This window comes from Scylla paramamosain, chromosome 12, assembly GCF_035594125.1.
Source record: "Scylla paramamosain isolate STU-SP2022 chromosome 12, ASM3559412v1, whole genome shotgun sequence".
Lineage (NCBI taxonomy): Eukaryota > Metazoa > Arthropoda > Malacostraca > Decapoda > Portunidae > Scylla > Scylla paramamosain.
Window position 1 is genome coordinate 11,465,730 of NC_087162.1, and position 72,089 is coordinate 11,537,818.

The 72,089-nt window shown below is 33.3% G+C and overlaps 1 protein-coding gene and 1 long non-coding RNA gene across 2 annotated transcripts; one reads left to right on the forward strand and one right to left on the reverse strand.

Annotated features, from left to right (window-relative positions):
* The first annotated feature begins 21,650 nt into the window (after window positions 1-21,650).
* LOC135105678 (uncharacterized) lies at window positions 21,651-24,720 on the forward strand. Its single transcript, XM_064014064.1, has 2 exons — window positions 21,651-22,727; window positions 24,425-24,720. Exons 1-2 carry the CDS (start codon window positions 22,677-22,679, stop codon window positions 24,701-24,703), a joined length of 330 nt encoding a protein of 109 aa, XP_063870134.1. The 5' UTR covers window positions 21,651-22,676; the 3' UTR covers window positions 24,704-24,720.
* Window positions 24,721-24,733: 13 nt separating this feature from the next.
* LOC135105679 (uncharacterized) lies at window positions 24,734-46,836 on the reverse strand. Its single transcript, XR_010270960.1, has 3 exons — window positions 46,681-46,836; window positions 44,630-44,736; window positions 24,734-25,332 (listed from the first exon to the last, which is right to left on the reverse strand). It is a non-coding gene; the product is annotated as an uncharacterized LOC135105679 (long non-coding RNA).
* Window positions 46,837-72,089: the final 25,253 nt, after the last annotated feature.

Consider the following 72,089-nt stretch of genomic DNA (forward strand, 5'->3'; position numbering starts at 1 on the left):
ATAGAGTGACTTCCATTTTATTTATAGTTTTGGTTCCTAACAAACTTAAAGACACTCAAAAGACAGGTTTCTTGTAAAGTCGTTTAATTTCCTCATATAAGTGGCTTTTGCATGCACTTAGGATTTGGTACATAACAGTCCGAAAAAAAGATAAAATTAACTTTTTTGATAATGGTCTTTTATCACATAATTACCCTGAATTTTGCTAGAATTTTGGCATCTCGATACCTATGAAGATGAATAAAAAAAAAATCCTATTTTTCTATTTATTTTATATTATTTTTTTTCTAAATAAAGAGTGTTATTTGTTTATTTTAGCTTTTTTGGTTCTTAAGGAACGTAATAACACTCATAATACACGTTTCTCGTAATGCCCTTTCCTTTTCTAAACATAAGGTTATTTGCATGTATTTAAGCGTTTTTATAGATAACATGATTAAAAAACACTCAAAATACCTGTTTTTGGTAATGTTATTTTGTTTTTATATAAAGTGTGTTTTGCATGCGTTTTAGCGTATATAAGGAGCTGAAAACACTTAAAGGCAAGTTCTTGGTAAATGTTGGTTTTATTCCCATGTAATGTGATTGCCCTGCTTTTTAGTGCTTTATTACCTAACACTCTCAAAAAAACTCAAAAGACACCTTTCTGGTTATGTCATTTTTTTTTCCCACATAAAGCTATATTCGCATGGAATTTGGGGTTTTGTTAACTAAGAATGTGAAAAAACACTCAAAATACACGCATTTAGTAAGGTTGTTCTGTTTTTCAATTAAGAGTGTTATGAGTTTCAGCATTTTGATATTTAAGAAACTTCTACATATACACGAGTTTTTGTGTTTTTTGCCTTGTGGATCTTGTGAAACTATGAAACACTCATTATACACGTTGCTCGTAATGTGCTTTTGTTTCCCAATGTAGAGTGTTTTGCATGCATTTTCACGTTTTTTGTAGGTAACAAGTTCAAAAACACTCAAAATATACCTTTTTGGTAATGTTTTTGTATTTCTTCGTATTGGTTGGTTTGCATCCGTTTTAGCGTTTTTCTACGTAAAACACTGAAAAGACATGTTTTCAGTAATTTTGTTTTGGATTCCCATATTGAGTGACTTCAATGTCATTTATTGGTTTGGTGCCTAACATGCTAAAAAAAACACTCAAAAGACAGGTTTTTGTAAATTCGTTTAATTTCCATATATAGGTGGCTTTGCATGCACTTTGGGGTTAGGTACATAACAGTCCGAAAAAAAAAGCTAAAATTAACTTTTTTGATAATGTTCTTTTTTCCACATAATTTCCCTTAATTTTTGCCAGAATTTTGGCATCTCGGTACCTATGAAGATGAATAACAAAAAAAAAAAAAAATAGCATTTTTTTTATTTATTTATTTATTTTTTCTCTATAAACAGTGTTATTTGTGGGTTTTAGCTTTTTGGTACTTAAAGAACTTAAAAACACTCGTAATACACGTTTCTCATAATGTCTTTTCGTTTCCCAAATATAGGGTTCTTTGCATGTATTTAAGCGTTTTTATAGGTAACATGATCAAAAATACTCAAAATACATGTTTTTGGTAATGTTATTCAGTTTCTCCATAAAGGGTATTTTGCATGCGTTTTAGCGTTTCAGTATGTAAGGAGCTCAAAAACACTTAAAGGCAAGTTCTTGGTAAAAGTTGGTTTTATTCCCATGTAATGTGATTGCCCTGCTTTTTAGTGGTTTATTGCCTAACACGCTCAAAAACACTTAAAAGACACTTTTCTGCTAATGTCTTTTTTTTTTTTTTTGTTTTCCACATAAAGCTAGTTTCGCATGCAATTTGGGGTTTTGGTAATTAAGAATGTGAAAAACACTCAAAATACACGTATATAGGTTACAACCTATAGGTTGTTCTGTATATCAATTAAGAGTGTTATTCATGAGTTTTAGCGTTTTGGTACCTAAGAATCTCAAAAACACTCATAATGCACGTTTCTCGTTATGTCGCTCTTTTTCCTCTTATAGGGTGGTTTTGCATGCATTTTGGCATTTTTTTTCACGTAATAGCTGAAAAACACTGAAAATACACGCTTTTGGTAATAAGAACATAAGAACATAAGAAATAAGTAAATATGCAAGAAGGCATCAGGCCTACACGTGGCAGTACTTGTATGAAATAAGCCTACCTATTTCCACCTATCATCCCCATCCATAAATGTGTAATTTTCTTTTACTGTTCCCAAATGCCTCAGCACTAACAGCTTGATTACTACGTCCGTTCCAATCATCTACTACTCTATTTGAGAACCAATTCCTTCCTGTCTCCTTTTTCAACATCAAGTTTTCAGGCTTGAACCAGTTTTACTTGTTCTATCATGGTTACAGGTTCTAAGAATTTTCCTTATGTTCCTTTTATTATAACCCATATACTACTAAAAGACTTCTATTAGGTCCACTCTTAACCTACGTCTCTTTAAAGAATGTAAATTTAACAGCTTGAATATCGCTTCGTAAGGAATGCTCCTCATCCCCTGTATCCTTTTAGTCATTCTCCTTTGTACTGATTCTAATAGACCTTTATCCTTCCTGTGATGTGGTGACCAGAATTGGACAGCGTAGTCTAGATGAAGTCTGACCAGCGCCAAATGTAACTTTAATATTACTTCAGGAGTTCTACTTTTAGCACTCCTGAAAATTAATCATAATACACTATTTGCTTTGTTTCTGGTCTCTTTGCATTGCTTTCTTAGACGGAATTCAGATATAACCTTAAATCTCAAATCTTTTACTTACCCTGAACCTACCAGAACTTGGTTGTTCATTGTGTAACTACTGTATGGGTTTCTTCTACTTACGCTAAAAGCTTTGCATTTGTTGATATTAAACTGTATTTCCCATCTGTCTGTCCATTCGTTCATCCTATTCAAATCTACCTGCAAGGCGATGGTATGCGATTCTGACCTAATTAATCTACATATTCTCGTGTCATCCGCAAATTTACTAACAACACTACTAATTCCACTATCCAAGCCATTGACATATATTACAAACAACATCGGCCTTAATACTAATAATCCCTTTGTCATCTCACTAATTACTTGACCCCTCTCGGATTTAGAGCCGTTTATTACAACACTCTGTCGCCTGCCGCTTAGCTATGACCTTATCTAATCTAAACACCTCATCTCTCTCGTGCGCCCTAACATTTCTCAGTAGCCTCTGATGGGGTACCTTGTCAAACGTTTTACTAAAGTCCTGATATAGGATGCCATAACTATCACCATTATCTGCCGCCTTGTAAACCTTACTGTATAAACTTGACCAAGTTTCTCAGGTAAGACTCAGCATTCCAGAAGCCATGCTGTAACTGATTTATCAAGTTATGTTTGTCTAAATGCTCTTAAATGTTCTTCGCTATTATTGACTCCATTATTTTACATTCAACAGAAGTTAAGCTGACAGGTCTATAATTAGACGTTAAAGTTTTATCTCCTTTCTTAGAGGTAGGTACTATATTCGCCTGCCTCCAAATTACCGATACCTTACATGACTAAAGTGATTTCCTAAGGACAGAAACTAATAGATTACTTATAACCTTTTTCCATTCCTTAAATACTCTGGAATATATTTCATCTGGTCCTGGTGACTTGAACTTTTCAACTGATCTATCTCCTGTTCCACTATCTCTGTAGTTATGGTAATATCTGTCAGCTTCTCATCCTCTTCTACTCTAAATATCTTCTCACTATTCAGCAAATCCTGCATGTTTTCCTGGGCAAAGACAATAAAAAAAATACTCGCTCACAATTTTACTAATCTCCTCTCAACAACTAAGCAGGTAACATTCTGCTGTCTTTAACGAACTATTGTTTCTCTATTCTTCGTCTTATATGTCTGATAAAATCCCTTGAGGTCCATCTTCGCTTGGCTGGCTACCTTTAATTCATAACTATTTTTAGCTTTCCTTGTTAAACTTCTGATTTTTCTAATTCATTATATTATGGCCTTAAAACCACTTCCCCTGTCTTTAATCTCATATATACTTCTCTTTCGCCCTATGTAGTGTTTTAACCTCAGTCATCCATTTAGGATCATTCTTCTGCGATCTTTTTCTTCTGTAAGGGATGTTTCCTAACTGTCCTGAATGTAATTTTTTCAACGAAATATTTATTTCGCTTCTCCATAAAGGATGTTTTGTATGGGATTTAGCGTTTCTATACATAAGAACCTATAAAACACGTTTTTAGTAATGTTGTTTTGTATTCCTTTATAGAGCGCTTTCCAAGCTTTTTAGCGCTTTGGTGTCTAACACGTTGAAAAACACTCAAAAGACACGTTGATGATAATGTCGTTTCGTTTCCCGATAAAGGGGGCTTCCAATGCATTTTGTCTTTTGGTACTTAACAATATGAAAAAGAGTTTAAGTAAAAGTTTTCGGTAGAGTTGTTTTTCCATTTAAAAGTGCTAATCATGTGTTTTTGAGTCTTGGTACCTAAAAAGCTCAAAATCTCTCATAATACACTTTTCTCGTAATGTCCTTTGTTTTCTCCATGTAGGATGCTTTGCGTGTAATTTGGCACTTTTATACTTAACAAGCACAAAAACAATCAAAATACAAGTTTTTGGTAATGTTATTCTGTTTCTCCGTAAAGGTTGTTTTGCATGCTTTTCAGCGATTTTGGACGTAAGAAGGTCAAAAACACTCTAAAGATACTTTCTTGGTAATGTTATTTTATATTGCCAAATAGGGTGCTTCCGATGCTTTTTAGCATTTTGATTCCAAACACTCAAATAAACACTCAAAAGACACGTTTCCTGTAATATCGTATTGCTTCTTCATATAGGGATCTCCATGCATTATGATGTTTTGCTACATAATGTGAAAAACGCTCAAAATAAAGGTTTTAACTAATTATGTTCCTTATCTCTATATAGGGTGCTATTCATGCTTTTTAGCGTTTTGGTATTTAGGAAGCTCAAAAACACTAACAAAACTTGTTTCTCCCCATGTCTTTCCATTTCCCCATATACGATGCTTCGTATGTTTTTTTATATTTTGGTACATAACAAGGTAAAAAAAAAAAAAAAAACACTCAAAAACACATTTTTGGTGATGTTCTGTTTCTCCTTTAAGATATATAGGATATATTCAATTTTCATTCAGGCGGTTTATTGTTTGGTACCTAAGAGACTCAAAACACTGATAATACACGTTTCTCGTAATGTCCTATCGTTTCCCCATACAAGGTGCTTTACATGCACTTTTAAGTTGATGTAGGTAACAGACTCAAAAAGACTCAAAATACACGTTTTTGGTAAGGTTTTTCTATTTGGTAAGGTTATTCGTGTTTGTTGCACGTGTTTTAGCGTTTTGGAACGTAAAAAGTTTAAAACACTTAAAAGACATGCTTTTACTAATGTTATTTTGCATTTCTATATAAGGTGCTTTCCATGCAATTTAGCGTTTTCGTGCCTAACACGCTGAAAAACACATAAAAACACATTTCTTACATTGTTCTTTAATTTTCTCGTATAGCGAGCAAGCATTATGTTGTTTTGCTACCTTACAATGTGAAAAATAAACATTCAAATTACACGATTTTGGTAATGTTTTTCTCTTTCTGCATACAGTGTGTTTCTCATTTATTTTAGCGTTTTGGTACCTAAGAAGCTCAAAAAAAAAAAAAACTAATAATACACGTTTTTTTGTCATGTCCTTTCATTTCCTTATATAGGCTCTTTTTGGTGCTTTGGTACCTAACAGGGTGTTCGCATGTATTTTGACATTTTAGTTCGTAAGAACCTAAAAAACACTCTAAACACACGTTTTAGTAGTTTTGTATTCCCCTATAGGGTGATTTCATTGCTTTTTACTGATTTGGTGCCTAACACGCTCAAAAAATAACAAAAGACAAGTTTCTAGTCATTCCGTTCCATTCCTTCATATAGGTTGCTTTACATGCATGTTGGCATTTTGGTAATCAGTGTAAAAAAAAATACACGTTTTTGGTAAGGTTGTTCTTTTTCTTCAGAGCACTATTGAAGCTTTTTACTGATTTGGTACTTAAGAGAGTAATAAAAAAAAAATAAATAAAAAAAAGTATCTCGTAATATCCTTTCATTTCCATATGCAGGCTGTTTTGTTTGATGATAGGCGATTTTGTACATAATAAGCTCAAAGACACTCAAAATACACGTTTTTGGTAAATGTATTCTGTTTCTCTATATAGGGTATTTTCATGCGTTTTTAATGTCATTTCATATATTTATATATGGGTCATTGCATGCATTTTGGCTTTTTGGTAACTAACAATGTCATAACACTCAAAATGCACCTTTTTTTTTGGCAATATTGTTCTGTTTCTCCATATAGAGTGTTATTCATGCGTTTTACCCTTTTGATAATAAGGTCAAAAACACTTATAATACACGTTTCTCGTAATGTCTTTTGATTTTTCCCATATAGGGTATTTTCGATTCATTTAGGCGTTTTTTACGTAACAATCTTATAAAACATTAAAAATACTTGTTTTTGGTAATGTTATTCTGTTTCTCCATAAAGGATGTTTTCTATGTTTTTTTTTTTTTTTTATCGTTTTGGTACGTAGGACACTCAAAAGAAACGTTTTCTTAATGTTGTTTTGTATTCCCATATCAGGTGATTTGTATGCTTTTTAGCATTTTTGTGCCTAACACGCTGAAGAACACATTTTACACATGTTTCTGAAATCTCGTTTCCTTTCCCTAAATAGGGGGCTTTACATGCATTATGGCGTTTTCATTCATAACAAAGTGAAATCACTGAAAATATACGTTTTTGGTAATGATATTTCATATAGAGTGTTATTCATGCATTTTAGCGACTCTGTAACTAATAAGTAACAAAGAAAAACACCAATAGTACACATTTTAATAACGTCTTTTCATTTTGCCATTTAAGATACTATAGATGCATTTTGGCGTTTTTCTACTTAACTAACTCAGAAACACTCGAAATATTTGTTTTTGATATTATTTCTCCATGTTTTTTTTTTTTTTCATGCGATTTAGCGTTTCGGTAGGTAAGAAACTCAAAAACACTGAAAACAGACGTTTTTGGTTAAGTTGTTTTGTTTTCCTTTATAGGGTGCTTTCCATGCTTTTTAGCGTTTTGGTGCCTAGCACGCCAATAAACATTCAAAAGGCACTTTTCTGGGAATCGCGTTTCCTTTCATCATATAGGGTACAAAAACATGTATTAATAGTGTTTTCGAAAACGCCAAAGTGCATGCAAAGTAAGCTATACTGGAGAAACAAACAAAAACGTGTCTTTTGAGTGTTTTCAGCTTTTTACGTACCAAAACACTAAAATGCATAGAAAAGAAACATCATGGAGAAACAGAATAATATTGCCAAAAACGTGTATTTTGAATGTTTTTTTCAGCTTATTACGTACCAATACGCAAAAATTCATCCATTTCACCCTCTATAGGGTAAAGAAACGACATTCCCGGAAAAAAAATGTTATTTTGGTGCTTTTCAGCGTTAGGTACCAAAACTCTAAAGAGCATGGAAGACACTCTATATAGAAATCAAAACAACATTATCAAAATGGTGTCTTTTGAGTGTTTTTGAGCTTCTTACGTTACAAAATGCTAAAACGCGTGCACAATAGCCTTTATCGGGAGATATTACCAAAAACGTATAATTTAAGCGTTTTCCAGCTTTTTAGAAACCAAAACGCCTAAATGGATGTGCTAATCACGTGTTTCAGTATTTTATTACCTAAGAAGCTCAAAAACACTTATAATATACGTTTTTGGTAATGTTGTTCTGTTTTTCATATATGGTATTCTGTATAGATTGTCGTACCTAACATGAGGAAAAAACCCATTTGTTTGGTTAATGCTTTTTTTTCTCCATATAGAGTGATATTCACGTGTTTTAGTGTTTTCGTATATAAGATGTTGAAAAACACTCATAATAATATTTTTTCTTAATAACTTTTCGTTTCTCAAAGGCCGTTAATTTGTGTGCATTATGGCGTTTTCGTACCCAACAAGCTCAAAAACAGTCAAAACACACATTTTTGGTAATGTTATATTTCACCATAAAGGATGTTTTGCACGCTTTTTAGAAATTTGGTACGTAAGAAGCTCAAAAACATTCAAAAGACACGTTTTCGATGTTATATTTTTTGTTTCCTATATAAAGTGTTTTCCATGTTTTCTTTTTTTTTTTTTCTTTTGTGGGACTGGTTTCTAATATGCTCAAAACACTCAAATGACACGTTTCCGGTAATATAATTTCTTTACATCAAATAGTGTGCTGTCTGCATTTTGGCGTTTTGGTAGCTAATGATCAGGAAAACTCTCAAAACACGCGTTAATTGTAATGTCCTCTTTCACCATAAAGGATGTTTTTCATGCGTTTTAGTACGTAAGAAACTGAAAAACACTCAAAAGACAAGTTTTTGATAATATTGATTGCTTTTCCTATACAGGTTGTCTTGCATGCACTTTGGTGTTTTTGTATCTAACAAGCTCAAAAACACTCACCATACAAGTTTTTTCGTAATGTTGGTCTGTTTTTTTTTTTTTTTTATGTATGGTGTTCACTATGCTTTTAGGCGTTTTGGTACCTATCATGGGGAAAAAAAATCATAAAGTACGCTTTTGGTAATGTTGTTTTGTTTCTGCAAATATAGTATTATTCACGTGTTTTAGACTTTTGGTATCTATGAAGCTGAAAAAGACATAATACACCTTTATATTAATATCGTTTCTTTTACCTATATAGGGTAATTTGCATACATTTTGGATTTTGTTACCTAACAAGCTAAAAAAAAACTCAGAACATACGTTTTTGCTAAAATTGTTTTGGACGCCTTTTATCGTTTTGGTACGTAAGAAGCTCAAAAACACTCGATTTTGTTAATGTTATCTTGTTTTCCCATATAGGGTGTTTTCCTTGCTTTTTTAGCGTTTTGCTGCCTAATACGCTCAAAACAATTAAATGACAAGTTTCTGGTGGTTTTGCTACTGGTTTTGTTAATGTTTTTTTTTTTCTCTCTCTCATATAGAGTAATATTCACGTGTTTTAGCGTTTTGGAACATAAAAAAAAAAATAAAAACACTCATAATACGCGTTTCTGTTAATATCGTTTCGTTTCCTTAAATAGGGTTTTTTGCATGCAATATGGGGTCTAGTACCTAACAAGTTAAAAGACACTGAAATAATAATTTTTTGCTAAAGTTTCCCATAAATGTTTCTTTGCTCACATTTTAGCGTTTTGTACGCTCAAAAACACTAAAAAGAAACGTTTTTGACAATGTTGTTTTCTTTTCTTATATAGAGCTATTTCCATGTTTTTTTTAGCTTTTTGTTACCTAATTTGCTCGAAAATTCCCAAATGGCACGTTGCAGGTACTATCTTTTAGTTACTCCAGACAAGGTATTCTACATGCATTCTGTCGTTTTGGTACCTAACTAACCTAAAACACTTAAAACACACGTTTTTGTTAATGTTCTATTTCTCAGTAAAGTGCGTTTTGCATCACTTTTAGAGTTTCGTTGCGTACGAAGCTGAAAAACACTCAAAAGATATGTTTTTGGTAATGTTTTTTTTCTTCTTCTTCTCTTCTTCTATAGGATGCTTTGCATGTACTTTGGCGTTTTGATAACTAACAAATTCAAAAATATTCATAATACATGTTTGTGATCATGTTCTGTTTCTTCACATAAGGTGCTTTATATGTATTTTGGCGTTTTGGTCCCTAACATGGGGAAAAGCACCCATAATACACGTTTTTCGTAATGATGTTCTGTTTCTTCATATAGAATGCTATTTACGTGTTTTAGCGTTTCGTTACATAAGAGACTGAAAAACAGCGTTAATATCTTTTCTTTTCCCCATATCTGAAACTTTGCATGCATTTTGGCGATTAGTTATCTAACAAGCTCAAAAACACTCAAACACACGTTTTTTCCTAATATTGTTGTTGTTTTTTTCGTAAATTGTTATCGTTTTGGTACGTAAGAGGCTCAAGAGCACACAAAGGACACGTTTTTGTTGAAGTTGTTTCGTTTTCCCATATAGGGTATTTTCCATGTTTTTTTTTTTCTAGCGTTTTGGTGCCTAATACCCTAAAAAAAAACACCTAAATGACACGTTTTTGGAAATGTCGTTTCGTTACTTCATATAGGGCGCTCTGCATGCATTTTGGCGTTTTACTAATTACGCTGATAATACACATTGCTGGTATCTTTTTTTCTCCACAGTGTTTTCAATGTGTTTTACCGTTTTAGTACGTAAGCTGGAAAAAAAAAAAAAAAAAAAAAAAAAATATATATATATATATATATATATATATATATATATATATATATATATATATATATATATATATATATATATATATATATATATATATATATATATATATATATATATATATATATATATATATATATATATATATATATATATATATATATATATATATATATATATATATTTCCATACATGGTGCTTTGCATGCACTTTGGTGATTTAGCACCTAAGAAGCTCAAAAACATATAAAACACGTTTTTAGTAATGACGTTCTGTTTCTAGATATAGTGTGCTATTGATGTTTTTTAGCGTTTTTTTTCTAACCTAAGAAGCTGAAAATACTCATAATACTCATTCATTATCCTTTTTTTTTTTATCCAATATCGTGATATTTTCATTGAATTTCTCGTTTTGGTTCCTAACAAGCTGGAAAACGCTCAAATCACACTTTTTTTTTGTAATGTAATGGTAATGGTAATGGTAGATAAGAAGCTCAAAACACTCAATAAACACGTTTTATGCAATGTTTTTTTCTGTTTCTCTATAAAGGGTACGTAAGAAGCTCAAAAACACTAAAAATACATGTTTTTGGTTATGTTATTTCCTTTTCCAATATAGAGCTTTCTGGTACATAAGATTTTCAAAAACACTCAAAAAGAGCTGTTTTTCGTAATCTCTTTCGGCTACTAAAATGGTGAATTCATTCATTTTGCAGTTTCGATAGCTAAGAAGCTCAAGAAGACTCAATATGGTCTTTTTTTGCAATTTTTTTCTTTCTCCATGAAGGATTATTTGTATGCACTTTTATCGTTTTGGTAAATAACAAGCTCAAAACACTCATAATACACGTTTTAGATAATGTTCTGATTTCTTTATGTAGGGTGTTTAGTATGCATTTTGGCGTTTTAGCACTTAACATAGAGAAAATCACTCATAATAAATGTTGTTGTTTTTTTTTTTTATATAATGTTGTTCTGTTTCTCCTTACAGATTCCTATTCATGTGTTTTAGCGTTTTGGTACATCAGAAGCTAAAAAAAAAAAAAAACGCTCATAATACACGTTTCTGTTAATATCGTTTCCTTTAGACATATCAAATCATTCATTTTGGCATTTTAATACCTAAACCTAACAATCTGGAAAACACACAAATCATACGTTTTTGGTAATGTTGTTCAGTTTCTCTGTAAAAGGGTATTTAACACGTGTTTTAGCGTTTTGGTACGTAAGAAGCTTAAAGAAAAAAAAAACACAAAATACACAGTTTTGATATTTTATAATGAATGTGTTTCTTCCTTTTTACCGTTTGGTGCCTAATATCCTCAAAAAAACACCCTTTTGACACGTTTCTGGGAATGTTGTGTTCTAACCCCGGATAAGATGATTTGTATATATTTTGGAGGGTTGGTATCTAATAAGCTGGAACTACTGAAAAGATGTTTTTGGTATTATTGTTTGCTCTTCACATATAGGGTAATTTGCGTGCATTTTGGCGTTTTGGTACCTAACAATCTTAATAACACTCATAATACACCAATTTAATAATCTTTTTTTTTTTTTTGTCATATAGGGTGCTTGTGTACATTTGACGTTTTAGTACATAACATGGCGAAAACACTTATAATACACGTTTTTGGTAATGTTGTTCTATTTTTCCATATAGAGAGCGATTCACGTAATTTAGTGTTTTGGTATCAATAATGTTGAAAAACACTTATAACACACGTTTCTGTTAATATCGTTTTGTTTCCCAGTAACGGATACTTTGGATGCATTTTGGCGTTTGTTACCTAAATAGCTCAAAAACACTCAAAACACACGTTTTTCTTAATATAGTTTTGTTTCACCTTAAAGGGTGTTTTACATGTTTTAGCATTTTGGTACGTAAGAAGCTTAAGATTTCTTAAAAGACACGTTGTTGATAATGTTGCTTTGATTCCCTCTGCTTTCTAGCGTTTTCGTGCCTAATATGCTCAAATCACACAAATTACACGTTTCTGGTGATGTCGATTCGCTACCCAAATAGGGTGCTTTGCATGCATTTTCACGTTTCGGTACCCAACAACTTGGAAAACAATGAAAAGACAAATCCTCGGTTATGTACTTCTGTTTCTCCATAAACAACGTTTTGTATGCGTTTTCGCGTTTTGGTACTAAGAAGCTGAAAAACGTTGAAACGACACGTTTTTGTTATTGTTATTTGTTTTTGCCTTATTGGGAGTTTGCATGCACTTTAGCGTTTTGGTAAAAACACTCATAATACACATTTTTTGTAATATTATTATGTTTCTTCTTATAGGGTGTTTTCTTCATATTGGTTGGTTTGCATCCGTTTTAATGTTTTTCTAAGTAAAACACTAAAAAAACACGTTTTCAGTAATTTTGTTTTGGATTCCCATAAAGAGTGACTTCCATATTATTTATCGTTTTGGTGCCTAACTTGCTGAAAAACACTCAAAACACATGTATCTGGTAAAGTCGTTTAATTTCCTCATGTAGGTGGCTTTGCATACACTTTAGGGTTTGGTACATAACAGTCCGAAAAAAAAAAATCTAAAATTAACTTTTTTCATAATATTATTTTTTCACATAATTTCCCTGAAATTTGCCAGAATTTTGGCATCTCGGTACCTATGAAGATAAATAACAAAAAAAAAAATTAATTTTAATTTATTTATTTATTTTCTCTATAAAGAGTGTTATTTGTGGGTTTTAACTCTTTTCGTACTCATGGAACTTAAAAACACTCATAATACACGTTTCTCGTAATGTCCTTTCGTTTCCCAAACATAGGATTCTTTGCATGTATTTAAGCGTTTTTATACGTAAGAGATCAAAAACACTGAAAATTTTTCGTAATGTTATTTTATTTATCAATAAAGGGTATTTTCCATGCATTTTAGCGTTTTAGTATGTAAGGAGCTGAAAGACACTTAAAGACAAGTTCTTGGTAAATGTTGGTTTTATTCCCCTTCATTGCCCTGCTTTTTTGTGCTTTATTGCCTAACACGCTCAAAAACACTCAAAAGACACTTTTTTTTTCTGGTAATGTCATTTATTTCCAACATAAAGCTGGTTTCGCATGTAATTTCGGGTTTTGGTAACTAAGAATGTGAAAAACACTCAAAATACACGCATTTGGTAAGGTTGTTCTGTTTCTCAATTAAGAGCGTTATTCATGAATTTCAGCATTCTGGTATCTAAGAAAAATCTCCACATACACGAGTTTTTGCGTTTTTTGCCTTATGGATCTTGAAAACTATTAAAACATTCATTATACAGTTTTTTTGTAATATCCTTTTGTTTCCCAATATAGACTGCTTTGCATTCATTTTTGCGTTTTTTGTAGTTAACAAGCTCAAAAACACAACTTTTTTGTAATGTTATTCTATTTCTTCATATTGGTTGGTTTGCATCCGTTTTAGCGTTCTACGCTAAAACTGAAAAGACACGTTTTCAGTAATATTGTTGAAATTGCTGAAAACACCCAAAGACACGTTTCTTGTAAAGTCGTGTAATTTCCCCATATAGGTGGCTTTGCATGCACTTCCGGATTTCGTACATAACTCCGAAAAAAGCTAAAAAAAAATTTTAATGTTTTTTTCACATAATTTCCCTGAATTTCTTCAGAATTTTGACAACTCGGTACCTATGAAGATGATTAACAAAAAAAAATCTATTTTTTTTATTATTTTTTTCTCTATAAAGAGTGTTATTTGTGGGTTTTAGATTTTTGATACTTAAGGAACTTAAAAATACTCATAATACACGATTTTCGTAATGTCCTTTCGTTTCACAAACATAGGGTTCTTTGCATGTATTTAAGCAATTTTATAGGTAACATGATCAAAAACACTCAAAATACATGTTTTTGGTAATGTTATTCTGTTTCTCCATAAAAGGTTGTTTTGCATGCGTTTAGCGTTTTGGTATGTAAGGAGTTAAAAAACACTTAAAGGCAAGTTCTTCCTAAAATTTGCTTTTATTCCAGTGTAATGTGATTTTTCTGCTTTTTAGTGTTTTGTTGCATATAACGCTCAAAAACACTCAAAAGACACTTTTCTGGTAATTTTTTTCCCACATAAAGCTAGTTTCGCATGTAATTTGGGATTTTCGTAACTAACAATGTGAAAAACACTCAAAATACACACATTTGGTAAGGTAGTTCTGTTTTTCAATTAAAAGTGTTATTCATGAGTTTTAGCGTTTTGGTAAGAAACTTCTCTATATACACGAGTTTTTGCGTTTTTTGCCTTGTGGTTCTTGTGAAACTATAAAACACTCATTATACACGTTTCTCGTAATGTCCTTTTGCTTCCCAATATAGAGTGCTTTCCATCCATTTGCGCGTTTTTTGTAGGTAAAAAGCTCAAAAACACTTTTTGGTAATGTTATTCTATTTCTTCATATTTGTTGGTTTGCATCCGTTTTAGCGTTTTTCTACGTAAAACACTGAAAAGACACGTTTTCAGTAATTTTCTTTTGGATTCACATATTGACTGACTTCCACATTATTTATCGTTTTGGTGCCTAACATGCTGAAAAACACTGAAAAGACAGGTTTCTGGTAAAGTCGTTTAACTTCCTTATATAACTGGCATGCACTTTAGAGTTTGGTACATAAAAATCCGAAAAAAGAGCTATAATTAACTTTTTTGATAATGTTATTTTTTCCACATAAATTCCCTGAATTTTGGCAGAATTTTGGCATCTTGGTATCTATGAAAATCATTATAAAAAAAAAGCTTTTTTTTTTTTTCTCTCTATAAAGAGTGTTATTTTGGGGTTTTAACGTTTTGGTACTTAAGGAACACTTAAAAACACTTAAAAACACTTAAAAAACATGTTTTTAGTAATGTTATTCTGCTTCTCCATAAAGGAGTTTTTTTGCATGCGTTTTAGCGTTTTGGTTTGTAAGGAGGTCAAAAACACTTCAAGGCAAGTTCCTGGTAAAAGTTGATTTTATTCCCATGTAATGTGATTGCCCTGTTTTTTTTTCTGATTTATTGCCTAACACGCTCAAAAACACTCAAAAGACACTTCTAGTAATGTCATTTTTTTTCCAACATAGTTTCGCGTGCTATTTGGGGTTTTGCTAAGAATGTGAAAAACACTCAAAATATACGCATTTGGTAAGGTTGTTCTGTTTCTCAATTAATATTGTTATTCATGAGTTTCATCATTTTGGTATCTAAGAAATATCTTTATATACACGAGTTTTTGCGTTTTTTGCCTTGTGCCTAATAAGACACTCATTATACACGTTTCTCGTAATGTTTTTTGTTTCCCAATAGGGAGTGCTTTGCATCCATTTTCGCGTTTTTTATAGGTAACAAGCTCAAAAACACTCAAAATGTACCTTTTTGGTAATGTTATTTTATTTCTTCTTATTGGTTGGTTTGCATCCGTTTTAGCGTTTTTCTACGTAAAACACCGAAAAGACACTTTTTCAGTAATTTTGTTTTAGATTCCCATATAGACTGACTTGCATGTTATTTACCGTTAGGGTGCCTAACAAGCTGAAAAACACTCATAAGACAGTTTTCTGGCAAAGACGTTTAATTTCCCCATTTTTCTACTTCTTGATATTGGTTGGTTTTCATCCGTTTTACCGTTTTTTCTACGTAAAACACTGAGAAGACACGTTTTCAGTAATTTTGTTTTGGTTTGCCATATAGAGTGAGTTCTTCATTATTTATCGTTTTGGTGCCTAACATGCTGAAAAACACTCAAAAGACAGATTTCTTTTAAGGTCGTTTAATTTCCTCAAAAGGCTTTGCATGCACTTTAGTGTTTGGTACACGAAAAAAAGCTAATATCAACTTTTTGATATAAATTTCTTATCATATAATTGCCCTAATTTTTCCCAGAATTTTGGCATCTCGGTACCTATGAAGGTGAATAACAACAAAGAAAAAGAAAATCCTTTTATTTATTTTTTTTTTCTAAATAACGAGTGTTATTTGTGGGTTTTAGCTTTTTGGTAGTTAAGGAACTTAAAAACACTCATAATACACGTTTCTCGTAATGTCTTTACGTTTCACAAACATAAGGTTCTTTGCATGTATTTAAGCGTTTTTATAGATAACATTATCAAAAACACTCAAAATACATGTTTTTGGTAATGTTATTCTGTTACTCCATAAAGCTTTTTTTTCCATACGTTTTAGCGGTTTGGTATGTATGGAGCTCAAAAACACATATTGGCAAGTTCTTGGTAAAAGTTGGTTTTATTCCCATGTAATATGATTGCCCTGCTTTTTAGTACTTAATTGCCTAACACGCTCAAAAACAATTAAAATACACTTCTGATGATGTCATTTTTTTCCCTCATAAAGGTAGTTTCTTATGCTATTTTGGGTATTGCTAACTAGGAATATGAAAAACACTCAAAATACAGGTATTTGCTAAGGTTGTTCTGTTTCTCAATTAAGATTGTTATTCATGAGTTTCAGCGTTTTGGTATCTAAGAAACTTCTTTATATACACGAGTTTTTGCGATTTTCTACGTAAAACACTGAGAAGATACATTTTCAGTAATTTTGTTTTGGATTCCCATATAGAGTGAGTTCCTTATTATTTATCGTTTTGGTGCCTAACATGCTGAAAAACACTCAAAAGACAGATTTCTGGTAAGCTCGTTTAATTTCCTCATATAGGAGGCTTTGCATGCACTTTAGGGTTTGGTACATAACAGTCCGAAAGAAAAGCTAAAATTAACTTTTTTGATAATATTCTTTTGTTCATATAATTTTCCTGAATTTTGCCAGAATTTTGGCATCTCGGTACCTATGAAGATGAAAAAAAAATTCCTATTTTTTGTTTTTATTTTCTAAATAGTGTTATTTGTGGGTTTTAGTTTTTTGGTACTTAAGGAACTTAAAAAAACACTCATAATACACGTTTCTCGTAATGTCCTTTTGTTTCCCAAACATAGTATTCTTTGCATGTATTTAAGCGTTTTTATAGATAACATGATAAAAATCACCCAAATTACATGTTTTTGGTAATGTTATTCTGTTTCTCCATAAATTTCTTTTGCATGAGTTTTAGCGGTTTGGTATATAAGGAGCTCAAAAACATTTAAAGGCAAGTTCTTAGTAAAAATTGGTTTTATTCCAATGAAAAGTGATTGCCCTGCTTTTTAGTGCTTTATTGCCTATCACGCTCAAAAACACTCAAAAGACATTTTTCTGGAAATGTCATGTTTTCCCACATAAATCTGGTTTCGCATGAAATTTGGGTTTTTGGTAACTAAGAATATGAAAAACACTCAAACTACACGAATTTGGTAAGGTTGTTCTGCTTCTCAATTAAGAGTGTTATTCATGAGTTTCAGCATTTTGGTATCTATGAAACTCCTCCATATACACGAGTTTTTGCGTTTTTTGCCTTGCTGTTCTTTTGAACTATAATACACTCATTATACACTTTTCTAGCAATGTCCCTTTGTTTCCCAATATAGAGTGCTTTGTATCAATTTTAGCGTTTTTTTGTAGGTAACAAGCTCAAAAACACTCAAAATATACCTTTTTGGTAATGTTTTTTTTTCTATTTCTTGATATTGGTTGGTTTGCATCCATTTTAGCGTTTTTCTACGTAAAACACTGGGAACACACGTTTTCAGTAATTTTGTTTTGGATTCCCATATAAAGTGAGTTCCTTATTATTTATCATTTCGGTGCTTAACATGCTGAAAAACACTCAAAAGACAGATTTCTGTTAAGGTAGTTTAATTTCCTTATATAGGAGGCTTTGCATGCAGTTTAGGGTTTGGTACATAACAGTCCGAAAAAAACAGCTAAAATCAACTTTTTTGATAATATTCTCTTATCATATAATTGCCTTGAATTTTCCCAGAATTTTGGCATTTCGTACCTATGAAGATGAATAACAAAAAAAAATCCTATTTTTTATTTTTTTTTATTTATTTATTTTTTCTAAATAAAGAGTGGGTTTTAGGTTTTTGGTACTTAAACTTAAAAACACTCATAATATACGCTTCTCGTAATGTCCTTTTGTTTCCCAAACATAAGGTTCTTTGCATGTATTTAAGCGTTTTTATAGGTAACATGATCAAAAATACTCAAAATACATGTTTTTGGTAGTTTTATTCTGTTTCACCATAAAGTGTAATTTGCATGCGTTTTAGTGTTTTGGTATATAAGGAGCTCAAAAAGACTTAAAGGCAAGTTCTTATTAAAAATTGGTTTTATTCAAATGTAATGCGATTGCCCTGCTTTTTAGTGCTTTATTGCCTATCAGGCTCAAAAACACTCAAAAGACTTTTTTCTGGTAATGTCATTTTTTTCTCACATAAAGCTGGTTTCGCTTGCAATTTGAGGTTTTGGTAACTAAGTATGTGAAAAGCTCTCAAAATACACGCATTTAGTAAGGTTGTTCTGTTTCTCAATTAGGAATGTTATTCATGAGTTTCAGCATTTTGGTATCTAGGAAACTTCTCCATATCCTCAAGTTTTTGCGTTTTTTGCCTTTTGGTTCTTTTGAACTATAAAACACTCATTATACACTTTTCTTGCAATGTCCTTTTATTTCCTAATATAGAGTGCTTTGCATCAATTTTCGCGTTTTTTGTAGGTAACAAGCTTAAAAACACTCAAAATATACCTTTTTGGTAATGTTTTTCTATTTTTTTTTTTTTTAATTGGTTGGTTTGCATCCGTTTATCGTTTTTTCTACGTAAAACACTGAGAAGACACGTTTTCAGTAGTTTTGTTTGGATTCCCATATAGAGTGAGTTCCTTATTTATTTATCGTTTTGGTGCCTAACATTCTGAAAAACACTGAAAAGACAGATTTCTTTTAAGGTCGTTTAATTTCCTCATATAGGAGGCTTTCCATGCACTTTAGGGTTTGGTATATAACAGTCCGAAAAAAAAGCTAAAATTAACTTTTTTGATAATTTTCTTTTATCATATAATAGCCCGGAATTTTCCCAGAATTTTGGCATCTCGGTACCTATGAAGATGAATAACAAAAAAAGAAATCCTATTTTTTTATTTTTATTTATTTATTTTTCTAAATAATGAGTGTTATTTGTGGGTTTTAGCTTTTTGGTACTTAAGGAACTAAAAAAACACTCATAACACATATTTCTCGTAATGTCCTTTCGTTTCCCAAACATAAGGTTCTTTGCATGTATTTAAGCGTTTTTATAGATAAGATGATCAAAAACACTCAAAATACATATTTTTGGTAATGTTATTCTGTTTCTCCATAAAAGGTGTTTTGCATGCGTTTTAGCGTTTTGGTATGTAATGAGCTCAAAAACACCTAAAGGCAAGTTCTTGGTAAAAGTTGGTTTTATTCCCATGTAATGTGATTGCCCTGCTTTTTAGTGGTTTATTGCCTAACACGCTCAAAAACACTCGAAAGACATTTTCTGGTAATATTTTTTTCCCACATAAAGCTAGTTTCGCATGAAATTTGGGGTTTTGGTAACTAAGAATGTGAAAAACACTCAAAATACAGGCATTTAGTAAGGTTGTTCTGTTTCTTAATTAAAAGGGTTATTCATGAGATTCAGCATTTTGGTATGTAAGAAACTTCTTTATGTACACGAGTTTTTGAGTTTTTTGCCTTGTGGTTCTTGTGAAACTATAAAACACTCATTATACACGTTTCTCGTAATGTCCTTTTCTTTCCTAATATAGAGTGCGTTTCATCCATTTTCGCATTTTTTTGTAGGTGACAAGCTCAAAAACACATCAAAATATATCTTTTTGGTAATGTTATTCTATTTCTTCATATTGGTTGGTTTGCATCCGTTTTAGCGTTTTTCTACGTAAATCACTGAAAAAACACGTTTTCAATAATATTGTTGAAATTGCTGAAAAAAACAAACACTCAAAAGACAGGTTTCTGGTAAAGTCGAGTAATTTCTCCATATAGGTGGCTTTGCATGCAGTTCAGGGTTTGGTACATAACTCCGGAAGAAAGCTAAAATTATTTTTTTATAATGAATTTCTTTTACAAAATTTCCCTGAATTTTTCCAGAATTTTGGTACCTATGAAGATGAATAACAATTTTTTTTTTTTCTCTATAAAGTGTTATTTGTGTGTTTTAGCTTTTTAGTACTTAAGGAACTTAAAAACACTCATAATACACGATTTTCTTAATGTCCTTTTCTTATAGGAACATAGGGTTCTTTACATGTATTTAAGCGTTTTTATAAGTAACATGATCAAAAACACTCAAAATACATATTTTTGGTAGTTATTCTGTTTCTCCATAAAGGGTGTTTTACATGCGTTTTAGCGTTTTGGTATGTAAGGAGTTAAAAAAAAACACTTAAAGGCAAGTTCTTCGTAAAAGTTGGTTTTATTCCCAAGTTATATGATTTTTCTGGTTTTTAGTGCTTTGTTGCATATCACGCTCAAAAACACTTAAAAGACGTTTTTCTGATAATGTCATTTAAGCGTTTTTATTGGTAACATGATCAAAAACACTAAAAACACATGTCATTGGTAATGTTATTCTGTTTCACCATAAAGTGTATTTTGCATGCGTTTTAGTGTTTTGGTATATAAGGAGCTCAAAAAGACTTAAAGGCAAGTTCTTATTAAAAATTGGTTTTATTCCAATGTAATGTGATTGCCCCCCTTTTTAGTGCTTTATTGCCTAACACGCTCAAAAACACTCAAAAGACATTTTTTTTCTGGTAATGTCATTTTTTTCCCACATTAAGCTGGTTTCGCATGCAATTTGGGGTTTTGGTAACTAAGAATGTGAAAAGCACTCAAAATCCACACATTTAGTAAGATTGTTCTGTTTCTCAATTAAGAGTGTTGTTCATGAGTTTCAGCATTTTGGTATCTACGAAACTTCTTCATATACACTAGTTTTTGCATTTTTTGCCTTGTGGTTCTTTTGAACTATAAAACACTCATTATACACTTTTCTTGCAATGTCCTTTTCTTTCCCATTATAGAGTGCTTTGCATCAATTTTCGTGTTTTTTATAGGTAACAAGCTCAAAAACACTCATTGTTATCGGTGGTATAGGAATTTTAGATTTATAAATTTATCAGTTATTGGTTATTGGGCAATAAATTTATTGCCAATTATCAGTCATCACTGATAAGGTTATTGTTACCGATTTATCAGTTATCATGATCAATTTTTTTCGTCATCACAACCAGCTATATATATATATATATATATATATATATATATATATATATATATATATATATATATATATATATATATATATATATATATATATATATATATATATATATATATATATATATATATATATATATATATATATATATATATATATATATATATATATATATATATATATATATATATATATATATATATATATATATATACACCACTTTCAAATTTATCAACATTTATTTAGTTCTTGAAGTAATCATATTCATTTCTCTAGTGCTACTTCCAAGTTTCTCTCACTCTATCACTTTATTCTACGACCACCCATCTTTGTTTCTTTATCCTCTTGTCCCATTTCCAACATATGCTATTTCTTAGCTCCATTTATCAATCTTGACTCCGTCATATTCATGTTAATAATCAGATTGGCTCCATTATATTCAGAATTTTCTGATAATTCTCCACTTTTCATTTTGCATGATTATCTTCATGACTGTAGCATCATTTACAGACATATATTTTCTTTGGTCATTTAGCATATAATTTACATAAAATGATATACAAAATTAGAGCTAGTGTGTGTGTGTGTGTGTGTGTGTGTATGTGTGTGTGCAGTTGATAAAGACATGCTGTTGCTACAATGAGACAGATCATTTGTTGTGGGGGCTGTTGAACCACACTTAACAAGCTGAGGGAAGTGTAAAATATGTGGTCATTTATATATTTTGGTTGTGTGCAAGTACTGTGAGACAAGTCATAAAGGTTCACATGACTGCTGTACTGACAGGTGTGACCCTTTTATTCAGTGTGGAGCCTGCAGGGGCTGACAGATGATATGGAGTGTTTAAGTCACTATAACAGCAGTTTTGTTTTGTATCTGATGAAATTTTTAAGGATGCTAATGAAGGTCAGTATTGACTTTTTTTTAAGGAGGCAAGATAAAAGATATTTTGTAGCTTTATTCATCCATATACAGTATATACAGTATTAGTAACAAGGGGAACCCACCAACCTCCTTGTAATCTCCTAAATTTCATTTTCATCTTCCTTTTTCCATTCTCCCTTTATTGCATATTTTCAGAAGTTCTTATATCCTTACCCACTGTCTTTTTTCTCTTCACCTCCCCTTCCCTTCTGTTCCATTCCCTGGTGATGGCACAGAATTATCAACAACAAGCTTTTGACGGCTGAGGATGAAGCCCGAATCAACCAGGTACAGGCCAGGTCATTAGCAGCAGGCATGGCCGCCGTGCCCCGCCAAGCCCGGGTGTTGAACCTGAGACCAAGCCAGGTAGGTGTGTGGCCTGTACACCTAGCCACTTGTACTTCTTGTGCTTCACTTCCTATGCTGTCACATGAAACATATTTATTCCTTGTTTTCACAATGTTTCACTCTTAATTTTTGTACTTGTGTTGTGCTATGTATGTATGGCAGCATGTTCTCAAAACAGTAAGCAACATAAGAGGGAAGGAAATGAGGTGGTGATTTATTATTTCTCTTATATGACAATAAAAAAGTTGTCAAAGGCATGTCAAGTTTGTGTGCAGGATTCTGCATTTGAGTGTTGAAGCATGTGTAAATTCACTTGATAAGTATTTAGCTTTTTAAATTGATGTTTGGATGATAATGTGAAGGTTAACATGGCATTGTACTAATCTCCTAAAAAAGGCTGGGAACCATTTGTTCATAATGTGTGTAGGAGCCTCAACGTATCAGGTGTTTAAGCTTTTAGATTGTGATTTGATAGGAGGAATTATGTTAAGAAGGTCACATGACCTTGGTTGTCCATGTTGTATAGAATGTTTTCCAATTAAATTTCTTTCAGTCTCCCTATCTTTTTTACAGAGATGTAGTTTAGATATTTGATTCCAAAGGCAGTTAAGTTTTTCTTTTTTCATTCCTGATCAACTCTGTGCTCTTTCATAAGAGGCATTGATCTGTGCCTTTTCATAGAAGCATGGTCCATGACCTAGTGACATGCAAGGTTTATTGAAGGGACCTGAAACTGATTACAGTGATGAAATTATTCCTTTGAAAGTATTGATGGCTGATCTCTTTCTATAGGTGAGGGTTAGTGTTCTCTACTGTACCAAATACTGAACTGTCTTTTGTACTATTTCTCCATCTGTATCCTACCCAGTAATGGTAATAGACTGAGGAACTCCCCACCTTTGTTAATTTTTACTAAGTATTGTCCTAGTGGTAATCAGATGCAGCATTGATTTGCTTAGGAGTTGGGTATCTGAGAATGAGTGGTTATTGGCACCAAGTGCAGCTCAGTTGTGGGTAACTCCAGTTGTTGGGAGCATTCCATGGTACACAGATGGTGGGATAGTCTTGCCTTGGACTCTTGCAAATGTGTACTATGTCCCAGTGAGTTTTGTTTTTATTTGACATGAATCCCAAGTTTATTTAGGCATTTCAGGGACTTATTGTGGGTGATGGAGATCTCCACAGCACTCTTCTCTTGGTGGGTGGGTAGCTGTTGAAAAATTCATATGAATAGAGATGTCAGATGTAGGTAAAATAGAGAAATGTTGATTTGATTGTGAACTAAATCCCACAACTTATATTATCTTTGATAAGAAAGGTTTCGTTTAAACCATGAAAATTGGATAAATGAAGCTGAGCATTATTTTACTGCAACAAGAAGGCACACAAAGTGAAGGAGATTGCATACTTGTCTTTAGTTTGTTGTCCCTTTGATGGGGAACTTGTATCATTGTTAAAAGCTTAAATCCTGTAAAATAGCATGGATCCATCTGAATCTTTATTCAGTCAAAAGTTTATATGATGTGTAGACTATTCAAGCTTGCCAGCCTGGAGCCTGGAGCCTGCTTGTTGTAGAGTTGTCCTATGTTCTGTAGATTTGCTTGATATTATAAACAATTATGGTAAAATTTTTGTAAACAATTTTGTTCTTTATTTCTGTCAGTATCAGATTCAGTATTTTCTCCATCTTATGGCAGCATATATTTTCAACACAGAGTGAGGGCAGTGTCATTCCTCCTGTCCACTACCCCAACTTCTACTCCCAACACTACCACAGCAATGAGCGGTCTGGTGTGGTGGCTGAGGATTCTTTTGAAGAGGACAATGCTTCTGCTTCATCTGAGCAGGTCAGAAGGTGGATAGCAGCAGTACTAGTAGCAGACTGGTGTTACCTTGATGCTACTGCTACATTGCATTATTTGCATAGTTTTTTCAGTTGTCATGGACTTTGTGTAATATGTATAAAAGTATATGAAGCTCAAGAAACTTGTTGATAAGGTTTATGTTCAGCATACAAATTCTAGGATGCAAAGACAAGGATTGAAATATCATTGCCACAATTCCTGACAAAGCATTTGGTGCCACAGAATATTCAGCAATGTAATGTTTGTTTGGCAAACAAACCAGTTTCCCTGAATGATAGCTTTATTTCTGCAGGTTAATACAGTCTCTCTATGGGGGAGAGTTTGGAGACAAAGCCAAGCATATATATATATATATATATATATATATATATATATATATATATATATATATATATATATATATATATATATATATATATATATATATATATATATATATATATATATATATATATATATGGTTTGTGAGCCAAGCATACTGATCATTACACTATCATGTGTAGTTTTAATATGTAATTTAGATCAAGGACAGTGCAGTGAGAGAGGAAAAATTATTCACTAGATTTTTTCAGAGAAGTTTTATGACATAAAGGATTAATTGAACGATCAGTATATATATTGGCCCACTAGCTGCATCTCTTTAACACAGAAAGCTTTCACTAATTATCTTGGCCCAATTCATTAAGTGCATCGCTGTTGTGGGAGGGAAGATATGCAGTGTTTCCCTGCCATCTGTGGGAGTTACATTCCAGAACCTCCTGCAAATAGTTAAAATCTGTGAATATGGGAAACCATCCTTATAAGGATCAGAACTACCTATATTTATAGTTTAAATCTTAAACTATGCATCTCACATTTACTAAGCAATTCACTTTAAGACAATAAAAAACAGTTATTATATGTATAGTACATGATATTTTAATTAAAAAATACAGTGCACTATAAAATAAAAGGGGAATAAGTTGATATGTACAATAAACCCTTGATATAATGAACTTCTATTTACCAAATTTCAGGTATAACATCCTATTTAAGGCTGCTGTCTGCTGCCTCTCTCTCTCTCTCTCTCTCTCTCTCTCTCTCTCTCTCTCTCTCTCTCTCTCTCTCTCTCTCTCTCTATACACATATATAGCAAATTTTCATCTCAAGTGACCCACTCTCCCCCCATATGTGTTCTTTATATCTTGGGTTACTGTAATTTATAACTGAAAGAATAATTTGGGCTCTTTGGGCTGAAAGACTGAGCTGGTGGTGACACCTGGCAACTCTAAAAACTCCCCATTAGTTAGGTTAGGTTAGGGAAAACTCTGCAAATATGCAAAACCATGAATATGTGAGGGAACGCTGATATATGCTATCTCTTATTTGTTGTAGATGTATTCCATTCTATTGGCATAGAATGATAGGAAAATGGCATCAAGGAAGTAGGAATGCCACCAAACTAAGGAAATAGAGAAGTCAAAATTTAGTCATTGCTCTGTTTTGTGAATTGGTAGATATTGTTCCTGGTGGCTCCACTTCACCATTCCTCAAATCAGGGCGGTCAAGTTCTCAACTTAAGCCAAAAGTATTCTAAAAAAGTAGCTTAAGAAAAATATATATTTAGTACAGTCCATGTAATGAAAAGGAACTAATCATGATTAAACAAAGAATTCTATGTTCTCCTTTATGAAAGAGTGAGAAATTCATATATTATAAATATGGGAGGTATATATATTACAGTCCCTGTATTGAAGGGGAACTCATCATGATTGAATGGATAACTATGTTCTCTTTTATGAAAGAGTGAGAAATTCATATATTATAAATATGGGAGGTATATATATTACAGTCCCTGTATTGAAGGGGAAATCATCATGATTCAATGGATAACTATGTTCTCTTTTATGAAAGAGTGAGAAATTCATATATTATAAATATGGGAGGTATATATATTACAGTCCCTGTATTGAAGGGAAAATCATCATGATTGAATGGATAACTATGTTCTCTTTTATGAAAGAGTGAGAAATTCATATATTATAAATATGGGAGGTATATATATTACAGTCCCTGTATTGAAGGGAAACTCATCATGATTAAATGGATACCTATGTTCTCTTTTATGAAAGAGTGAGAAATTAATTATGAGCAAAACAAAGTTTACTATGGAGGTTGTTGTTTCGTTTTGAGGGGCCTGGCTCAGTCTGACCATAACCCTATTCAATCGCTAATATCTCCAGAACTATGTGGCTGATCGTAACAAAATTAGCATCATATGATAGCACACCTCTATCAATTTTATATGATATAGCTTTCATCTCTTCTATTGGGTGAAGTTAACTTACTAAAAGTAGAAGGGTGTCAGAAATGGGATTTCTCAAAAACTACTCAACCAGTTTTAATGAAACTTAAGAGGTGTCATGTTATAATTTTAATAAAATTCCTTACGTCAACTTTGAAGTAGCACTGTACATGCACAAAGTCAAAATTACAACTTTTTAAGTAATTAACTGATCAAGCTCAAATTTTTGTTGGTAATAAGAGTAATACAAGTTATAATGAAAAATCATATGAAATTTGCAATACTACTGTGCATATGCAAAATACAATACAAAACTTTTTGTAAAGTGACCATCAGTTTTCTGCAATTTTCACCAATTTTCTTTTGTCTCAATGAGAGCGGATAGATACCACTGAACACAAAATGAAATTTCCTATCAAGTGGTATATAGCACAACCACTGGGCTCTTGCAGAGTTTTGAGCTAGAGTGATTTGAATATTAGGCAAGTGTGGGGTGCCTGAAGTTGCCTCTCTCTCTCTCTCTCTCTCTCTCTCTCTCTCTCTCTCTCTCTTCTTGAAATACCCCTTCCACTGATGCATTACTGACATCTTTGCTCGTTAATTGCCTTCCAAGGCATTTTACTGGTATATTATAACTTTTCTTCATTAAATTGTGTAACATTTGCTGTCTTAGATATAATTTTCTATCTGTACAACATCACCTCTCCTCTAGTAAACCTCATCTTTATTTATGATATGCATGTACAGTATTATGAATAAAATAATAAAAAATAATTAGGTAAAAACCAACTTAAAATTTACTTGATGGGTCCTGTTGATGATGCTCATCAAGGCTAGTGTCTTCTGGTATCAACCCTAAGTCTCTTGAGACCCCCCCCTCAACTTTTTCTTCATTAATTTCTGCAACATTCACAGTCTTAGATCTAGTTTTCAATTTCTAGAACACAATTTCTCCTCTACTAAACCTTATCTTCTTTTCCTCACTGAAACATAGGTGTCTGAGGCAATTTACAATAGCCCCTTTTCTGTTCCCTCCTACTTTCTTTATTCTCATTTTCAATCCAAAGCTGAATGTTGCGTTTATGTGCGCAGTGACTTAACCTGCTGTTGTGCCCACACTCTTGAATATTCCGAGTTTTTCACCATCTGGCTACTATTACAGAGTCACTCTCAAACTAAATTTATCTGTGCTGTATACCTCTCACCTAACTCCTCAGACTATAAGAAATTCTTTGACTACTTAACCTCCAAAGTGGAGCACATTCTGACTCACTTCCCTTTTGCAGAAACCTCCATTCTTGGAGACTTCAATGTTCACCACCAGCTTTGGGTTTCCTCTCCCTTCACTGACCATCATGGTGAACTAGCCTTCAACTTTGCTATCCTCCAATTGGTGCAACACCCTGCTCATATCCTTGACCGTTTTAGAGATGCATACTAATCAGTCACTTCCTACACTCATACCTTATATTACTTCCCCCCTGATCTTACAAAACTAACCCTACAAAACTTTATCATCTTTCCTGTACTTTATTTTTAAACACATCTATATGATTTCAGTCTCATATATGTATCAATTTATATCACCTAACCCTATGTGTCATCCCATCCATCTTCATACTCAACTCTATAACAATATAGGTATATATTATTCTGTATAAACCTTATCATATTATGTTTTTATTTATCTTCATGATAGATTTTTCGATTTTAAGTTGTCTATTGTGTTTACTTTAAGTAATGTACTTTTAAATTTTTCATTTGCCTGAAAAGCATCAAGCTTATACATAGGCTGGCCAATAATGTATACCTATCCAATAATGAAATGTATAAACCTAGGCTATAATAAAGTGTTTAAGTGTTTAAGTGTTTAAGTGATACACCCAATATTCTTGACCTTTTCCTAACCTCTAATCCTTCTGCTTATGCTGTTACCCTATCTTCTCCATTGGACTCCTCCAATCACAATCTCATTTCTGTATCTTGTCCTATTGCTCCAATCCATCCTCAGGATCTCCTAAGGAGAGGTGCCTCTGGTGTTTTGCCTCTGCTAGTTGGGGGGAACTGAGGAGGTATTTTGCTGAATTTCCTTGGAATGACTACTGCTTCTGTGCCAGAGACTGTGTGTCGAGCGCATAACGGAGGTGATAGTGTCTGGCATCGGGCCCTACATTCCTCACTCTTTTTCTCGACCTAAACCTTCCAAACCTTGGTTTAACACAGCCTGTTCTCCTGTTATTCATGATACAGAGGTAGCTCACAAAAGGTGCTTGAGCCTTCCATTACCAGAATCTCTTGCACTTTATATTTCTGCCCATACCTAAACCTTCCAAACCTCGGTTTAACACAGCCTGTTCTCCTGCTATTCATGATAGAGAGGTAGCTCACTAAAGGTACCTGAGCCTTCCATTACTAGAATCTCTTGCACTTTATATTTCTGTCCGGAACCATGCCAAGTCTGTTCTCCAACTAGCCAAAACTCCTTCATTAATAGAGTGTCAAAATCTTTCAAGATCTAACTCCCCTCGTGATCTCTGGCACCTAGCCAAAAACATCTCCAATAACTTTGCTTCTTCTTTCCCTCCTTTATTTCAACCAGATAGTACCACTGTTATCATATCTATCTCTAAAGCTGAACTCTTTGCTCAAACCTTTGCTAAAAACTCTACCTTGGACAATTCAGGGCTTGTTCCTCCCTCTCCTCCATCCTCCATGCTACCTATTAAAATTCTTCACAATGATGTTTCCCATGCCCTTGCTGGCCTAAACCCTCGGAAGGCTTATGGACCTGATGGGGTCCCTCCTATTGTTCTCCAAAACTGCTCCTCTGTGCTTGCACCTTGCCTAGTCAAACTCTTTCATCTTTGTCTATCAACATCTATCTAAAAGAGGATAATCAAGACTCAGTAAGGAAAGCCGGATCACCAGTAGAGTGGCATTGACGGAACCCATACTGTTGATCAGATAGAAGGTTGTGAAGTGATAGATGTTTAAGAATCTTCCTGTTGATGCATCAAAAACTTCAGATTAGCAGGAAATTACAGCAACAGGATGGTTATTTGATGGATTAGAACGGTCACGCTTTTTAGGAATAGGCTGAATGTAGGCAAGCTTCCAGCAAGAATTTTCTTCTTGCTGGAAGCTTGCCTACATTCAGCCTATTCCTAAAAAGCGTGACTGTTCTAATCCATCAAATAACCATCCTGTTGCTGTAATTTCCTGCTTATCTGAAGTTTTTGATGCATCAACAGGAAGATTCTTAAACATCTATCACTTCACAACCTTCTATCTGATCAACAGTATGGGTTCCGTCAATGCCATTCTACTGGTGATCCGGCTTTCCTTACTGAGTCTTGATTATCCTCTTTTAGAGATTTTGGTGAATCTTTTGCTGATGCCTTAGACATATCAAAAGCTTTTGATAGAGTGGCACAAAGCTTTGATTTCCAAATTACCCTCCTACAGCCTCTATCCTTCTCTTGGTAACTTGATCTCGAGTTTCTTTTCTGACCATTCTATTGGTACTGTGGTAGATGGTCACTGTTCTTCTCCTAAATCTATTGACAATGGTGTTCCTCAGGGTTTTGTCCTGTCACCCACTCTCTTCCTATTATTCATCAATGACCTTCTAAACCAAACTTTTGTCCTATCCATTCCTATGCTGATGATACCACCCTGCACTTTTCCGCGTCTTTTTGTAGACATCCAACCCTTCAGGAAGTAAACAGTTCACACAAGGAAGCCACAGAATTCCTGACTTCTGATCTCTCCAAAATTTCTGACTGGGGGAGAGTGAACTTAGTATTGTTCAGTGTCCCAAGAATTCAATTCCTCCGTCTATCAACTCGACACAACCTTCCAGACCCTGCACTTTTCCGCGTCTTTTTGTAGACGTCCAACCCTTCAGGAAGTAAACAGTTCACACAAGGAAGCCACAGAATTCCTGACTTCTGATCTCTCCAAAATTTCTGACTGGGGGAGAGTGAACTTAGTATTGTTCAGTGTCCCAAGAATTCAATTCCTCCGTCTATCAACTCGACACAACCTTCCAGACAACTATCCCCTCTTCTTCAGTGACACTCAACCATCCCCTTTCTCTACACTGAACATCCTCAGTCTGTCCTCTGTCCTTTAATCATAATCTAAACTGGAAACTTCACATCTCATCTCTAGCTAAAACAGTTTCTGTGAAGTTAGGAATCAGTCTTCTTCACCAGTTTTTCTCACCCCCACCCCTCCTTATCCGTCCATGTATGTAGTATGCTATCTTTTAGATAGGGTGTAATCAAAAGTTTTCCATCTCATCAACTCCTTTCCTCTATCTGACCGTCTTCAGCCTCATTCTCATTGCTGCAATGTTGCATCTCTTGCTATCTTCTACTGCTATTTTCATGCCAACTGCTCTTCTTATCTTGTGAAGTGCATGCCTCCCCTCCTCCCTTGGTTTTGCTGCATAAGACTTTCCTTTTTCTCTCATCCCTATTCTGTCCACTTCTCTAATGCAAGTTAACCAGTATTCTCAATCATTCATCCCTTTCTCTAGTAAACCTTGGAACTCCCTGCCTGCCTCTGTATTTCCACCTTCCTATGACTTGAACTCTTTCAAGAGTGAGGTTTCAAGACACTTAACTTGTATTTTTGACTAACATTTTTGACTGTTTGGGGACTGGCACCTCAGTGGCTGTTTTTTTTTTTTTTTTTTTTTTGCTGGAAGTTTTGTTTCCCTTGGCCTGTGTCACTCCTACATGAAGGGGAAAAAAAGAAAAAAAAAGGGAGGTAGATGTGATCAGGGACTGAACCAGGAATGAACATACCAGAATACCAAGCCTTAACTAACTGGACCATGAGGTACCTCACAGCTAATCTAGCTTTGGCTCATATTTGTGTCCTATCACTGCATTACATGGCTCTTCCTTCTAGGTTAATTTCTGATGTTTCATTAATTTAATGTGGTACAATAAGTATCCAAACAATCCAAAGTGTGTGTCTGGGAAGTGTGGTTCTGGTCTTGCAAGGTTTACCAGAGTATTCACTAGGAAGCCCCTGCTCCATTCATGTTTTCTCCCTTTTTTGGGTGGGACACTCATTTCCTGTTTGACGCAACAAAACAATGCCATCATAAGTTCATACTAGGCTTTATTCTTTCCCCTATATGAAATCTTTTAAGACCATCCCACCACCATGTTGCCAATGTCATAGTTAAACAAAGAAATACATTTCCTATTACAAAATAAAAAATTATGAAAAAAAAAAATGTATAAACATGGGAAGTGGATGTGACCAGGGATTGAAACCAGATCTGACAAGCTTAAAGGACAAGCCTTTAGCTGACATAATCATAAAGTACATCACATCTAGTTTAGCTTTAGCTCATGTTTTCACATCCTAGCTGAGGTCTAAAAATGTGTACCAAGCATTTATGTTCCTTTTTACATAAGCTACTGTTGTTATTTGTCGACAGTATATAATTTATTTAGAGCTGCCTGTTATTTATTTTTCCAGTTTTTAGAATAACATCTCACAGGTATCAATAATTTTAACCCCCTGAGCAACAAGCAACACAGTGGTGTGCATTTCAGGGCTCTGATGGGTAATGAATGTATGTGCCTCGTGATTTTCAATCCTTAAATCAAAATGAAAGTGGGAGAGAGATATTTTGAACATTACTTAGCAACATTTACAAAGCTGCTCCCTACCACTTTTAGTGACTTGCCATCTGGTATTCTATACAAGGCAAGTATCATGGAAGGAGGTGATCTGCCCTCATCCTAATGAATGGCTAAGTGCAAATGCAAGCTAACCTCATCCACTCCCATTAAGTGCTGTTAAACAAGGAGTCACAGTGGAAGAACATTCCTTTTGATATGTGGGGAAAGCAGTGAGGGCAGGTGGGGCAAGTGAGCTGTAGCCAGTACTATATCCAGCATAATGAACACACCTTTACTTCCTGTTGAACTAAAATAATGAGTCAGACAAAAGTACCACTAGAATGGAGAAGGATAGGTGCTTCTTATGCTGTAAGTTTCATTATTCTAGAATCTGTACTAAATGAGATATAACTAGGAATAAGAGTTATTTTTCTCTAAAAACTCATTACAAGAAGAGGTTTCTGCACAAAAAAACCCGTTGCTTAGGGGCTAGCAGAAGTTTCTGCATACTGGTAGTCTAGCTGAGTAGGTAATGCTTGTTGAAAGGTGATTACAAAATAATTTTATTACTGTAATATTTAGAGGCACTAGATCATTGATTATGGGGTATTATGAGTGAAAGAATTCACTGAAGAGTGTCTCTGGTATAATTGGCACCCAATCACTAATTGCACATTATGAAGGGACACTGTAATGTCAGTGTCATCAAATTCTGTCCCCCTCCCCACACACACACACACACACACACACACACACACAATGGGCAGCAGAATTCTTATAAAAGAAGGAATAATAACAGACAAACAATATGGCTCCAGGAAAAGAAAATCATGTGTAACAAATCTATTAAGCTTCAGCTCAAGAGTGATGACATCATGTAGGAAAGAGAAGCATTTGTGGACTGTATATAACTAGATCTGATAAAAAGCTTTTGACAAGGTTCCCCCATGAAAGACTTATGTGGAAACTTGAAAATATTAAGAGACTACATGGGACAAGTATAAAGTGGATGGAAAATTACTTAAAATGATGAGAAATGAGAACAGTAGCTAATGATGAAAAGTTGGTTTGGAAAACAGTAAAGAGTGGTGTGCCACAAGGGTCAGTACTATCACCAATATGGTATTGTTCATTGTTTATGTAAATGATATTCTTGAAAAAATTGATAGCTACAACAGCCTATTTGCAGATAATGCTAAATTACAGAAAGAAATAAAAAGTTGCAAAGACTGTGAATATCTACAAAATGACCAATAAAATTTGTGAATGGAGCAAAAAATGGGAAGTTAAATTCGATGTAAGCAAATGTCATATGATGGAGATGTGCAGAAGTGAATAGAAGACCACATTGGACATACAAGGTAGAAAACAAATATATTAAAAGGATCCAGGAAGAAAAGGATCTAGGAGTAGTAAAGCCAGATAACTTCCAACCAGAGAAGCATATAGGTAGAATATGAGGAACATTTACAGATTACTATGAAACATAGTACAGCTTCTCACCTCATGAACAAAAGTAAGATGAGAAAAATAATCCCTATGATAATAAGACCTAGATTGGAATATGCAGCAGTTGTGTAGTCTCTATGTAAGAAGCATGTAAACAAGCTAGGAAGAATACAAACAATAGGAACAAAAATGGTGGCAGAATTTGAGGAATTAAGTTATGAAGAAAGATTAGAAAAAATATACTTACCAATACTGGAACAAAGGAGAGAAAGAGATTTGATAACTATCTACAAGTTGGCAAACAAAATGGAAGTTGGTAATGACAAAACCATTACTAAAAGAGACAAGCAGTCATGACAGTAGAATGGGACACTCACATAAGTAGGGAAAAGAAGATGTCTGAACAACACAAAGAATAGTTTTCCACAAAGACACACTGAAGTTTGGAATGGACTAAAAGAAGATATGTATAGTTTTGGCAACAAGTGTACACAAACTAAAGGAAAAATTAGACATGTATAGGTATGGAGATGGGACCACTTGAGTGTAGCTCGGGCCCTGTAAATTACACCTAGGTAAATACACAACACAGTGCACACCGTGCATGGCTACATGGACTTGTTTCTGACCATTATAGAGATGTTGTGTGATGTTTCAATAAGTGTGATGCCAAGAATGGAGTATTATCTGAACTAAATGTATACTATCTATGGTAAGAAATAGTGGTACAGATATTATAATAACTTTCTAATTAATTATTGATTTGAAAGGTTGCCTGATGGGATCCCTCCTATTGTTCTCCAAAACTGTGCCTCCGTGCTTGCACCTTGCCTAGTCAAACTCTTTCAACTCTGTCAACATCTACCTTTCCTTCTTGCTGGAAGTTTGCCTACATTCAGCCTGTTCCTAAAAAGGAAGACTGTTCTAATCCCTCAAACTACCGTCCTATTGCTTTAATTTCCTGCCTATCTAAAGTTTTTGAATCAATCTTCCTCAAGAGGAAGATTCTTAAACATCTGTCACTTCACAACCTTCTATCTGATCACCGTATGGGTTCTGTCAAGGCCGCTCTACTGGTGATCTTCTGGGTTTCCTTACTGAGTCTCAGTCATCTCTTTTAGAGATTTTGGTGAACCTTTTGCTGTTGCCTTGGATATATCAAAAGCTTTTGATAGAGTGTGGCACAAAGCTTTGATTTCCAAACTACCTTCCTATGGCTTGTGTCCTTCTCTCTGTAACTTCATCGCAAGTTTCCTTTCTGACCATTCTGTTGCTGCTGTGGTAGATGGTCACTGTTTTTTCCTAAATCTATTAACAGTGGTGTTCCTCAGGATTCTGTCCTGACACCCACTCTCTTCTTATTATTCATCAATGACCTTCTAAACCAAACTTCTTGTCCTATCCACTCCTACACTGATGATACCATCCAGCACTTCTCCACATCTTTTTATAGACATCCAACCCTTCAAGAAGTAAACATTTCATGCAGGGAAGCCACAGAACACCTGAGTTCTGATCTTTCTAAAATTTCTGATTGGGGCAGAGCAAACTTGGTATTGTTTATTGTCTCAAAACTCAATTCCTCCATCCATCAACTCGACACAACCTTCCAGACAACTATCCCCTCTTCTTCAGTGACACTCAACTGTCCCTCTTCTACACTGAACATCCTCGGTCTGTCCTTTACTTATAATCTGAACTGGAAACTTCACATCTCATCTCTAGCTAAAAACAGCTTCTATGAAGTTAGGTGTTCTGACACATCTCTGCCAGTTTTTCTCACCCACCCCCACACTGCTAACTCTGTACAAGGGCCTTATCCGTGCATGTATGGAGTATGCTTCACACGTCTGGGAGGTTCTACTATTACTGCTCTTCTAGACAGAGTGGAATCAAAAGCTTTTCGTCTCATCAACTCCTCTCTTCCAGCTGACTGTCTTCAGCCTCTGTTCATCGCTGCAATATTGCATCTCTAGCTATCTTCTACTGCAGTTTTCAAGCTAGCTGCTCTTCTGATCTTGCTAACTGCATGCCTCTCCTCCTCCTGCAGCCTTGCTGCATAAGACTTTCTTCATTCTCTCACCCCTATTCTGTCCACCTCTCTAATGCAAGAGTTAACTGGTATTCTCAATCATTCATCCCTTTCTCTGGTAAATTCTGGAACTTCCTACCTGCTTCTGTATTTCCACCTTCTTATGACTTGAATTCCTTCAAGAGGGAGGAGGTTTCAAGACACTTATCCTTTAATTTTTGACTACCGGTTTGGACCCTTTTCTGGAACTAGCATCACAGTGGGCTTTTTTTTTATTGGATTTTTGTTGCCCATGGCCAGTGTCCCTCCTAGGTAAAAAAAAAAGAAAAAAGAAAAAAGGGGGGAAGGGGGAAAAAAAAAATTAATTGCACTATCCTATGATCATATTGCATCAGATATTATATGAGGTTCCCAGAGCCAGAGTGATCTAAGTGCCCTTGTGGTCAAAATTACTATTTTATTGCATTGTCATCCCCAACCTTCCTAACGTGACGAGAGAGAGTGCAGACATCAGAATGGACCCCACATTAGGGTCAAAATCCATCCAAGTGAAATTATCCACAGAACCTTTTTGTCACGCTTGAGTGATAGCTATCAGTTGCTGGGGCCAGAGAGAATAACTCCCTCGCCACAGCAGCACGAGAAGAGTCAGCCAATGACAGCTCATGCAGTGATTCACGTGTCACACTGAGACACTTCCCCACCACGACACCCGCACACTTCACACTCTCCCTCCCTCCAGCCTGCTTGCTATCCATAAATAACAGGCTGCTATCTTAATTTTACTTTTACACAACACATAAGCCTTTCATTATTATGACGGACAACAACATACCCCTGAGGAGCCAGAAGCCACATTCCCAGATGTTTCTAAGATTTATCTTAGTGGGCTATGAACATCTTAGTGCTGGTAATTTTTTAAAGCAAAATCATTCGCAACTAAGAACCATGGAACATTCATAGCTATGAATGGGTCAGGGCTTTCATAGCTCACTAAGAACAACAGTTTCTCCTCAACAAGAACAACAATGTGAACATATCCTTGTCTGAAAATGAAATCAGAAAAAAAACCTGAAAGTAAGCATTAAGATGGGTTTTATTATCAATATCAAGTAGTCTTCAAACACACTGAATAGTCTTTTGCTTTGAATAAATCATGTGTGTTTAACTGACTTGCTAGGAGAGTACTGAAATCACATTTTTGGAAATTACACTCATTAATAATCACAGCAGCAACACACATGATCCAGTGTGTGTAGCCAACACAAACTAAGGCTAATTATAGTTAACCCAAACATGACAATTGCAAATATAACTTTTTTCATTATGTTCCTTAAAAAGAAAAATTAATTCTGTCAGGGCATTTTCTTTCACATTCACAAAAAAAAAAAAAAAAATGTAAGTACAAAAGATGAGTGTTTCTTTTCTATGATCAATATCCCTGTGATAATAAGACAAGCATAATATCTCAGGTTCAAGATACATACTCATAAGAATATAAGAACATAAAAAATGGAAGCTGCAAGAAACCATCAGGCATACATGTGGCAGTTCCTGTATGAAATATACTTACCTATTTCTACCTATCAATCCCCATCTATAAATCTCTAATTTTCTCTTAAAGCTTCCTAATAACCCAGCACCAACAACCTGATTACTGAGTCTGTTCCATTCATCTACCACTCTATTTGAGAACTGATTCCTTCCTATCTCTTTTTTAAACTAAATTTTTCAAGCTTAAAACTGTTATTTGTTGTTCTATCCTGGTTACTAATCTTAAGAATTTTGCTTACATCCCCTGTGTTGTAACCCTTATAGCATTTAAAGACTTCTATCAGGTCCTCTCTTAACCTACATCTCTCTTAATGTAAATTTAACAGCTTCAATCTCTCTTTGTAAGGAATACTCCTCACTCCTTGTATCCTTTTAGCCATTCTCCTTTGTATTGATTCTAAAAGACCTATATACTTCCTGTAATATGGGGGACCAGAACTGCACAGCATAATATAGATGAGGTCTGACCAGCACCAAATATAACTTTAATATTACTTCGGGACTTCTACTTTTAACACTCTTAAAAATAAATCCTAATATCCTATTTGCCCTGTTTCTGGCCTCTATGCATTGCTTTCTTATATGGAATTTAGAGCTAACTATAAATTCTAAATCTTTTTTGTACCCTAAACCTACCAGAGGTTCATTGTTTATTGTGTACCTTCTGTGTGGATTTCCTCTACTTATGCTAAGTACTTTACATTTTTTTATATTAAACTGCATTTGCCATCTGTCTGTCCATTCGTTCATCCTATCCAAATCTGCCTGCAAGGGAATGGCATCCAATTCTAATCTAATTAATCTACCTATCTTCGTGTCATCCCCAAATTTACTAACGTCACAACTAATTCCACTATCCAAGTCACTGATGTATATTAAAAACATCAATGGCCCTTATACTGATCCCTGTGGCACCCCACTAATTACTTAATCCCACTCCGATTTAGAGCTGTTTATTACGACTCTGTCGCCTGTCACTTAGCCACAACCTTATCCACCCTAACACCTTCCCATCTATTCCGTGTGCCCTAACCTTTCTCAGGAGCCTCTGATGGGGTACCTTGTCAAACACTTCACTGAAGTCCAGATATAGGATGTCATAACTATCAGCATTATCTCCTGCCATGTAAACTTTACAGTAAAATCTTGACAAGTTTGTCAGGTAAGACTTCCCCTTTGTGAAGCTATGCTGTGACCAATTTATCAAGTTATGTTTGTCTAAATGTTCCCTAATGTTCTTTACTATTAGAGACTTCATTATTTTATCTACAACAGAAGTTAAGCTTAAATCTCCTTTCTTAAAGCTTAAACTTGCCTCCACATTACCGGTATCTCAAGTGATTTCCTAAAGGCAGAAACTAACAGTTCACTAATAACTTCTTTGCATTCCTTAAGTACTCTGGGATATGAACTGTTCATGTTGACAAGTAGTTGGGTTTAGGAAGGGGGATAAAAACCCAGGGAGGAGTTAGGATTCTTTTAATCTCTAACATTTTGGCTGAATAGCCATCCTCAGAGAGACTGATTTACATGAGTGAAAACACACTATTTATAACAACATACAAAATTTTCTCATTTGACATTCGTACAGAGTATTGCCATCCTGGCGTGTACCTCACCTAATTTTATTTTCCTAGTCAGGTGGCATTATCCGCCTACGTGACGAGCCTTTACTGGGGATTTTCCTTGTACCTGCCCTGAGGGCAAATCTGGCGGAATTACCCGCCCACCTGATAAAACCTTCTCTGTGGTTAATGACTCCCCTAGTTGTTATGAGGGCTGCCTCTATAGCTTTTCTTATTCTTTTCTTCAATCCAACTTTAATTTCTTAGCCTCTTCCCATTTTGGTAGGTGTTTACATTTTTCTATGTGCAATACAAGGGAGTTTGATGTGTTGCATTTTAAAACATCTTTCCTATGCTCTGCTATTCTTGTTTTAAGTCCCCTGCCTGTTTCTCCTATGTACTGCTTTGTACAACCTCTGCATGGTATGCTGTACACTACGCTGTTATTATTAACAAGTGAATGAATGTCCAATAAGGACGATTTCATTCACTACCTTTCAGCCCACAGCATGAGAGTCAAATCTGATGTGATTATTGGTTTTTACTTAAGAGCGTTCAGAATTTGCAGCAACAACTTCCTAGAGCAAGAAATATGATATATCATATCAACTTTCAAAAAGCTGGGTTATCCTGAAGGGCTCCTTGTTAGGCTTAAGAATAAGGCAAAGAAAATAACAACTGAAAACAAAGAGAATAAAGATCTCTGTACAACCAGCAAAAGAGAGAGTTATACATGTGTACCAAATTCGGACAAGGCTTCCATAATTAATAAATATTTGTCTAGAACAGGATTAAAAATAGCAACATTAGCGGGAGAGAAAATTGGTGAGCTAACGAGGACTAAAGAGACCGGACTTGTTAATAATAACAGCGTAGTGTACAGCATACCATGCAAAGGTTGTACAAAGCAGTACATAGGAGAAACAGGCAGGGGACTTAAAACAAGAATAGCAGAGCATAGGAAAGATGTTTTAAAACACAACACATCAAACTCCCTTGTATTGAACATAGAAAAATGTAATCACCTACCAAAATGGGAAGAGGCTAAAGAAATTAAAGTTGGATTGAAGAAAAGAATGAGAAAAGCTATAGAGGCAGCCCTCATAACAACTAGGGAAGTCATTAACCACAGAGAAGGTTTTATCAGGTGGGCGGGTAATTCTGCCAGATTGGCCCTCAGGTCAGGTACAAGGAAAATCCCCAGTAAAGGCTCGTCACGTAGGCGAATAATGCCACCTGACTAGGAAAATAAAATTAGGTGAGGTACACGCCAGGATGGCAATACTCTGTACGAATGTCATATGAGAAAATTTTGTTTGTTGTTATAAATAATGTGTTTTCACTCATGTAAATCAGTCTCTCTGAGGATGGCTATTCAGCTGAAACGTTAGAGATTAAAAGAATCCTACCTCCTCCCTGGGTTTTTATCCCCCTTCCTAAACCCAACTACTCTGGGATATATTTCATCTGGTCTTGGTGTCTTGAACTTTCTTAGCCTATCTATCACCTGTTCCACTATCTCCTTAATTATGGTAATATCTTTCAGCTTCTCATTCTCTTCTGCTCTAAAAATTTCACTATCCAGCATTTCCTGCATGTTTTCCTGGGTGAAGACAGTTAAAAAATACTTCTTCAGAATTTTACTAATCTACTCCCCAGAACTAACCAGCAACCTCAATCCTCACCAAACTTGTAGAACAATCAAGCACTTTCATTCATTGATGATACAAAATTCATTTCTTGGATTGGAATTTAGACTATCAGTTGTCAACTGGTTTTAAAGTGAACCCTAACTTTCATTATGAAATCAGAAGCATCTGAGATCACTGTAGCACAATGGTGATAAGGCAGCATAGTGAAAACTGTGATGACAAAATGATTATGCTTATGAAGTGGTTAGTCTAGAAATAGTTCTGATATAAATTATAAAACTTGTGGCATGCAGTGAAGCAGAATTTATAGAGAAAGGGTGTCAGTTCTTTCCTTCCAAGCACAAAGTTTGTCTCTCATCAGTGGTATTACACATTACCAACAAATAGAAACAAAAGTGTTCAAAATTGTTATTTCTGACTCAAATCACTCCAATATGCCATTCAAAAATGGTGAAAAAAAATTGAAAGAATGTACAGATTTATAAATGCTTATCAAAGCTTTAATTATGCTTCATTCTGTCTCTCAAATCTCTAATATTAGAGTTACTAGTTTTAAAAGATTGGACTCCCAACTTTTTTTTACAAGGCCCATGGATCTCATTTGGAGGAAAGTAGAGACAAGGATTTAATATGGTATACATTCACATTTGGAATCATTCCATCACATCTCAACCTCCAGGCTAGATATACAGAAGATGGTATAACTATTAATCATATGACCTTAATCATGTAAGATTAAAATGGAAATTAAAAAAGCTCTTCCCTGGCAGGCAGTGAGGTTAAAAAAGCTTTTATCTGGCAGGTGGTGAGCTACAGCTACCTGGCTGCACCTCAAGGCCAAAGCCACTCCAAAGATGTGGTCTATGGGTCTGGTGCAGCAGCCAAGCCTCCTTCCTCTGGCCACAGCTTCTTTGCCAGATCTCCAACTCTTAGCCAGACACTTTGACTGGAAATTCAGAAATCTGGTCATACAGCAGCTCCTGGCCATGCCTCAGACCATACTCACCTCAGCACTACACCACCTGTTATTACTGCCTTTGAGTCTTCAAAATTATCTCACATTTCCCCTTCCCCATTAGTCCATTCCTCATCATTCTCTGCACCATCACCTTTTTTCTCCTCATCCTTCTCACCTTCTGCTCACTCATCATCTCCCCCACAACCATCACTCCCTCCTGCCTCTCCATTTACTCATCCTGAAGCCATATTTGCCATGCACCAAACTTCTGCCACAGTTCACCCTGCTGATCCCAGCCAATTTATCATCAAGGACTCCACTTTCCAGGTTAGTAGGTATTTGTGATTTCTCTCTCTCTCTCTCTCTCTCTCTCTCTCTCTCTCTCTCTCTCTCTCTCTCTCTCTCTTTCTCTCTCTCTCTCATTAAAAATGGTAATTTAGATTTGGGTCAATCTGTGAAAATACAAATAAGAAACAAATGCAAACACACACAAATGTACAAATTTGATTTTGGCTACCTTCTGTTCATTCATCTCCCTTTCCCCTTGTTTCTCCACCTTTTTAATTTTTTGTTTGAGAGAGAGAGAGAGAGAGAGAGAGAGAGAGAGAGAGAGAGAGAGAGAGAGAGAGAGAGAGAGAGAGAGAAAATTGCCTCAGACCAGGGTATTTCCACTTGTATAGTCTTAAAACAGGCCATAGCCATTTTCTTCCATGTCCTGTCCTTTTTCTTATTTGCTTCTACACACCTGCCATTATACCGTTCTTGTTTCCCTATTTTCATTTTATAACCGTACAAACTGTTGCATCCTCTCTCTATACTTGCTCAAAAATATCTCATATTTTTCTTGCACTACTTTACCTTCAAATTGCTCTTTCCATTTAATTTTTCAATAAAACTTACTAAGCTCTGCAAAGTTTGCCTTAGCATAGTTCTGTCTCCAATTTCTGTATTGTTCTTTCCTGTGCAACACTGTTTCCTCCTGTAGTAGTATCTCTATTGTCACATGATCACTTCTTCCCATTAAACTCAGACAATGTATACTTGGTCTACTTTCTGGGGTTTTCATAAACATTAAATCCAGCTGTGATGGTTCTTCTTCTCTTCTACATCTTATAGGCTCATTCACCCACTGTCTCGTTGTATTCATCATCATGGTTTGCATAAGTTCTTCACTCCATGACCCAACATTTTCTGTTACTTCCATCTCCTCTCAGTTAATTCTTTTAGTGTTGAAGTCACCTACTAAGAGTACTTTGTTACCTTTCCTTATCATTTCCTCCATACTATTTTTTTGTTTCTAGTTGCATACTTTTTAATTTATTAGTCTACCATGCATTAGTTTTTGGTGGTATATATTTCACAATGATTTTCCTTTTTTCACATCTTTTGATCTTAATCACAACACTCATTGTTTCTACCATTCCATCACCATATTCCACTTCCTCAACAACAATATCCTTTTCTTACCAATATCATCACTTCTCTTCCCTTTCCTTTTCTGTCCCTCTTCCATGTACTGTATCCTTCCTTTGCAAATCCCAATTTTATTTCCTCTTCTAGTTTGGTTCCTGTTAAACATACCACATCTGGTTTATTGTTCTTTAAATAGTCTTCAAGTTCCAGTAGGCTGGACACCAAACCATCTACATTAGTATACATAATCTTTAAACTTCTGTTTGGTGGTCTTGTGTGGCATCTTTGTGCCACCATTTCCTCACTTTCATGTCCACAACTTTCCTGTGTTCTCTATTCATTTTTTGACTTTTAGTTTACTTCTCTATTCTTCGTTCATGTCTCTTTTTATCCATATTTCCTTCAATCCTTTTGCTTTTGCCAATTTTCCTGTTCTTTGCAAGACATGTTCTGCTGCTGTTTGTGACATGATTCTTGTTTTACATTGGCTTTGTTCTATTTTTGTCATACTTTCCGATCCTGTAAACCTCTTCAATTTGTTCGACTCTCCCCTCTCCTTCCTCTGCCACTTCTGCTATAATTTCCTTAGTTCTTTTCACTTCTTTCTCTCTAGCTGTTTTCATGGGTAGGTTCTTTTCCTTGACCCCAAATACCACCATACACATCTTTCTCTGTACTGTGTCTCTCACAAGATTACTTTTTTCCTTTATTATTTTAATCACTTGCTTTTCCATATCCTTGTTGTTTCTGTTGCTGTTGTCTTGTTATGTCCTCCATGTCCACCTTTTGCTGTTCTCTCTCTTTCCAACCTTTGACTTCCTCTGTAACTAACTCTCACTCCTCCAACCCTAACCTCTCTTGCAAAGTTTTCTTTAATTCTTCATTCTCTTTCTTGAGTTTCTTAATCTCTTCACAGTATTTCTTATTTAAGTCCACTATTTTTGTCACCTCTTCTCAGTTCTTTGTTTTCTTTTTCCCTTTCCATCTCTATTATATCATTGGATATCTTTTTTACATTGTCGCCACCCACTTCTGTTTCTTCCTTCCATGCCTTTATCATCGCTGTTAAGCTTCTTGTATTTTCACATTTTCTTCTTTAGTTATCCACATTCATGTATTTGTATGAGTTACATTGAGATCCTCTTCCTTGAAGCCCTCAAAAATACCTGTATGTGTGTGTGTGTTAACTTAGTTGATTACACTTATCTAGTTGTGACATACAGAAAAATACTGTTCCATCATTACAGTGCATGTGTCAAGGCTGAAGGAAGGACTTGGATAGTGAATGTGATAGTGTGGGTGATTGGGCCACTCAGGAAAAATTATACGATCAATCATACAAAAGTGTGATGCATGCTTCAAGTGCCAATGAAGAGCATTATGAAGACAAGGATATATATATATATATATATATATATATATATATATATATATATATATATATATATATATATATATATATATATATATATATATATATATATATATATATACACACACATTGTATAGGTCTTCTTGATAGCTTGTTTTGCAGGGAAACTCCAGTTTCCTTCAACTTTATTCTTTCGTCAGTTGCTGTTTTGCCTATTTCTGCAGGCAGCTTCAAGCTAGAAAAAACAATAAAATACTATGTAAAAGTTGTATAAAATTCACATCATATGACACTACACACAAAAAACAAAACACTACAAGCACCAAGATTATAAACTGGATTGACAGAAAACAATAAGTATCCACACACATCTTGCCTGTATGGCAATGAGAGAGGGACTGAAAAAGTTGGGTTCCTAACACTATGATAATGGTATTGGAACGGGCCTCCGAAACATTATCTTACAATATGTGATTGACTTGATGTTAAGTTATTATTCAGTACTGGATTTATGTGTTTAATATATATTGCCTCTAATAATTTTGTATCCATATTGGACTCTGTCTTGTGTAGTATTCTAAAAACTTTGTCACAAAAAGGGATGATCATGTTCATGTGAATGGGGACTTATTGCTGAAAATGATGGAACAGCTGGTTGATTATTAGTTCAAGGAGAAATACCTTTATGTTCAGCAATTCTATGTGCAAGGTTATGTCTAGTCTCATAAAGTTTGGTGGCATCCCTACTTCCTTGATGCCATTTTCCTATCGTTCTATGCCAATAGAATGGAATACATCTACAACAAATAAGAGAAAGCATATATCAGCGTTCCCTCACATATTCATGGTTTTGCATATTTGCAGAGTTTTCCGTAACCTAACCTAACTAATGGGGAGTTTTCAGAGTTGCCAGGTGTCACCACCAGCTCAGTCTTTCAGCCCAAAGAGCCCAAATTATTCTTTCAGTTATAAATTACAGTAACCCAAGATATAACGAACACATATGGGGGGAGAGTGGGTCACTTGAGATGAAAATTTGCTATATATGTGTATAGAGAGAGAGAGAGAGAGAGAGAGAGAGAGAGAGAGAGAGAGAGAGAGAGAGAGAGAGAGAGAGAGAGAGAGAGAGGTAGGAGACAGCAGCCTTAAATAGGTTGTTATACCTGAAATTTGGAAAATAGAAGTTCATTATATCAAGGGTTTATTGTACATATCAACTTATTCCCCTTTTATTATATAGTGCACTGTATTTTAATTAAAATATCATGTACTATACATATAATAACTGTTTTTTATTGTCTTAAAGTGAATTGCTTAGTAAATGTGAGATGCATAGTTTAAGGTTTAAACTATAAATATAGGTAGTTCTGATCCTTATAAGAATGGTTTCCCATATTCACAGATTTTAATTATTTGCAGGAGGCTCTGGAATGTAACTCCCACAGATGGCAGGGAAACACTGCATATCTTCCCTCCCACAACAGCGATGCACTTAATGAATTGGACCGAGATAATTAGTGAAAGCTTTCTGTGTTAAAGAGATGCAGCTAGTGAGCCAATATATATACTGATCGTTCATTTAATCCTTTATGTCATAAAACTTCTCTGAAAAAATCTAGTGAATAATTTTTCCTCTATCACTGCACTGTCCTTGATCTAAATTACATATTAAAACTACACATGATAGTGTAATGATCAGTATGCTTGGCTCACAAACCACATATATATATATATATATATATATATATATATATATATATATATATATATATATATATATATATATATATATATATATATATATATATATATATATATATATGCTTGGCTTTGTCTCCAAACTCTCCCCCATAGAGAGACTGTATTAACCTGCAGAAATAAAGCTATCATTCAGGGAAACTGGTTTGTTTGCCAAACAAACATTACATTGCTGAATATTCTGTGGCACCAAATGCTTTGTCAGGAATTGTGGCAATGATATTTCAATCCTTGTCTTTGCATCCTACAATTTGTATGCTGAACATAAACCTTATCAACAAGTTTCTTGAGCTTCATATACTTTTATACATATTACACAAAGTCCATGATAACTGAAAAAACTATGCAAATAATGCAATGTAGCAGTAGCATCAAGGTAACACCAGTCTGCTACTAGTACTGCTGCTATCCACCTTCTGACCTGCTCAGATGAAGCAGAAGCATTGTCCTCTTCAAAAGAATCCTCAGCCACCACACCAGACCGCTCATTGTTGTGGTAGTGTTGGGAGTAGAAGTTGGGGTAGTGGACAGGAGGAATGACACTGCCCTCACTCTGTGTTGAAAATATATGCTGCCATAAGATGGAGAAAATACTGAATCTGATACTGAAAGAAATAAAGAATAAAATTGTTTACAAAAATTTTATCATAATTGTTTATAATATCAAGCAAATCTACAGAACATAGGACAACTCTACAACAAGCAGGCTCCAGGCTCCAGGCTGGCAAGCTTGAATAGTCTACACATCATATAAACTTTTGACTGAATAAAGATTCAGATGGATCCATGCTATTTTACAGGTTTTAAGCTTTTAACAATGATACAAGTTCCCCATCAAAGGAACAACAAACTAAAGTCAAGTATGCAATTTCCTTCACTTTGTGTGCCTTCTTGTTGCAGTAAAATAATGCTCAGCTTCATTTATCCAATTTTCATGGTCTAAACGAAACCTTTCTTATCAAAGATAATATAAGTTGTGGGATTTAGTTCACAATCAAATCAACATTTCTCTATTTTACCTACATCTGACATCTCTATTTATATGAATTTTTCAACAGCTACCCACCAACCAAGAGAAGAGTGCTGTGGAGATCTCCATCACCCACAATAAGTCCCTGAAATGCCTAAATAAACTTGGGATTCATGTCAAAAAAAAAACAAAACTCACTGGGACATAGTACACATTTGCAAGAGTCCAAGGCAAGACTATCCCACCATCTGAGTACCATGGAATGTTCCCAACAACTGGAGTTACCCACAACTGAGCTGCACTTGGTGCCAATAACCACTCATTCTCAGATATCCAACTCCTAAACAAATCAATGCTGCAGATGATTACCACTAGGACAATACTTAGTAAAAATTAACAAAGGTGGGGAGTTCCTCAGTCTATTACCATTACTGGGTAGGATACAGATGGAGAAATAGTAAAAAAGATAGTTCAGTATTTGGTACAGTAGAGAACACTAACCCTCACCTATAGAAAGAGATCAGCCATCAATACTTTCAAAGGAATAATTTCATCACTTTTACGAAGAACTTGCCTTTAAGTATTTTTTAACCCCTTGTATACCAAACCGCTAAAACGCATGCAAAACAAACTTTATGGAGAAACAGAATAACATTACCAAAAACATGTATTTTGAGTGTTTTTGATCATGTGATCTATAAAAACGCTTAAGTACATGCAAAGAACATTATGTTTGGGAAACAAAAGGACATTACGAGAAACGTGTATTATGAGTGTTTTTATAAGTTCCTTAAGTACCAAAAAGCTAAAACCCACAAATAACACTCTTTATTTAGACAATAAGAAATAAAAAAATAAAATAAATAGGATTTTTTTTTTTTTTGTTATTCATCTTCATAGGTACCGAGATGCCAAAATTCTGGGAAAATTCAAGGCAATTATGTGATAAGAGAATATTATCAAAAAAGTTAATTTCAGCTTTTTTTTTTTTCGGACTGTTAAGTACTAAACGCTAAAGTGCATGCAAAGCCTCCAATATGAGGAAATTAAACGACCTTACCAGAAATCTGTGTTTTGTGTGTTTTTAAGCATGTTAGGCACCAAAACGATAAATAATAAGGAACTCACTCTATATGGGAATCCAAAACAAAGCTACTGAAAACGTGTCTTCTCAGTGTTTTACGTAGAAAAACGTTAAAACGGATGCAAACCAACCAATATCAAGAAATAGAAAAACGTTACCAAAAAGGTATATTTTGAGTGTTTTTGAGCTTTTACCTACAAAAACGCAAAAATTGATACAAAGCACTCTATATTTTAAAACAAAAGGACATTGCAAGAAAAGTGTATAATGAGTGTTTTATAGTTCAAAAGAACCACAAAGCAAACAACACAAAAACTCGTGTATATGGAGAGATTTCTTAGATACCAAAATGCTGAAACTCATGAATAACACTCTTAATTGAAAAACAGAACAACCTTACTAAATGTGTGTATTTTGAGTGCTTTTCACATTCTTAGTTACCAAAAACCCCAAATTACATGCGAAAATAGCTTTATGGGGAAAAAAAAATGACTTTACCAGAAAAGTGTCTTTTGAGTGTTTTTCAACGTGATAGGTAATAAAGCACTCAAAAGCAGGACAATCACATTACATTGGAATAAAATCATTTTTTACCAAGAACTTGCCTTTAAGTGTTTTTGAGCTCCTTATATACAAAACTGCTAAAACGCATGCAAAACACACTTTATGGAGAAACAGAATAACATTACCAAAACCTTGTATTTTGAGTGTTTTTGATCATGTTATCTATAAAAACGCTTAAATACATGCAAAGAACCTTATGTTTGGGAAACGAAAGGACATTACGAGAAACGTGTATTATGAGTGTTTTTAAGTTCCTTAAGTACCAAAAAGGTAAATCCCACAAATAACACTCTTTATTGAGAAAAAAATAAATAAATAAATAAAAAATAAAAAAATAGGTTTTTTTATTTTTCTTTATTTATCTTCATAGGTACCAAGATGCCTAAAAGTGCATGCAAAGCCACCTATATCGGGAAATTAAACGTCTTTGCCAGAAAACTGTCTTATGAGTGTTTTTCAGCTTGTTAGGCACCCTAACGGTAAATAACATGCAAGTCACTCTATATGGGAATCTAAAACAAAATTACTGAAAAAGTGTCTTTTCGGTGTTTTACGTAGAAAAATGCTAAAACGGATGCAAACCAACCAATAAGAAGAAATAAAATAACATTACCAAAAAGGTATATTTTGAGTGTTTTTGAGCTTGTTACCTACAAAAAAAACGCGAAAATAGATGCAAAGGACTCCCTATTGGGAAACAAAAAGACATTACGAGAAAGGTGTATAATGAGTGTCATTATTTTTGAGGAAAAGAACTTGTGGTTCACAAGAACCACAAGGCAAAAAACGCAAAAACTCGTGTATATAAACAAGTTTCTGAGATACCAAAATGCTGAAACTCATGAATAACAATATTAATTGAGAAACAGAACAACCTTACCAAATGCGTATATTTTGACTGTTTTTCACATTCTTAGCAAAACCCCAAATAGCACGCGAAACTATGTTGGAAAAAAAATGACATTACTAGAAGTGTCTTTTGAGTGTTTTTGAGCGTGTTAGGCAATAAATCAGAAAAAAAAACAGGGCAATCACATTACATGGGAATAAAATCAACTTTTACCAAGAACTTGCCTTGAAGTGTTTTTGACCTCCTTACAAACCAAAACGCTAAAACGCATGAAAAAAACTCCTTTATGGAGAAGCATCCTAGTACCTATGAAGATAAAAAAAAAAAAAAAAAAAAAAATCATATTTTCTTTTCTTTTTTTTTTATTCTCTATAAAGAGTGTTATTTGTGGGTTTTAGCTTTTTTGGTACTTAATGAACTTAAAAACACTCATAATACACGTTTTTCATAATGTCCTTTCGTTTCCCAAAAAATAGTGTTCTTTGCATGTATTTAAGCGTTTTCATTAGTAACATGATCAAAAACACTCAAAATACTTGTTTTTGGTAATGTTCTTCTGTTTCACCATGAAGTGTATTTTGCATGCGTTTTAGTGTTTTGGTATATAAGGAACTCAAAAACACTTAAAGGCAAGTTCTTGTTAAAAATTGGTTTTATTCCAGTGTAATGTGTTTGCCCTGGTTTTTAGTGCTTTATTGCCTAACACGCTCAAAAACACTCAAAAGACACTTTTCTGGTAAATCTTTTTTTTTTCCCACAAATCTATTTTCGCATGCAATTTGGGGTTTTGGTAACTAAGAATGTTAAAAGCACTCAAAATACACGCATTTAGTAAGGTTTTTCTGTTTCTCAATTAAGAGTGTTATACATGAGTTTTAGCATTTTGGTATCTAGGAAACCTCTCCATATACACGAGATTTTGCGTTTTTTGCTTTGTGGTTCTTTTGAACTATAAAACACTCATTATACACTTTTCTTGCAATGTCCTTTTGTTTTAAAATATAGAGTGCTTTGTATCAATTTTTGCGTTTTTTTGTAGGTAACAAGCTCAAAAACACTCAAAATATACCTTTTTAGTAACGTTTTTCTATTTCTTGATATTGGTTGCTTTGCATCCGTTTTAGCGTTTTTTCTATGTAAAACACTGAGAAGACACGTTTTCAGTAAATTTGTTTTAGATTCCCATATAGAGTGAGTTCCTTATTATTTATCGTTTTGGTGCCTAACATGCTAAAAAACACTCAAAACAGATTTCTGGTAAGGTCGTTTAATTTTCTCATATAGGAGGCTTTGAATGCACTTTAGGGTTTGGTACATAACAGTCCGAAAAAAAGCTGAAATTAACTTTTTTGATAATATTGTTTTATCATATGATTGCCCTGAATTTCCCCAGAATTTTGGCATGTCGGTACCTATGAAGATGAATAACAAAAAAAAAAAAAAAAGAAAATTCCTATTTTTTTATTTTTTTTATTTATTTTTTTTTTATATTTTCTAAATAAAGAGTGTTATTTGTGGGTTTTAGCTTTTTGGTACTTAAGGAACTTAAAAAACACTCATAATACACGTTTCTCGTTATGTCCTTTTGTTTCCCAAACATAATGTTCTTTGCATGTATTTAAGCGTTTTTATAGATAACATGATGAAAAACACTGAAAATACATGTTTTTGGTAATGTTATTCTTTTTCTCCATAAAGTGTGTTTTCCATGCGTTTTAGCAGTTTTGTATATAAGGAGCTCAAAAACACTTAAAGGCAAGTTTTTGGTATAAATTGGTGTTATTCCAATGTAGTATGATTCCCTGCTTTTTAGTGCTTTATTGCCTATCATGCTTAAAAACACTTAAAAGAGACTTTTCTGGTAATGTCATTTTTTTCTCACATAAAGGTGGTTTCGCATGCAATTTGGGGTTTTGGTAACTAAGAATGTGAAAAGCACTCAAAATACACGCATTTAGTAAGGTTGTTCTGTTTCTCAATTAAGAGTGTTATTCATGAGTTTCAGCATTTTGGTATCTAGGAAATTTCTCCATATACACGAGTTTTTTGCGTTTTTTGTTTTGTGGTTCTTTTGAACTATAAAACACTCATTATACAATTTTCTTGCAATGTCCTTTTGTTTCCCAATATAGAGTGCTTTGCATCAATTTTCAAGTTTTTTGTAGGTAAAAAGCTCAAAAACACTCAAAATATACCTTTTTGGTAACGTTTTTATATTTCTTGATATTGGTTGGTTTCCATCTGTTTAAACGTTTTTCTACGTAAAACACTGAGAAGACACGTTTTCAGTAACTTTGTTTTGGATTCCCATATAGAGTGAATTCCTTATTATTTATCGTTTTGGTGCCTAACATGCTAAAATCACTCAAAACACAGATTTCTGGTAAGGTCGTTTAATTTCCTCATATTGGAGGCTTTCCATGCTCTTTAGGGTTTGGTACATAACAGTCCGAAAAAAAATGAGCTGAAATTAACTTTTTTGATAATATTCTTTTATGACATAATTGTCCTGAATTTTCCCAGAATTTTAGCATCTCGGTACCTATGAAGATGAATAACAAAAAAAAAAAAAAATCATATTTTTTATTTATTTTATTTTATTTTTTTTTTCTAAATCAAGAGTGTTATTTGTGGGTTTCAGCTTTTTGGTACTTAAGGAACTTAAAAAAAAAAAAAACACTCATAATACACGTTTCTCGTAATGTCCTTTTCTTTCCCAAACATAATGTTCTTTACATGTACTTAAGCGTTTTTATAGATAACATGATCAAAAACACTCAAAATACATGTTTTTGGTAATGTTATTCTGTTTCTCCATAAAGTTTGTTTTGCATGCGTTTTAGCGGTTGGGTATATAAGGGGTTAAAAAATACTTAAAGGCAAATTCTTCGTAAAAGTTGGTTTTATTCCCATGTAATGTGATCGTTCTGCTTTTTAGTGTTTTGTTGCATATCACGCTGAAAAACAATCAAAAGACATTTTTTAATGTCATTTTTTTTTCCCGCATGAAGATAGTTTCGCATGTAATTTGGCATTTTCGTAACTAAGAATGTGAAAAACACTCAAAATACACAATTTGGTAAGGTAGTTCTATTTATCTATTAAAAGTGTTATTCATGCATTTATTCATTTTGGTATGTAAGAAATTTCTCTATATACACGAGTTTTTGCGTTTATTGCCTTGTGGTTCTTTTAAAACTATAAAACACTCATTATACACGTTTCTCGTAATGTCCTTTACATCCATTTTTGTTTTACATCCATTTTTGCATTTTTTGTAGGTAACAAGCTCAAAAACACTCAAAATATTTCTTTTTGGTAATGTTATTCTATTTCTTCATATAGGATGGTTTGTATCCGCTTTAGCGTTTTTCTACGTAAAACACTGAAAAGACACGTTTTCAGTAATTTTCTTTTGGATTCACATATTGACTGACTTCCATATCATTTATCGTTTTGGTGCCTAACATGCTGAAAAACACTGAAAAGACAGGTTTCTGGTAAAGTCGTTTAACTTCCCTATATAGGTGGCTTTGCATGCACTTTAGGGTTTGGTACATAACAATCCGAAATAAAAAGGTATAATTAACTTTTATGATAATGTTCTTTTTTCCACATAAATTCCCTGAATTTTGGCAGAATTTTGGCATCTTGGTACCTATGAAGATGAATAACAAAAAAAAAAAAAAAAAAAATCCCATTTTTAAATTTTTTTATTTATCATTTTTTTCTCTAAAGAGTGTTATTTGTGGGTTTTAGCTTTTTTGGTACTGAAGGAACTTAAAAATCACTCATAATACACGTTTCTCGTAACTTTCTTTCGTTTCCCAAATATAAGGCTCTTTGCATGTATTTAAGCGTTTTTTTTAGATAACATGATCAAAAACACTCAAAATACATGTATTTGGTAATGTTATTCTGTTTCTCTATAAAATGTATTTTGGATGTGTTTTAGCGTTTTGATATGTAAGGAGGTCAAAAACACTTAACGGCAAATTCTTGGTAAAATTTGGTTTTATTCCCATGTAATGTGATTGCCCTGGCATTTAGTGCTTTATTGTGTAACACGCTCAAAAACACTGAAAAGACATGAAAAGCCTCCCATATGAGGAAATTAAAGACCTTACCAGAAATCTGTCTTTTAAGTGTTTTTCAGCATGTTAGGCACCAAAACGATGAATAATAAGGAACTCACTCTATGTGGGAATCCAAAAGAAAATTACTGAAAACGTGTCTTCTCAGTGTTTTACGTAGAAAAAAACGCTAAAACTGATACAAACCAACCAATATCTAGAAGCAGAAAAACATTACCAAAAATGTATATTTTGAGTGTTTTTGAGCTTGTTACAAAAAAACGCGAAAATGGATACAAAGCACTCTATATTGGGAAAGAAAGGGACATTGCGAGAAAAATGTATAATGAATGTTTTATAGTTCAAAAAAAAAAAAAAAACACAAGGCAAAAAACGCAAAAACTCGTGTATATGCTGAAACTCATGAATAAAACTCTTAATTGAGAAACAGAGCAACCTTACTAAATGCGTGTCAAAAACCGTAAAAGGCAAGTTCTTCGTAAAAATTGGTTTTATTCCCATGTAATGTGATTGCCCTGCTTTTTAGTGCTTTATTGCCTAACACGCTCAAAAACACTCAAAGACACTTTTCTGGTAATGTCATTTTTTTTTCTCACATAAAGCTAGTTTCGCATGGAATTTGGGGTTTTGGTAACTAAGAATGTAAAGAACACTCAAAATACACGCATTTAGTAAGGTTGTTATGTTTCTTCATTAAGAGTGTTATTCATGAGTTTCAGTATTTTGGTATCTTAGAAACTTCTGCATACAGTCGAGTTTTTGTGTTTTTTGCCTTGTGATTCTGGTGAAACTATAAAACACTCATTATACACGTTTTTTATGTCCTTTTTTTTCCTTATATAGAGTGCTTTGCATCCATTTTCGCGTTTCTTTTTATATAACAAGCTCAAAATCACACAAAATATACTTTTTTGGTAATGTTATTCTATTTCTTCATATTGGTTGGTTTGCATCCGTTTTAGCGTTTTTCTACGTAAATCTTTTAAAACACACGTTTCCAGTAATTTTGTTTTAATTTAATTTTAATTTTATAGAGTGACTTTCATATTATATATCGTTTTGGTGCCTAACATGCTTTTTGGTGCCTTTTGCTTCCCAATATAGAGTGCTTTCCATCCATTTTCGCGTTTTTTGTAGGTAACAATTTCAAAAACACTCAAAATATACCTTTTTGGTAATGTTATTCTATTTCTTCATTTTGGTTGGTTTGCATCCGTTTTAGCGTTTTCTACGTAAAACATAGAAAAGACACCTTTTCAGTAATTTTGTTTTTGGATTCCCATATAGATTGACTTCCTTGGGTTTTATCGTGTTGGTTCCTAACATGCTGTAAAAACACTCATAAGACAGTTTTCTGGCAAAGACGTTTAATTTCCCCATATAGGTGGCTTTGCATGCACTTTAGGGGTTTGTTACATAACAGTCCGAAAAAAAAGCTAAATTTAACTTTTTTGATAATGTTCTTATTTCATATAATTTCCTGAACTTTGCCCGAATTTTGGCACATCGTTACCTGTGAAGATGAATAAGAATGAAAAAAAATCGTATTTTTTTATTTATTTATTTTTTTTTCCCAATAAAGAATGTAATTTGAGGCTTTTAGCTTTTTCGTACTTAATGAACTTAAAAACACTCATAATACACGTTTCTCGTAATGTCCTTTCATTTCCCAAAAATACGGTTCTTTGCATGTATTTAAGCGTTTTTATTGTTAACATAATCAAAAACACTCAAAATACATGTTTTTGGTACTGTTATTCTGTTTCACCATAAAGTGTATTTTGCATGCATTTTAGAGTTTTGGTATATAAGGAGCTCAAATACACTTAAAGGCAAGTTCTTGTTAAAAATTTGTTTTATTCCAATGTAATGTGATTGCCTTGCTTTTTAGTGCTTTATTGCCTAACACGCTCAAAAACACTCAAAAGACATTTTTTTGGTAATGTCATTTTTTCCCCACATAAAGCTGGTTTCGCATGCAATTTGGGGTTTTGGTAACTAAGGATGTGAAAAGCACTCAAAATACACGCATTTAGTAAGATTGTTCTGTTTCTATATGAAGAGTGTTGTTCCAGAGTTTCAGCATTTTGGAATGTAAGAAACTTCTCTATATACACGAGTTTTTGCGTTTTTTGGCTTGTAGAATTTTGGCATTTCGGTTCCTGTGAAGATGAATAAGAAAGAAAAAAATATTTTATTTTTTTTATTTATTTATAGTTTCTTAATAAAGAGTGTTATTTGTGGCTTTTAGCTTTTTGGTAATTAATGAACTTAAAAACACTCATAATACACGTTTCTCGTAATCTCTTTTCGTTTCTCAAAAAGAGTGTTCTTTGCATTTATTTAAGCTTTTTTATTGGTAACATGATCAAAAACACTTAAAATACCTGTTTTTGGTAATGTTATTCTGTTTCACCATAAAGTGTTTTGCATGCGTTTTAGTGTTTTGGTATATAAGCAGCTCAAAAATAAAAGCAAGTTCTTGGCAAAAATTCGTTTTCCTCCAATGTAATGTGATTGCCCTCCTTTTTAGTGCTTTATTTTCTATCACGCTCAAAAACACTCCAAAGACACTTTTCTGGTAGTCTTTTTTTTCCCACAAATCTATTTTCGCATGCAATTTGGGGTTTTGTTAACTAAGAATGTGAAAAGCACTCAAAATACACGCATTTATTAAGGTTGTTCTGTTTCTCAATTAGGATTGTTATACATGAGTTTTAGCATTTTTGTAACTAGGAAACCTCTCCATATAGACGAGATTTTTCGTTTTTTGCCTTGTGGTTGTTTTGAACTATAAAACACTCATTATACACTTTTCTTGCAATGTCCTTTTGTTTACCAATATAGAGTGTTTTGCATAAATTTTCGCGTTTTTTGTAGGTAACAAGCTGAAAAACACTCAAAATATACCTTTTAATAACGTTTTTCTATTTCTTGATATTGGTTGCTTTGCAACTTTTTTTTGGATTTCCATATAGAATGAGTTCCTTATTATTTATCGTTTTTGTTCCTAACATGCTAAAAAAAAACACTCAATACACATATTTCTGGTAAGGTCGTTTAATTTTGTCTTTGCATGCAATTTAGGGTTTGGTACATAACAGTCCGAAAAAAAAGCTGAAATTAACTTTTTTGATAATATTCTTTTATCATATGATTGCCCTGAATTTTCACAGAATTTTGGCATCTCAAACCTATGAATATAAATAATAAAAAAAAAAAAAAAATAAATAAATAAAATTCCTATTTTTTTAATTTTTTAATTTTTTATTTTCTAAATAGTGTTATTTGTGGGTTTTAGCTTTTGGTACTTAAGGAACTTAAAAAAAACACTCATAATACACTTTTCTCGTAATGTCCTTTTGTTTCCCAAACATAATGTTCTATGCATGTATTTAAGCGTTTTTATAGATAAAATGATCAAAAACACTCAAAATACATGTTTTTGGTAATGTTATTCTGTTTCTCCATAAAGTTTGTTTTGCATGCGTTTTAGCTGTTTGGTATATAAAGAGCTCAAAAACACTTAAAGGCAAGTTTTTTGGTATAAACTGGTGTTATTCCAATGTAATATGATTACCCTGCTTTTTAGTGCTTTATTGCCTATCACGCTGAAAAACACTTAAAAGACACTTTTCTGGTAATGTAATTTTTTTTCTCACATAAAGGTGGTTTCGCATGCAATTTGGGATTTTGGTAACTAAGAATGTGAAAAGCACTCAAAATACACGCATTTAGTAAGGTTGTTCTGTTTCTCAATTAAGAGTGTTATTCATGAGTTTCAGCATTTTGGTATCTTGGAACCTTCTCCATATACATGAGTTTTTGTGTTTTTTCCCTTTTGGTTCTTTTGAACTATAAAAAAGAACTCATTATACACTTTTCTTGCAAATTCCTTTTGTTTTCTAATATAGAGTGCTTTGCATCAATTTTCGCGTTTTTTTTATAGGTAACAAGCTGAAAAACTCTCAAAATATACCTTTTTGGTAATGTTTTTCTATTTCTTGATATTGGTAGGTTTGTATCCGTTTTAGCGTTTTTCTACGTAAAACAAAGAAAACACGTTTTCAGCAATTTTGTTTTGGATTCTCATATAGAGTGAGTTCCTTATTATTTATCGTTTTGGTGCCTAACATGCTGAAAAAAACTCAAAAAACAGATTTCTGGTAAGGTCGTTTAATTTCCTCATATAGGATGGATGCACTTTAGGGTTTGGTACATAACAGTCCGAAAAAAAAAAACTAAAATTAACTTTTTTGATAATTTTTGTTTTATCATATAATAGCCCTGAATTTTCCCAGAATTTTGGCATCTCGGTACCTATGAAGATGAATAACAAAGAAAAATTTTTTTTTTCTCTCTTTAAAGAGTTATTTGTGGGTTTTAGCTTTTTGGTACTTAAGGAACTTAAAAACACTAATAATACACGATTTTCGTAATGTCCTTTTATTTTCCAAACATAGGGTTCTTTGCATGTATTTAGGCGTTTTTATAGGTAACATGATAAAAAATATTCAAAATACATGTTTCTGGTAATGTTATTTTGTTTCTCCATAAAGGGTGTTTTGCATGCGTTTTAGCGTTTTGGTATGTAAGAAGCTCAAAAACACGTAAAGGCATGTTCTTGGTAAAAGTTGCTTTTAATCCCATATAATGTGATTGCCTTCCTTTTTAGTGCTTTAGTGCCTATCACGCTCAAAAACACTCAAAAGACACTTTTCTTGTATTGTAATTTTTTTTCCCACATAAAGCTAGTTTCGGATGCAATTTTTGGTTTTGGTAACGAAGAATGTGAAAAGCACTCAAAATACATGCATTTGGTAAGGTTGTTCTGTATTCTTAATTAAGAGTGTTATTTCTGAGTTTGAGCATTTTGGTATCTAAGAAACTTCTCCATATACACCGAGTTTTTGCTATTTTTGCCTTGTGGTTGTTGTGAAACTACAAAACACTCATGATACACGTTTCTCGTAATGTCCTTTTGTATTCCAATATAGAGTGCTTTCCATCCATTTTCGCGTTTTTTGAAGGTAAGAAGCTCAAAAACACTTAAAATATACCTTTTTGGTAATATTCTATTTCTCCATATTCGTTGGTTTGCATCCGTTTTAGCGTTTTTCTAAGTAAAACACTGAAAAGACACTTTTTCAGTAATTTTGTGATGGATTCTCACATTGAGTGACTTCCATATTATTTATGGTTTTGGTGCCTTTAGGGTTTGGTACATAACAGTCCGAAAAAAAAGCTAAAAACTTTTTTCATAATGTTCTTTTTTCACATAATTTCCCTGAATTTTGGCAGAATTTTGGCATTCTGGTACCTATGAAGATGAATAAAAAAAAATCATATTTTTTCTTTAATTTTTTTTCTTTATAAAGAGTGTTATTTGTGGGTTTTAGCTTTTTGGTACTTAAAGAACTTAAAAACACTCATAATACACGTTTCTCGAAATGTCCTTTCGTTTCCCAAACATAAGATTCTTTGCATGTATTTAAGCGTTTTTAGAGGTAACATGATCAAAAACACTCAAAATACATGTTTTTGGTAATGTTAATCTGTTTCTCCATAAAGGGTGTTTTGCATGTCTTTTAGCGTTTTGGTATATAAGGAGTTAAAAAACACTTAAAGGCAAGTTGTTGATAAAAGTTGGTTTTATTCCCATGTAATGTGATTGCTCTCCTTTTTAGTGCTTTATTGCCTAACTCTCTCAAAAACCCTCAAAAGACACTTTTCTGGTAATATTTTTTTTTCCCACATAAAGTTAGTTTTGCATGCAATTTAGGGTTCTAGTAATTAAGAATGTGAAAAAACACTCAAAATACACGCATTTAGTAATGTTATTCTGTTTCTTAATTAAGAGTGTTATTCAGGAGTTTCAGCATTTTGGTATCTATGAACCTTCTCCATATACAATAGTTTTTGCGTTTTTTGCATCGTGGTTCTTGTGAAACTATAAAATACTGATTATACACGTTTCTCGTAATGTCTTTTTATTTCCCAATATAGAGTGCTTTGCATCCATTTTCGCGTTTTTTTTTTGTTGGTTACAAGCTCAAAAATACTTAAAATATACCTTTTTGGTAATATTCTATTTCTTCATATCGGTCTGTTTGCATCCATCCGTTTTAGCGTTTTTTTACGTAAAACACAGAGAAGACACGTTTTCAATAATTTTGTTTTGGATTCCCATATTGAGTGACTTCCATATTATTTATCGGTTTGGTGCCTAACATGCTGAAAAACACTCAAAAGACAGTTTTCTTGTAAAGTCGTTTAATTTCCTCATATAGATGGCTTTGCATGCACTTTAGGGTTTGGTACATAAGAGTCCGAAAAAAAAACTAAAATTAACTTTTACGATAATGTTCTTTTATCCACATAATTTCCTTGAATTTTAAGAGAATTTTGGCATCTCGGTACCTATGAAGATGAATAACAAAAAAAAAAAAAAAAAAAAATATTTTCTTTTATTTCATTTATTTATTTTTATTTTTATTTTTATTTTTTTTTGTTTCTTCATAAAGAGTGTTATTTGTGGGTTGTAGCTTTTTGGTACTTAAGTAACTAAAAAAACACTTATAATACACGTTTCTCGTAATGTCCTTTCGTTTCCCAAACATAGGATTCTTTGCATGTATTTAAGCGTTTTTATAGGTAACATGATCAAAAACACTCAAAATACATGTTTTTTTTTAATGTTATTGTGTTTCTCCATAAAGGATTTTTTGCATTCGTTTTAGCGTTTTGGTATGTAAGGAGCTCAAAAATATTTAACGGCAAGTTCTTGGTAAAAGTTTGTTTTATTCACATGTAATGTGATTGCCTTTCTTTTAAGTACTTTATTGCCTAACACGCTCATAAACACTCAAAAGACATTTTCTGGCAATATAATTTTTTCCACACATAAACCTAGTTTCGCATGCAATTTCGTGTTTTGGTGACTAAGAATGTGAAAAACACTCAAAATACACGCATTTGGTAAGGTTGTTGTATCTCAATCAAAAGTGTTATTCATGAGTTTCAGCATTTTGGTATCTAAGAAACTTTTGCCTTGTGGTTGTTGTAAAACTATAAAACACTCATTATATAGGTTTCTCGTAATGTCCTTTTGTTTCCCAATATAGAGTGCTTTGCATCCATTTTCGCGTTTTTTTTGTAGGTAACCGGCTCAAAAACACTTAAAATATACCTTTTTGGCAATTTCTTCATATTGGTTTGTTTGCATCCGTTTTAGCGTGTTTCTACGTAAAACACTGAAATATCAAGTGTTAAGTGATTTTGTTTTGGATTCCCATATAGAGTGACTTCCATATTATTTACTGTTTTGGTGCCTAACATGCTCAAAAACACTCAAAAGACACTTTTCGGGAAATGTCTTTTATTTTCTCTCCACATAAAGCTAGTTTCGTATGCAATTTGGGGTTTTGGTAACCAAGAATGTGAAAAACACTCAAAATACACGCATTTGGTAAGGTTGTTCTGTTTCTCAATTAAGAGTGTTATTCATGAGTTTCAAGGTTTTGGAATCTAAGAATCTCTTAAACACTTATAATGCATGTTTCTCGTAATGTCCCTTTTTTTCGTCATTTAGGGTGCTTTGCATGCATTTTGGCATTTTATTTTTCACGGAATAGCTGAAAAACACTGAAAATACACGCTTTTGGTAATAAGAACATAAGAACATAAGAAATAAGTAAATATGCAAGAAGGCATCAGGCCTACACGTGGCAGTACTTGTATGAAGTATGCCTACGTATTTCCACTATCATCCCCATCTATAAATGTGTAATTTTCTCTTACAGTTGCCAAATGCCTCAGCACTAACAGCTTGATTACTAAGTCCGTTCCAATCATCTACTACTGTATTTGAAAACCAATTCCTTCCTGTTTCCTTTTTGAACATCAATTTTCAGGCTCAAGCCTGAAAACTTGATGTTCTATTTTTCTTGTTCTATCATGGTTACAGATTCTAAGAATTCTCCTTATGTTCCCCTACCCATATACCACTTAAAGACTTCTATCAGATCCACTCTTAACCTACGTCTCTCTAAAAGAATGTAAATTTAACAGCTTGAATCTCGCTTCGTAAGGAATACTCCTCATCCCCTGTATCCTTTTAGTCATTCTCCTTTGAAGTGATTCTAAAAGACCTTTATCCTTCCTGTGATGTGGTGACCAGAATAGGACTGCGTAGTCTAGATGAAGTCTGACCAGCGTTAAATGTAACTTTAATATTACTTCGGGAATTTTACTTTTAGATCCTGAAAATGAATCATAATACACTATTTGCTTTGTTTCTGGCCTCTTTGCATTGCTTTCTTAGACGGAGTTCAGAGCTAACTTTAAATTTCAAATCTTTTTCTAACCCTGAACCTACCAGAACTTGGTTGTTCATTGTGTAACTACTGTGTGGGTTTCTTCTACTTACGCTAAGTGCTTTGCATTTGTTGATATTAAACTGCATTTGCCATCTGTCTGTCCATTCGTTCATCCTATCCAAATCTGCCTGCAATGCGATGGTATGCGATTCTGACCTAATTAATCTACATACTCTCGTGTCATCCGCAAATTTACTAACAACACTACTAATTCCACTATCCAAGTCATTGACATATATTACAAACAACATCGGCCCAAATACTAATAATCCCTTTGTCACCCCACTAATTACTTGACCCCACTCGGATTTAGAGCCGTTTATTACAACACTCTGTCGCCTGCCGCTTGGCCATGACATTATCCAGATTACTTATAACCTTTTTCCAATTCTTAAATACTGTGGAATATATTTCATCTGGTCCTGGTGACATGAACTTTTCAGCTTATCTATCTCCTGTTCCACTATCTCTTTAGTTATGGTAATATCTGTCAGCTTCTCATTTTCTTCTACTCTAAATATCTTGTCACTATTCAGCAAATCCTGCAAGTTTTCCTGGGCAAAGACATTTAAAAAATACTCGTTCACAATTTTACTAATCTCCTCCCAACAACTAAGCAGGTCCCATTCTGCTGTCTTTAAGGAACTATTGTTTCTCTATTCTTCGTCTTATATGCATGATAAAATCCCTTGGGGTCCATCTTCGCTTGGCTGGCTACCTTTAATTCATAACTATTTTTAGCTTTCCTTGTTAAACTCCTGACTTTTCTAATTCATTATATTATGGCACTTCCCCTGTCTTTAATCTCATATATACTTCTCTTTCGCCCTATGTAATGTTTTAACCTCAGTCATCCATTTAGGATCATTCTTCTGCGATCTTATTCTTCTGTAAGGGATATTCCCTAACTGTCCTGAATGTAATTTAACAACGAAATATTTATTTCGCTTCTCTATAAAGGGTGTTTTGCTTGAGTTTTAGCGTTTCTGTACATAAGAACCTCTAAAACCGGTTTTTAGTAATATTATTTTGTATTCCTTTATGGAGCGCTTTCCATGCTTTTCAGTGTTTTGGTGTCTAACACGTTGAAAAACACTCAAAAGACACGTTGATAATAATGTAGTTTCGTTTCCCGATAAAGGGGGCTTCCAATGCATTTTGTCTTTTGGTACTTAACAATATAAAAAAAAAGTTTAAGTAAAAGTTTTCGGTAGAGTTATTTTTCCATATAAAGTTCTAATCATGTGTTTTTGAGTCTTGGTACCTAAAAAGCTCAAAATCTCTCATAATACACTTTTCTCGTAATGTCCTTTCTTTTTTCCATGTAGGATGTTTTGCGTGTAATTTGGCACTTTTATACTTAACAAGCACAAAAACAATCAAAATATAAGTTTTTGGTAATGTTAATTTGTTTCTCCGTAAAGGTTGTTTTGCATGCTTTTCAGCGATTTCGGATGTAAGAAGGTGAAAAACACTCTAAAGACACTTTCTTGGTAATGTTATTTTATATTGCCAAATAGGGTTCTTTCAATGCTTTTTAGGATTTTGATTCCTAACACTCAAGTAAACACTCAAAAGACACGTTTCCTGTAATATCGTTTTACTTCTTCATATAGGGATCTGCCCGCATTAAGATGTTTTGCTACATAATGTGAAAAACGCTCAAAATAAAGATTTTAGATAATGTTGTTCTTTTTCTCTATATAGGGTGCTATTCATCCTTTTTAGCGTTTTGGTACTTAGGAAGGTTACTTAGGAAGCTCAAAAACACAAATAAAACTTGTTTCTCCAAACGTCTTTCCATTTCCCCATATAGGATGCTTCGTATGTATTTTGACGTTTTGGTACATAAAAAGGAAAAAAAAAAACACTCAAAAACACGTTTTTGGTGATGTTCTGTTTCTCTATTAAGAGATATAGAATATATTTAATTTTCATTCAGGCGGTTTAGTGTTTGGTACCTAAGAGACTCAAAACTCTGATAATGCACGTTTCTCGTAATGTCCTTTCGTTTCCTCATACAGGGTGTTTTACATGCATCTTTAAGATGATGTACGTAACAGACTCAAAAAGACTCAAAATACACGTTTTTGGTAAGTTTTTTTTTTTCTGTTTGGTAAGATTATTCGTGTTTGTTGCACGTGTTTTAGCGTTTTGGAACGTAAAAAGTTTAAAACACTTAAAAGACATGCTTATTATTTTGCATTTCTATATAAGGTGCTTTCCATGCTATTTAGCGTTTTCGTGCCTAACACGCTGAAAAACACATATAAACACATTTCTTATATTGTTGTTTAATTTTCTCGTATAGCGATCAAGCATTATGGTGTTTTGCTACCTGACAATGTGAAAAACATTCAAATTACACGATTTTGGTAATGTTTTTTCTTTCTCTATTTTTGCGTTTCGGTACCTAAGCTAAAAAAAAAAAAAAAAAACTCATAATACACATTTTTTGTCATGTCCTTTCGTTTCCTCATATATGCTGTTTTTGGTGCTTTCTTACCTAACAGGGTGTTTGCATGTATTTTGACATTTTAGTTCGTAAGAACCTAAAAAAAACACTCTAAAGACACGTTTTAGTAAAGTTGTTTTGTATTCCCCTATGGGGTGATTTCGTTACTTACTGATTTGGTGCCTAACACGCCCAAAAAATAACAAAAGACAAGTTTCTAGTGATTTCGTTTCGTTTCTTCATATAGGTTGCTTTACATGCATGTTGGCGTTTTGGTAATTATCAATGTAAAAAAAATACCTGTTTTTGGTAAGTTTGTTCTTTTTCTTCAGAGCACTATTGAAGTACTGATTTGGTACATAAGAAAGTAATAAAAAAAAAAAACACACACACAACAAACGTTTCTCGTAATGTCGTTTTTATTTCCATATGCAAGGTGATTTGTTTGATGACAGGCGATTTTGTACATAATAAACTAAAAAAAAAAAAAACACACAAAATACACGTTTTTGGTTAGTGTATTCTGTTTCTCTATATATGGTATTTTCATACGTTTTTAAAGTCGTTTCATATATCTAGATATGGGTCTTTGCATGAATTTTGGCTTTTTGGTAACTAACAATGTGATAACACTCAAAATGCACGTTTTTTTTGGCAGTATTGTTCTGTTTCTCCATATAGAGTGTTTTTCATGCGTTTTACCCTTTTGATACTAAGAAAATAAAAAAAACACTCATAATACACGTTTCTCGTAATGTCTTTTAATCTTTCCCATATAGGATATTTCCGATTCATTTAGGCGTTTTTTTTACGTAACAATCTTACAAAAGACTCAAAATACTTGTTTTGTATGCGTTTTAGCGTTTTCGTATGTAAGGAGCTTAAAAACACTTAAAGGCAAGTTATTGGTAAAAGTTGGTTTTATTCCCATGTAATGTGATTGCCCTGCTTTTTAGTGCTTTATTGCCTAACACGCTCAAAAAAATTCAAGACACTTTTCTGGTAATATTTTTTTTCACACATAAAGCTAGTTTCGCATGCAATTTGGGGTTTTGGTAAGTAAGAATGTTAAAAAGATTCAAAATACACCCATTTGGTAAGGTTGTTCTCTTTCTCAATTAAGAGTGTTATTCATGAATTTCAGCATTTTGGTATCTAAGAAACATCTCCATATACACGAGTTTTTGCGTGTTTTGCCTTATGGTTCTTGTGAAACTATAAAACACTCATTATACACGTTTCTCGTAATGTCCTTTTCTTTCCCAAGAGTGCTTTGCAACTATTTTCGCATTTTCTGTAGGTAACAAGCTCAAAAACACTCAAAATATAACTTTTTAGTAATATTATTCTATTTCTCCATATTGGTTGGTTTGCATCCGTTCTAATGTTTTTCTAAGTAAAACACTAAAAAGACACATTTTCAGTAATTTTGTTTTGGATTCCCATAAAGAGTGACTTCCATATTATTTATCGTTTTGGTGCCTAACTTGCTGAAAAACACTCAAAAGACAGGTATCTGGTAAAGTCGTTTAATTTCCTCATGTTGGTGGCTTTGCATACACTTTAGGGTTTGGTACATAACAGTCTGAAAAAAAAGGTAAAATTAACTTTTTTCATAATATTATTTTTTCACATAATTTCCCTGAATTTTGCCAGAATTTTGCCATCTCGGTACCTATGAAGATAAATAACAAAAAAAAAAAAAAACCTAGTTTTTTTTTATTTATTTATTTTCTCTATAAAGAGTGTTATTTGTGGGTTTTAACTCTTTTCGTACTCATGGAACTTAAAAACACTCATAATACACGTTTCTCGTAATGTCCTTTCGTTTCCCAAATATAGTGTTCTTTGGATGTATTTAAGCGTTCTTATACGTAAGAGATGAAAAACACTGAAAATTCATGTTTTTCGTAATGTTATTTTGTTTCTCAATAAAGGGTGTTTTGCATGTATTTTAGCGTTTTGGTATGTAAGGAGCTGAAAAACACTTAAAGACAAGTTCTTGGTAAATGTTTGTTTTATTCCCATGTAATGTCATTGCCCTGCTTTTTTGTGCTTTATTGCCTAACACGCTCAAAAACACTCAAAAGACGCTTTTTTTTTCTGGTAATGTCATTTATTTCCAACATAAAGCTAGTTTCGCATGTAATTTCGGGTTTTGGTAACTAAGAATATGAAAAACAATCAAAATACACGTATTTGGTAAGGTTGTTCTGTTTCTCAATTAAGAGTGTTATTCATGAATTTCAGCATTTTGGTATCTAAGAAAAATCTCCATGTACATGAGTTTTTGCTTGTTTTGCCTTGTGGTTCTTGTGAAACTATAAAACACTCATTATAAACGTTTCTCGTAATGTCCTTTTGTTACCCAATATAGAAAGATTTGCATCCATTTTCGCTCAAAAACACAAAAAATACCTTTTTGGAAATATTATTCTATTTCATGATATTGGTTGATTTGCATTCGTTTTAGCGTTTTTCTACGTAAAATACTGAAAAGACACGTTTTCAGTAATTTTGTTTTGGATTCCCATACAGAGTGACTTCCATATTATTTATTGTTTTGGTGCCTAACATACTGAAAAACAGGCAAAATACAGGTTTCAGGTAAAGTCGTTTAATTTCCCCATATAGGTGGCTCTACATGCACTTTAGGGTTTGGTACATAACGGTCTGAAAAAAAAAAAGCTAAAATTAACTTTTTTGATATTTTTTTTTCATATAATTTCTCTGAATTTTATGAAGATCAATAACAAAAAAAAAAGCTATTTTTTAATTTATTTATTTTTTCTCTATAAAGAGTGTTATATGTGAATTTAAGCTTTTTTTAGTACTTAAGGAACGTAAAAACACTCATAATAGTCGTTTCTCGTAATGTCCTTTTATTTCCTAAAGATAAGGTTCTTTGCATATATTTAAGCGTTTTTATAGGTAACATGATCAAAAACACTCAAAATATACCTTTTTGGTAATGTTATTCTATTTCTTCATATTGGTTGGTTTCCATCCGTTTTAGCGTTTTTCTACGAAAAACACAGAAAAGACACGTTTTCAGTAATTTTGTTTTGGATTCCCATATAGAGTGACTTCCATATTATTTATCGTTTTTGATGCCTAACTTGCTGAAAAACAGTCAAAAGACAGGTTTCTTGTAAAGTAGTTTAATTTCCCCATATAGGTGGCTTTGTATACACTTTAGGGTTTGGTACATAACAGTCTGAAAAAAAAGCTAAAATTAACCTTTTTCATAATATTTTTTTTCACGTAATTTTCCTTAATTTTGCCAGAATTTTGGCATCTCGGTACCTATGAAGATCAATAAAAAAAATGCTATTTTTTACTTGTTTTTTTTTCTCTATAAACAGTGTTAATCGTGGGTTTTAGCTTTTTGGTACTAAAGGAACTTATAAACACTCATAATACACATTCCTCGTAATGTCCTTTCATTCCCAAACATAGGGTTCTTTGCATGTATTAAAGCGTTTTTATTGGTAACAAGCTCAAAAACACTCAAAATACATGTTTTTCATAATGTTATTCTGTTTATCCATAAAGGGTGTTTTGCATGGGTTTTAGCGTTTTGGTATGTAAGGAGCTGAAAAAAACTGAAAGGCAAGTTCTTGATAAAAATTGGTTATATTCCCATGTAATGTGATTGCCCTGCTTTTTAGTGCTTTATTGCCTAACACGCTGAAAAACACTAAAAAGACACTTTTCTAGTAATTTCATTTTTTTTCCACATTCTCGCATGTAATTTGGGGTTGGACCACTAAGAATGTGAAAAACACTCAAAATACACTCATTTCCTAAGATTGTTCTGTTTCTGAATTGAGTGTTATTCATGAGTTTCAGCATTTTGGTATCTAAGAAACTTCTCCATATATACGAGTTTTTGCGTTTTATGCCTTATGGTTCTTGAAAACTATAAAAACATTCATTATACAATTTTCTTGTAATATTTTTTTGTTTCCCAATATAGACTGCTTTGCATTTATTTTTGCGTTTTTTGTAGGTAACAAGCTCAAAAACACTCAACTTTTTTGTAATGTTATTCTATTTCTTCATATTGGTTGGTTTGCATCCGTTTTAGCGTTTTACGCTAAAACTGAAAAAACACGTTTTCAGTAATATTGTTGAAATTGCTGAAAACGCCCAAAGACACGTTTCTTGTAAAGTGTAATTTCCCCATATAGGTGGCTTTGCATGCACTTCCGGGTTTCGTACAAAACTCCGGAAATAGCTAAAATGATTTTTTTTTTCACATAATTTCCCTGAATTTTCTCAGAATTTTGGCATCTCTGTACCTATGAAGATGAATAAGAAAAAAAAAAATATTTTTTTAATTATTTTTTTTCTCTATAAAGAGTGTTATTTGTGGGTTTTAGATTTTTGGTACTTAAGGAACTTAAAAATACTCATAATACACAATTTTCGTAATGTCCTTTCGTTTCACAAACATAGGGTTCTTTGTATGTATTTAAGTGATTTTATAGGTAACATGATCAAAAACACTCAAAATACATGTTTTTGGTAATGTTATTCTGCTTCTCCATAAAGGTTGTTTTGCATGCGTTTTGGTATGTAAGGAGTTAAAAAACACTTAAAGGCAAGTTCTTCGTAAAATTTGGTTTTATTCCAGTGTAATGTGATTGTTCTGCTTTTTAGTGTTTTATTGCATATAACGCTTAACAACACTCAAAAGACACTTTTCTAGTAATGTCATTTTTTTCCAACATAAAGCTAGTTTCGCATGTAATTTGGGATTTTCGTAACTAAGAATGTGAAAAACACTCAAAATACACACATTTGGTAAGGTAGTTCTGTTTTTTTCAATTAAAAGTGTTATTCATGAGATTTAGCGTTTTGGTATGTAAGAAACTTCTCTATATATACGAGTTTTTGCGTTTTTTGTCTTGTGGTTCTTGTGAAACTATAAAACACTCATTATACACGTTTCTCGTAATGTCCTTTTGCTTCCTAATATAGAGTGCTTTCCATCCATTTGCGCGTTTTTTGTAGTTAAAAAGCTCAAAAACACTTTTTTGTTAATGTTATTCTATTTCTTCATATTTTTTGGTTTGCATCCGTTTTAGCGTTTTTCTACGTAAAACACTGAAAAGACATGTTTTCAGTAATTTTGTTTTGGATTCACATATTGACTGACTTCCATATTATTTATCGTTTTGGTGCCTAACATTCTGAAAAACACTGAAAAGACAGATTTCTGGTAAAGTCGTTTAACTTCCTTAAATAGGTGGCATGCACTTTATAGTTTGGTACATAAAAATCCGAAAAAAAGAGCTATAATTAACTTTTTTGATAATGTTCTTTTTTCCACATAAATTTCCTGAATTTAGGCAGAAATTTGGCATCTTGGTACCTATGAAAATCAATTACTACTTACGAAACAGTTAAAAACACTTAAAGGTATTTAAGGAACACTTAAAAACACTTAAAAACACTTAAAACACATGTTTTTAGAAATGTTATTCTGCTTCTCAATAAAGGAGTTTTTTGCATGCGTTTTAGCGTTTTGGTTTGTAAGGAGGTCAAAAACACTTCTAGGCAAGTTCTTGGTAAAAGTCGATTTTATTCCCATGTAATGTGATTGCCCTGTTTTTTTTTGTGTGATTTATTGCCTAACACGCTGAAAAACACTCAAAAGACACTTCTAGTAATGTCATATTTTTTCCAACATAGTTTCGCGTGCTATTTGGGGTTTGCCTAAGAATGTGAAAAACACTCAAAATACACGCATTTGGTAAGGTTGTTCTGTTTCTCAATTAATATTGTTATTCATGAGTTTCAGCATTTTGGTATCTAAGAAACTTCTTTATATACACGAGTTTTTTGCGTTTTTTGCCTTGTGGTTCTTGTGAACCACAAGTTCTTTTGCTCAAAAATAATAAGACACTCATTATACACGTTTCTCGTAATGTCTTTTTGTTTCCCAATAGGGAGTGCTTTGCATCCATTTTCGCGTTTTTTGTAGGTAGCAAGCTGAAAAACACTCAAAATGTACCTTTTTGGTAATGTTATTTTTTTTTGTTATTGGTTGGTTTGCATCCGTTTTAGCGTTTTTCTACGTAAAACACCGAAAAGACATTTTTTCAGTCATTTTGTTTTAGATTCCCACATAGAGTGATTTGCATGTTATTTACCGTTAGGGTGCCTAACAAGCTGAAAAACACTCAAAAGACAGTTTTCTGGCAAAGACGTTTAATTTCCCCATATAGGTGGCTTTGTATGCACTTTAGGGTTTGGTACATGACAGTACGAATAAAAAAAAGCTAAAATTAACTTTTTTGATAATCGACTGATAATTTCCTAAATTTTGCCCAAATTTTGGCATCTCGGTACCTGTGAAGATGAAAAAGAAAGAAAAAAATATCGTATTTTTTTATTTATTTATTTTTTTTTCCCAATAAAGAGTGTTATTTGTGGCTTTTAGCTTTTTGGTAAATAATGATCTTAAAAACACTGATAATACACGTTTCTCGTAATGTCCTTTCGTTTCCGAAAAATAGGGTTCTTTGCATGTATTTAAGCGTTTTTATTGGTAACATGATAAAAAATACTCAAAATATATATTTTTGGTAATGTTATTCTCTTTCTCCATGAAGTGTGTTTTGCATGCGTTTTAGCGTTTTGGTATATAAGGAGCTCAAAACACTTAAAGGCAAGTTTTTGGTAAAAATTGATTTTATTTCCATGTAAAGTGATTCCCCTGCTTTTTAGTGCTTTATTACCTATCATGCTCAAAAACACTCAAAAGACACTTTTCTGGTAATGTCATTTTTTTTTTCCCACATAAAGCTGGTTTCGCATGCAATTTGGGATTTTTGGAACTAAGAATGTGAAAAGCACTCAAAATACACGCATTAGTAAAGTTTTTCTGTTTCTCAATTAAAAGTGTTATGCATGAGTTTCAGCATTTTGGTATCTAGGAAACTTCTCCATATGCACGAGTTTTTGCGTTTTTTGGCTTGTGGTTGTTTTAAACTATAATACATTCATTATACACTTTTCTCGCAATGTCCCTTTGTTTCCCAATATAGAGTGCTTTGTATCAATTTTCGCGTTTTTTTGTAGGTAACAAGCTCAAAAACACTCAAAATATACCTTTTTGGTAATGTTTTTCTGCTTCTTGATATTAGTTGGTTTGCATCCTTTTCAGCGTTTTTTACATAAAACACTGAGAAGACACGTTTTCAGTACTTTTGTTTTGGTTTGCCATATAGAGTGAGTTCCTTATTATTTATCGTTTTGGTGCCTAACATGCTGAAAAACACTCAAAACACAGATTTCTGGTAAGGTCGTTTAATTTCCTGATATTGGAGGCTTTCCATGCACTTTAGTGTTTGGTACATAACAGTCCGAAAAAAAAGCTAATATCAACTTTCTTGATATAATTCTCTTATCATATAATTGCCCT

Coding starts and splice junctions, on each gene's coding strand:
- LOC135105678 (XM_064014064.1), top strand. CDS start 22,677: ATGGCCGCCGTGCCCCGCCAAGCCCGGGTGTTGAACCTGAGACCAAGC. Junction 22,728..24,424: donor TGAACCTGAGACCAAGCCAG/GTAGGTGTGTGG, acceptor TTTTCAACACAG/AGTGAGGGCAGTGTCATTCC.